The sequence below is a fragment of the Aquarana catesbeiana genome, linkage group LG05 (assembly GCF_042186555.1).
Source record: "Aquarana catesbeiana isolate 2022-GZ linkage group LG05, ASM4218655v1, whole genome shotgun sequence".
NCBI lineage: Eukaryota > Metazoa > Chordata > Amphibia > Anura > Ranidae > Aquarana > Aquarana catesbeiana.
In genome coordinates this window covers 563349896-563420267 of record NC_133328.1, presented here as the reverse complement: position 1 = coordinate 563420267, position 70372 = coordinate 563349896, and the positions used below count along the sequence as shown (strand labels likewise).

General features: G+C 42.2%; 1 protein-coding gene across 1 annotated transcript; it reads left to right on the top strand.

The window, feature by feature from the left end:
• Positions 1 to 23193: 23193 nt before the first annotated feature.
• On the top strand, positions 23194 to 66782 carry LG05H8orf88 (linkage group 05 C8orf88 homolog). The gene is made up of 5 exons (XM_073631933.1): positions 23194 to 23266; positions 33416 to 33512; positions 34530 to 34676; positions 47104 to 47210; positions 66629 to 66782. The coding sequence occupies exons 1-5, from the start codon at positions 23225 to 23227 to the stop codon at positions 66680 to 66682; spliced, it is 447 nt and encodes a 148-aa protein (XP_073488034.1). The 5' UTR covers positions 23194 to 23224; the 3' UTR covers positions 66683 to 66782.
• Positions 66783 to 70372: the final 3590 nt, after the last annotated feature.

Sequence of the window (70372 nt, the reverse complement as noted above, 5' to 3'; positions counted from 1 at the left end):
TATTTCAAAGCTTCCTCTGGGTTAGAACGGTTGCGACAAGCAGATTAGAGATCTGGTGGCCGCATGCTCGGCCTTTGTGTTTATTAGGGAGTGCTCTGTGACATCAGCCTCATTGCACAGCCTGGGGGAGGAACACTAATAGCTGGGGCAATCCGAGATATCAGCAGGGGAGGCTAATGGTGGTAAGTTCTACACATTTCTGGATTATATAATTAACTGCTGATACCTTTTATATTAACACTAACTTTATGTGGTCTTTAATGCACTCCAAAAGAGTGAACATTACTGAAAGATGATATATTTTAGGCAGATGGATTATCTGTGAGGTTGCATCTTCGGGCCTCTCTGTACTGAATTCTGACACGACTTTACTATTTGTGTTTTTTTTTTTTTTTTTTTTTTTTAGTTGAAATGTCTATATTGTTTGCTCTATATACAATGTACGTGTGTGTGTGGTGTTTTTTTTCCTTTTTTTTATTGTGGTTGTGTTTCTAATCCTTGCTTAGTTGACACCACTGGTAGTGGATTTTGATAATAGAGCATTGAACTTTATAGGCACACCAGTACACAATATTAAAATGTCTGTAATACAGACATTTAAATTTTAATATTTTTATACTGGTGTGCCTAAAAAGTCCAAGTTCAATGCTCTATTAATTTCTATTTAATTAGGACGTGGAACATGTGCTAATTTTGTATCCACAGTACCACTCTGGTTATACAAGTTACAATTTCAGTTACTTCCGATAGTGGATTTTGTCCATATGCATTTTACCAATAGCTGGAGACTGGCAGAACATGGATGGACAGTGAGAGATCTGCCCTCATGGCCCATACACACGATCAGAACATCCGTACAAAAAATACCGCTTTTGAATCGATCGTGTGATAATCTGATCGTTCATACACCACTTTTGAGAGCTTATCACGACTGTTCATATGATATTATCTGATGGAACAAACCCGAAAATTCTTCTCATACAATAGCAGATCGTAGGATTTTTGTTTTAACCAGTGCAGTTTGTTTGACAATACAATACATTACATCACTTCCGAATCTTTGTTCTGTCGTACAAGAGGTTTTTGTAACTTCTTCATTTTCCATATGAGATTGGCATACAATCCCATCATGTATACCAGACATTACTCCTTGGCTTCTCTGTATCTCTGAGACCTGCCATATTCTTCTTTGCCTAGATGAGCTATACATGTATGCAGTACATGTGGGGGGGGGGGGGGGGGGAGGTTTGTTCTGCTACATAGAAATTGTGTACAGTGATTGTTAAAAACGTGAGCACTTCTGAAACTAAGGCTTTTTATCAACCTTTTAATTGTATGCCAAGCGAAAAAAAAAAAAAAAAAAATGCTGTTCATGCCTATTCTCCCCATGTTTTATCCACCTTAGGGCTCATTCATACAGGCGCTGAGACCCGTCCTCTGTGCTGAGCTGCTTTTTCTGACTCTGCATCCACCTTGGAGCTGTGCGCAGGCAGCCCATAGAAGTGGATGCAGCGGCTGCACAGACAGTCACTTGTCAAAAATCTGACATGCAGACAGGGGTGGGTGCATGGATCCAAACCACTTTGCCTCTGAAGCAGCTGGCCTGTGCCCGGCGAAACCAGTCAAGTGTATCTGGCATCTGCATTCTCTCTCTGTCCCATTGGTGATCCGTTGGTTCACAGTCATGTGTATCCAGGGAGCATGTTCCCCTGCATGAGAACTTTTGCTTTACTTTTCCACGAACTACTGGATGGATAAGTATACAAAACATGCATGCATGCTTCTATAAGAACAGCCATTGACTTTGTGACCCTCGGGTCCTATTCAATATCTTTGAGGACTTGCTTCCAAGGCAGCTGATGGAATGGTTCACCTGTGTGCAAGGGAGGCTATGTTCACAAATCTACCCTAGTCTAACTATAAGACCATACAGCTTTTCAAAAAAGTTATAAATTGGTTTGCATTTTAATGAGTGACCCCTTCGCAGAACATGACTTAGTACTTGGTGGCAGAACCATTGTTGGCAATCAGAGGTCAGACGTTTCTTGTATTTGGCCACCAGGTTTGCACACATCTCAGGAGGGATTTTGTCCCACTCCAGTTTGCAGGTCCTCTCCAAGTCGCTAAGGTTTCGAGGCTGATGTTTGGTAACTCAAACCTTCAGCTCCCTCCACATATTTTCTATGGGATTAAGGTCTGGAGACTGGCTAGGCCACTTCAGGACCTTAATGTTGTTCTTCTTAAACCACTCTTTTTGTTGCCTTGGCCATGTGTTTTGGATCAATGTAATGCTGGAATACCCATCCATGACCCAATTGCAATGCTCTGGCTGAGAGGAGGTTCTCACCCAAGATTTGACGGTACATGGCCCTGTCCATCGTCTCTTTGATGCAGTGAAGTTGTCCTGTCCCCTTAGCAGAACCCCCCCCCCCCCCATAGCATAATGTTTTCACCTCCATGTTTGACGGTGGGGATGGTGTTCTTGGGGTCATAGGCAGTCCTCCCTCCTCCTCACATTCTATGCATTGAGTCCAAATACCTTCTGGGTGCAGGGATTTCACAGAAGGGAAACAATACAAAGAGAATAGACTTTTTCATACAAGTACATTGGTACCGCAGGCACATGTGAGGAATATGAAGTTTTAGGGTAACAAATGCTTTAAAAGTTTTGGATATAAATACATTTTAGGATCCATTTAAAGATTTCTGCACATTTAGGCCTTGTTTATGCATCCAGGTGGTGAGGGAGGGGATCGTAAAAACAGGCGTTTGAATCCAGAGCTGTCCTCTTTCAGGCTGATTATTTATAGCTCTTGGGATCTTGGCTGTGAAAGCCTTACTTTCTTACTGATTCACAGCCACCTCCCCACTACACATGTGCGTGATCTCTGATTGGTCCCGCAGCCTCCTGGGATGTGTGACATGTCCTTTGGGAGTTTTAGGCTGGGGGTGGGTGGATCATATTTGAGTAAGGGCCCTTTTACACTTGTGCGACTTGGGACTGCAAAGTCGCATGACAAGTCGTACCCCATGACTTCCAATGAGTACCATTCATATCTGTGCGACTTCAAGTCGTCCATGTACTACTTTGGTCTGACTTTGATGCGAGTTGAGGTCCATAGACCTCGAGTTTACACAGACATTCCCTAAAATCGTGGCAAAATCACACAACTTTTAAGCCACGGCAGTGTGAAAGGGGCCTTATTTTCACCTCGTGGGAATGGGTAGTTGTCATAAAAAGGTACCCCCTGCCATTAAAGAAAAGATGGAGATAATATTGCTAATATTTTAAATGTGGTGTTGTAAAATGAGTGCTGTAATGACTTGCAGAGATTGTTTTGTTGTCACTAGACATTTATGGCTGAACAAGCAAGGTTTGTTTTATCATTTTGAATAGCCGTGGTTATTTTTCTGCCACATTAACTTCAAAAAGCTGCAGGACTGAATCTCTGGAAGAGGGAACAACACATTCCAAACACGGTTTAACCCATTAATAGTCATCAGCATTTTGGAAATGTAAACACTATTTGAGTGGATTTAAATCCTGTTATTCTTCCTACAGTAACTAAGTGTATGGTTCTGCATGTTCGTTAGAAAGCCAAGAAATGAGTGGCCAGGATTATCTTGTGTAGATGGGAACATCATTCTTTATTATAAAGGAAACCTAGTCTTAGATCTTTATGGAGAATGCCAGTGTTGACCTGTCCTTCTGAAAGTGCTATTTGCCTATTGCCGTTCTGGTCTAAAGAAAGTGACCGGTTATTTGAAACCCCTTTGTGTGCATTCAACTGTTCTTGTCTCTTCTTTAAGGCCTTGTTCACATGGATGTACTACCCATTTGAAGCCCATGTTTACCCGCTCGGAGGTGATCTGTGCATCCCCATGCAGGCAATTCCATTCATGTCAATTGGGATGCAACTGCTGCTCCCAGTTATACATCTGTGTGGGTGCACAGCCCTGAACGCACACTGGGGGTTCTGCGAAAAAGTACCCCTCTCTGCAGAGATCAGAGTACATGCTGGACCAGCAATGTAAGTACAGTAAAACCTTGGATTGTGAGCATAATTTGTTCCAGAAACATGCTTGTAATCCAAAGCACTTGTATATCAAAGCGAATTTCCCCATAAGAAATAATGGAAACTCAAATGATTTTTTTCCACAACCATTTATTTATAAGTCCTTCAGTTTATAGTCCTTATAAAAAGATTATAGGAATGTGATGGGTTGTGTAGACTTGAAATGTCCATCCACAAATGGAAGCCTCCACAAGGAGATTAGAAGCAAAATCCAGCAGGAGCTACAGAGTATAAAAGAGACGCCTCTTAAGTGTAGCAATATGTTGCTAAATGTTGTACCTCCATTAAATGTAACCATATGGCTACACTAAGAGGCACCTCTCTTCTCTTTTTATACTCATTTGTGACATGACGCTACTTCATATATCAAGTCAAAATGTATTTAAAAATGTTTCTTGTCTTGCAAAATGCGATCAAAGTTACACTCAAACCAAGGTTTTACTGAAACTATAACGCCTTTAAAAAAAAAAAAAAAATTTTTTTTTTGTTTTTTTTATTGCCTGGGAGCGGGTAGACCAGTTCAGATTTAATTACTCGCAAAATAACTCCCCTTTAAAAATTGTACTTTTTTGGAAGTTTATTTTTTACAATGACAGCTTCATTGGTAAGTTTCCAAATGGTAAGGCCGATACAGTCATAGACAGCACATGACCAAGTGTACTTTCTAGGCCATTTCGCTGGACATTCCTATTTAGTAAAGTCAGCACATGTTTGTTTTGATTGCTTCTCTATTTACTGGGATTTATTTGTGCCGTTTCTGTTAGCAGTGTGCATGTATCGGCCAAACTGGAGTATTGTGCAGCCTATATGGCAGCTATGGTCTTCTAAGATATCTGCTGGTTTGTTTTAACCACTTAAGGACCGAGCTTCTTTCTGAGATTTGTTGTTTACAAGTTAAACAGGTTTTTTGCTAGAAAATTACTTAGAACTCCCAAACATTATACTTCCTTTGGGGGTTCCCCTTTTTTTTTTTTTTTTTTTTTTTTCCCCAATACTGTGAAATATAATGTTACGCCAAGTACATTGATACCCAACATGTCATGCTTCAAAAATGCGCCCGCCAGTGGAATGGCGACAACCTTTTTACCCTTAAAGCTCCATAGGTGACGTTTAAAAAGATTTTACTGTTTTGAGTTAGAGGAAGTCTAGGGCTAGAATTATTGCTCTTGCTCTACCGATCGCGGTGATACCTCACATGTGCGGTTTGAACACCGTTTTCATATGTGGGCACTACTTGCGTATGCGTCCGCTTCTGCACGCAAGCTCGTCGGGGCGCAATTAAAAAAAAAAAATTTAACACTGTTCTTTAAAAAAATAAATTGTCACTTTTTATTCCTATTACAAGGAATGTAAACATCTGTAATAGAAAAAAAACATGACAGAACCTCTTAAATATGAGATCTGGGGTCAAAAAGATCTCGGATCTCATATTTACACTAAAATGCAATTAAAAAAAAAAAAAGGCCCTTTTAAGAGCTATGGGCGGAAGTGACGTTTTGACATCGCATTGATATGGAGACGGGTGGGGGCCATCTTCCCCCTCACTTGTCTCCATGTCACACAAGAGAAGATCGGATCGCCGCTGCCGACAGCTCTGGTAAGCGGCAGGGGTGGGGGGTCCCCTCTTCCGCCGACGATTTAAAAGTGATCTCGTGGGGAATTTGTCGCAGAGACCACTTTTTTAACTTGAAGCAGACCGCCCGCTGAAGAGAATACCGGGGTTATGGTAGCTAGCTGCTGCCAGAATAACGATATTCCTCTTCAAAATACCAATTGTATAACGACAGTGGGTGGTCCAGAAGTGGTTAAAGGGTCTCTAAACCCAGAAACAAAAAATGTAATAGTTTGAAGATTATCAGTCCTTGGATGTGGTGGCTGTGATGGATTTGGGTGCGTTGTGGTTTTTTTTTTTTTCCTCAATTTTTTTCACCTGATAATCTTGCAAATGACACACTTCCTTTTCCAGGGTGGCTACGCTCACTCCTCAACTATCTATAAAGGGAGCCATGGTTGATACCCAGGCTTGTTTGTTTTATGTCCACTACTTTAAATATTGGATATTAACAAAGACAGACAAGACACGGGAGAGATTTAATAGCTTTACAGTAGAAATATGACCTTGTTTTTGCTTGCATTTCAGCTCACGTGAAGTCACAGGAACACTGCATTTCTAGCAGGATCAACAGCTACTTTCTGTATTTACAGCCACCACATCAAGGGACTGGTAAGCTTTAATTTAGTACATTTTTTTTGTTTCTAGGTTTACACACGCTTTAAACCTTGAGAAATGAGACCTCACTTTAAAAATGTATTCTTGAGCATTTAAAGGTTTTTATTTATTTTTTTTCAGAAATCATATTCACCTAGGTGGATGCAGCATCGGTCCCCTGCCGTCTCTAACACTGAGAACCAAGTGATCAAACACAGCTGATCACTTGGCTCTCAGAGCTCCATGAGCAGAAAGCTTATGCAGTCACCAGCAGAGCAGGCAGTCACCACTACCTGCTCTGCTTCCACCCTCGCTGAAAGGTTAAGCCAGGTGCCGGACCAGGCTCCTAGGTGTATCCCGGCCATATGGTTGCGATCTTTGCCTAGCCTGGCTCTGTGACCTCATCCAACAGTGGGCTCCAGCCTGCTGTCAGCTAAAAATGGGTCATAGGAGTGCAATTCTGCACTCCTGTGAGCCACAGAAGTGCAGCCAAATGAGCTTATTATTTTTTTCCACAGGTTGATTCTCTTTATTATACTTGTTCTATAAAAGTGAAACTAAAGTTGAAAAATAAATTGCAAACGGGCAGGGCTTGCCTGCATTTTTGCAGTCCCCTGTAGAATGTACACTAAGGTGGGCATTTGCAGCTCTGTTTACATTCTGACACACTGGGGGTTATTTACTAAAGGCAAATCCACTGTGCAGTCGCTGTAGATCTGAGGGGGACATGCAAGGAAAATAAAAAAAAAAAAACTGCATTTTTGCTTGCGCATGATTGGATTGTATTTGCCCTTTTTTTTTTTTTTTTTTTTTTTTTTTTTTTTTTTTTTTTTTTTTTTTTTTCATATTTCTCACTTAAATGATTCAAATCATCAAACTATTTTTAATATTACACAAAGATAACCCAAGTAAATCCAAGATGCAGTTTTTAAATTATTTTATTTATTAAGGGATGTGAAAAGGTAATTGCCCCCTCCCATGCGGAATCATGAATGACCTGTGATTAACCGCAATTTTTTTGGAAAGCTGAGTTAAATTTGACTTGCCACACCCAGGCCTGATTACTGCTAGACCTGTTGAATCAAGAAATCACATAAATAGAAGTTGCCTGACAAAGTGAAGCACGCTAACAGATCACAAAAAGCCACACATCATCCCACAATCTAAAAAAATTCAAGAACAGATGAAACAAAGTAATGTACATGTATCAGTCTAGGAAGGGTTTCAAAGCTATTTCTAAGGCTTTGGAACTCCTGTGAACCACGGGGAGAGCCATTATCCGCAAATGGCGATAACTTGGAACAGTGGTGAAACTTCCCAGGAGTGGCTGGCCTATAAAAATTACTCCAAGAGCATGACGACAACTCATCCAGGAGGTCATAAAAGCACCCAGAACAACATCCCTAAAGAACTGCAGGCCTCACTTGCCTCCGGTATGGTCAGTGTTCATGATTCAACAATAAGAAAGAGGCTGGGCAAAAATGGCTTCCATGGTAGAGTTCCAAGGCCAAATCCTCTGCTGACCAAAAAGAACACAAAGGCTTATCTCACATTTACCAAAAACATCTTGATTATCCCCAAGACTTTTAGGCAAATATTCTGTGGACCGATGAGGCAAAAATTTTACTTTTTGGAAGGTGTGTGTCCTGTTAAATCTGACACAAAACGAATACAGTATTTCATAACAAGAACATCATACCAACAGTCAGACATGGTGGTGGTAGGGCGATGGTCTGAGGCTGCTTTGCAGCTTCAGGACCTGGACAACTTACCATAATTGATGGAACCATGAATACCAAAATACCAGAAAATCCTAAAGGAGAATATCCGGCCATCAGTTTGTGACCTCAAGCTCAAGTGCACTTGGGTTTTGTAGCAGGACAATGATCCGAAACACAACAGCAAGTCCACCTCTAGATGGTTCAAACAAAGCAAAATGTAGGTTTTGGAGTGGCCTAGTCAAAGCCCAGACTTAAATCCAATGTATCATGACCTTGCACATGCCGTTCATGCTGGAAAACCCTCTAATGTGGCTGAATTCAAACAATTCTACAGAGTGGGCCAAAATTGCTCCACAGCAATGTGAAAGACTCATTGCCAGTTATCACAAATGCTTGATTACAGTTGTTGCCCCCAAGGGTGGCACAACCAGTTATTAGGTTTAGGGGGCAATTACTTTTTTCACATAAAGCCAGGCAGGTTTGGACAGCTTTTTTGCCTTAAATGAAACCATTTTAAAAACCGCATTTTGTGTTATCTTTGTGTAATGATAAAATTAGTTTGATCTGAGTCATTTAAGTGTGACAAATATGAAAAAAAATCAGAAAGGGGGCAAATACTTTTTCACAGCATTGTATACTGTGATTCTGTAATTGCCAAATATGCTTGAGTCTGGCTGCATACATTTTAACTGTAGGCAGCTGAAGCTGCTGCCTGTTCACTTCCTGGATTTACACAGACAGAGGCACACCTCCAGCTCTGCAGCTTTCATTGGCCCTCTTATGACTCATCCCTCCTCCCTTCCTGGCAAACTCTCACCAGAGTGAGTGCGCTGTGCATGATGTCATAAGCTTAGTCTAATGACTAGACAAAAGAGGAAGTAGGCTGTATAAGGTATTTACTGGCAGAAAAAAAACTTTTACTATCAAGTTAAAACAAGGGCAGAAGATTTAATAGATGGAAAGTTGAAAAAAATGACTGAAGGTCCGCTTTAAGAGGGAATATGACTACAATGTACAACTATATCAAAGCTGACTTCAGATGACACTCTCATGATTTAAGGTTAGAGGAAATTAGTATTTAAGCGAGCCACCACACATCAGAGAGATTTCTGGTATCCACATTCATTGTAAGGATATTCACAAATTTTAACATTGACCACGCCTTTCTAGACCTGCCAACTAGCATATTTAACCCATAGGAATTAATCTTGGAGAAAGGAAATTTAGCATTAGATTGCAGAATGGGTTCTTTACTGTTAAAGCAGTAAAAATGGGGAATGTGGAACTCCTTCCTGTAGGATGTGGTACTAGCTGAGAGCGTTGGCAATAATTTTTAGATGTCTTCCTGAGGAGGCAGAATATACAGGACTATGGGAATTGTTGCAGAATAAAAAACAGACACTTGTATACACACAGGTCGATCTGGGTGGACTTTTTTTTTTTTTCCCTATAAAATTACTGTACATAAATAAAAATAAGTAGCCCAGCAGTCTTCAAGGAGCATTTGCTGCAATCTTCACTCCCCATCTCACAACCTGAAAATGGCAAATCTCTGCCCTCCCATTGTTGGTTATATTCCCTGTCTGTATGCTTGCCGGAACAGTGTGGAATGTTTGGTACCTCCAGGTATGAGCCATCCTGTGACTCTGTCCCCTGCCACCCTCAGTGCAATGCTGAAAGACTGAGCATGGGGTTGAGAGATTCCTTAGCCCTGTGTAAGCTCTGAGAAGATTAACTTTGTGTTTCCATGGGACTTTTTCTATTCCTTCTGACAGATGCACAGTGCAACAAGAGAACAAAGGTTGGATGAGTATAGGTGGGGGGCAGGGAAATTTTAAATGAACCTGTATCAATCAAATACAGGTTTACTTTTATAGAATGAATATTTGAATTCTTGTATTGATCCCAGTTAATATTGGTTCTTATACTGATGTATACATAATAATAAGATCAAATCATTTTATTATGGATGATAAACGCACATTGCCGCTTTTTCTTTTAATGCCTGTGTTTATAATCCCAAACTGACCATGCTCTAATGTTTGTCTTGATGGATGATTCGGTAACTAATTCTTGTCTCTGCAGATTGGGGCCAACTACTCGGCAGTGAAATGGAAGTAAGAAAATTAATAGGCAAATCTCTTCAGCCAGCAAGACCCATTCGCCGTGTTGTACCTCACAAAGGCAAGTAATGTAATGTTTTACTTAAAGTGTTACTAAACCCACAACAGTAAAATCTGTTTGTATATATGCAGTAAAGCATGCTTGTTTTACTCACTGGAACCTAAGGGGCTAATCCTCTGCATTGAGTAAAAAGGCTGTTTGATCCTGTCTCCTCTGATCCTCCCCTTCTTCCACTGTCCCCAAACAAATTTCCTGATGGAACAGAGCATTGGGGGCAAGCTGCACATGCTCAGTTTGGTGTGTATTGCTAGAACGTGTGTATTGCTAGAGAAGGTATTTAGCAGTTTTTATATTTGCTAGAATAATTGCATTTCCATGTTCTGTGTACTGTGGGAGACCAGATATAGTGAGTGCAGGCTCCTGGGCTTATTAACCCTTTAATAAATATATTCACAGAATTGCGGTGCCGTGACTTTTTTTTTTTTTTTCTCCCCCAGCCCCATATCTCCCACCACACCAATTACATAGTCTGAGCCACCATCCGTTCCCAGCACCTCTCATGCAACTCCTTTCACTCCAAACCACCTGTGTCTGTGCAACGCATTGGGCATTCATATCCCCTACTTGGTCTGCATAAGGATTCACCACATTCAGACTACAGACCTTCCCCCTCTGTGGGTGCTGCACCATCTGCTGACAGGCACAGTGCGGCTCCATGCTATGCTGTGCCCACTGGAGACAAATGGCATGCTGTTGTACATGGCTGGGCTGGAAGAGGGTGGGGCTTGTCACAAGACAACCCAACACAAAGCATTGTGTTTCCTTGTTTGGGGTCACTCCCCAGCTCAGGCTTGTCTGAGTAGGGGCCTAGGAGGCTGCAGCCTCCCCTCTCCCTCTGCTGTGATGTCACTGTCTATGTGGACCAGTGCTGCGGCCAGGCCACACAGGCCCTCCACCACCCCTAGGATGCTGCAATGTGCTGCCAGTGGCCCACTGGTGCTTTATTTTTTTTTTTTTTTTTTTCCTCTTTTTAAAAAGTCGCTGCCTGTGTAGATCTCTGCTCCAGCCATACTACACACACACACACACACACACACACACACTACCCCACAGGACCCCTGTGACTCCTCAGTGGTGGCTTCTGGATACCCAACCCCTCCTGCGATGCTGCAGTCTAGTGCACAAGATGTCTCCCTGGATGCCTCATGTGCTCCGTCTAAACCTGCTGCTGGCGTGGACCTAGGTTGAGGTCAGGCCACACAAGGACCTTTGATCGGCTGTCCTGGGCTTATCTTCCTGCTGTGTTTCTGAGATGCTCCTTCCCCTCTTGTAATGTGTTACCTGTTTGGAATTGAGTTGGGATCAGGTCACGCAAAATCATCCTTCTGTGTGCACCCTGGGCTGCAACCAACTGCACAGGACCCGGCCTTCTTCCTCCTGCCTGCTCTACCATCTGTTTGTGCTGTGCCCAAAACTCTGCTGTCACCCTGGACTCATCCTTGCAGTTGTTTGCCCCTGGCTGTGCCCGGATTATTGCTCTGCGCTACAAATTTAACCCTCCCTGTATCAATTTGCTACCCTGTGTCCCATGAACTTATCTCCTTGGTGTTCCATATTGGTCAGCAGAGCTCCCCTGCAAGAAACAGCTAGAATGTATGGCAAACTCCTCTTTGGCAATTGATTGGAAACATTTGACCAAAAGATTACAGGATGAAAGTACATATCTCCTGAAGAACTTTCAGCAGCCTTCGGAGCGAAAGCAGTCTGTCTGGGATCAAGAAAAGTTCTGAAAGGAACCTAAGATACTGTATCTGGGCTCAAATCCCAAAAGTTTGTACATGTATATAATCCATCAGGTGCTAAACCACATCTAGTCTTAACCACATGTTAAGACTAGAAATTCTGAATGAGCCCATTGCACGCCGCTATGTACCCTTTCTAGCAAACTGTGCAATAAAACTATAGGGATTTTTAGTTGACACATATTGCAACACATGTTTAAGCTGGCCAACTCCGTCAAAGTAATCCCTCTATGGCCAGTCCCACTCTGCTCTGCAAAATGGAAATGCTACGGTGGGCACAAGGCCAGCATGGGGCAAACGGACACAAATTGGAGGAGAGTCACTAGGTTCAGGTCTGGCCACTGACCTACAGTGCAACAGGAATAAGATATACCTGTGCTCAAATCCCAATAGCTTGTACATGTATATAATCCATCAGGTGCTAAAGGGGTGTGATCACATGTTAACACTAATGGCTCTCACCCACTTTGTATCTGTTTGCCCCATGTTGGCATTGTGCCCACAGTAGCATTTGCATTTTGCAGAGCAGGTTGGGGACTAGCCATGGAGGAATTACTTTGACATGGTTGGCCAGTGTAAACCTGTATTGCAATATATTTGAACTAAAAATTCATTCCTTTTTTTTTTTTTTTTTTTTTTATTATTATTCCATGTTAAGGAAAGGGTTAATCCAGAATTTCAAAACTTGAGGATTAAGCAAAAAGCTTCTTTTGGAAGAAATCCTGGAAATCCAATCCCACTAAGATGGGTAACATGCTTTTCTCTATACGAAAGGGTGCCCCCACTTTTACAAGTGAGGAGGATATCTGTTGGCTTTAGCAGATACCTGTGGTATCTTAGTCTGGGTTCAAAACATTGTGTCCAAACTCAGGCTAAAAGTTGGAATTTTGCATTTTGCCCCTCTTTTATACCATCAAATATTCCTGTTGCACAGAACAAAAGAGCAGCCTTGTTAGCTGAGCTGGACCTGTTGCCCTCTTCGGGGGTCACTGCCCCTGTTCTGGAACCAGAAAGGTTTCAAAGGTACTTCAACGTTTTCAATGTGCCCAATCTGAATCATGTGCAGCTTGTTCTGAATTTAAAGCTCTTGAACAAGTTTGTGCATGTTCAAAAGTTCCATATGGAATCTTTGCGGTTGTTAATTGTGCCCCTTCATCAGGGATACTACCTAGCCTTGGTGCACATCAAGGATGCCCATCAGTGTTACCTATACTTGCAGTTAGTGAGCAGCATTTCCAGTTTGTGGCGCTGCCTTTTTGGTCTGGCCACTTCGCCGCAAGTATTTGTAAGTGAAGGGGATCTAGGTTTTGAGAAATTTGGACGATCTGCACCTGTGGAAACACCTGGTGGACAGCCTCCAGATCAATGTTCTAAAGATGGTGCAAGTCCTAGAGAACTTCAGATGGATTCTCAGTCTCTTGAGTCAACTTTATAACTAGCACACACCTGGATTATCTGGGGTTTCTTACTGGCATGAGCCCTCTGGTCCAAGGTACAGAAGTTATGTTCCCTGAGTGTCGTTGCCCGATGCAGTTCCATATATTTCAACTCAACATCCTGACCACATTAAACAAACTAACTCATGTTCATGTTCAACCCCATGCATCTGAACACCAAAGCCAAGTTGGCCTTGGATGGGTGGCTTTACAGCCCTGCACTGGAGTCGTGAAAATCCTTTCCTCTCATGGTGTGGAAGGTACTGATGATGAATGTCAGGCAGGGAGGAGTGCTGGATTCCCTACAGGTTTAGGAGTTATGTTTGGCAGGAAGATCAAATGCCGATCACTGTCCTGGAACTCGGCCTAGGCCCCCCCCCACTCTGGGGATTGGTCAGAATTCAGTCAGACAATGGTTTTGTCTGCGGTGAACATTCCAAGCATGGAAAATTGCCAAGCTGATAAAAGTCTGGATCCCTGAGAATGGTTCGTCCATCGGGCAGTGTTTCACTCGCTGTGTCTCCTGATGAAGATGCCAGATGTAGCCATGCTGGCATCCGGACTTGGCCCTTAGCTGAACAGGTTTGTGTCCAGGTCCAGACAACCTTGGATCTTTTGGGGGGGGTGTGCCCTAGTTACTCAGTGGAATCTCATTTTCAGCAAGGACGTTGCCTTGAAATTCCTTACTCACTAAGGTTCTTTTTGTCTGGTTACTAAGACTCTCTTAAGGCTATTGCTCTCCACTGCCAAGACGTAGTGAGGGCTGTGCGAGTTTACCTTGGTGCCACGGCTTCAATTAATCATTCTGACCCTTTGTTTTACCTGAATGTTCCCAAAAGGGACAGAATGCTTCTTAATCCACAATTGCTAGGTAGATTCAGTAGATCATTGCTCAGGCGTAGGACCCAAGATGGGAAAGTGAAGGTGTCCTCGCTGAGTGGGCTTTCCAACATCAGTCCCTGGTTTCTCAGGTCTGTAAAGTGGCCAACTGGTCTTCTGCACACGCGCTTGCCAAGACTACTACCTTTATTTATTTATTTTTTTACCAAATCGAACCTGCCAAAATTAAACACATAGATGTTCAGGCTTCGGTGTATTCCCCATTGGTCAGAAAGCCCTCCAGGGTGCCCTGTAGTGGCTCTCATCTTTATTCTTGTTAAGAAGTTTTGTTTTTGGTAGACCTGTTGGCAGCCTGTCCCTCATAGGATTGCTTTTGGGCGTCCCAAGACAGGATTCTATTAACTCTCTTGTGATGTAAAATTTAAGAATTTGGGATTTTTGACTTTCCTATAAATTTTTTTTTTTTTTTTTGAGTACATCACAGGACACTCATCCCTCCCATCTTGATTCACTCCAGTTTTGCTTGTTGACAAAACTGATGCAATGCTGAGAATGAGGGGTTAATGCATTTTGATTCAAACTTTATTTGCCAGTGTTCAATCACCTGGAGGTGGAGCATAGGTCAGTGATCTAAGAATTTAACTTTCCTGTGTTCTAAGGTGTGCTCCAGGAAAGGGATTTGAAATAGTCAAATCCTCCTCCCCCCTTTTTTTTTTTTTTTTTTTTTTTTTTTTTTTTTTTTTTTTGTTCTCGCCCATCGCTCCATAGAGGGCAATAAATATTCCGATCGGGTCCCCTTAACTGACAATGGGGCCTTAAACAGTTGTAATGGGTACAAGCGTCCCCATTGGAAAATCTCTCATTGGGGGGCGCATGCGCGGAGGCTAGCGGGACGGACATGTCAGCCTAGAGCTCCGCTCCGTGAGGGGAAGAAAGCCGACACACACAGACAGCCCGCCGTCAGGAAAATATAATAGAATAAGGCTTTTACTCCTGAGAGGTGAGGGGAACATTTTAATACTAAAATGGTGCTGGGGGGTGCCAGAAATAAGATAAAACAGACCCCTAATAGCGGCACACAAGTGCGGAATACCATAAAAAAAACGCCAATCACCTCAGGCAAATTTACCTCAGAGAAGAGTAATAAGCCTAAGATGTCACAACTTATCTCCCCTGGGGACTCTGATTCAGAAACTGATTTAACTGTGTCACACACAACAATTCAAGAGTCTGCAGTTCCCACTAGCATAATGAAACAATTCGAAAAAATGCTTAATAAAGCTTTAAAGAAAACCTCAGAGCAAATTACTACTAATTTAACCAAAGAAATTGGAGAACTAGGACAACGCACAGCCTCACTGGAGCTTAAAATGGAGGAAATTGATAGTACTAACCAAGAATTTATAGCTGAAATTGACCTCCTGAAGGAAGAAAATATAACATTGCAGAACAGACTGGAAGATTATGAGAATCGCGCCAGAAGATCAAACCTGCGATTCAGAGGGATACCAGAATCGGTCATAGATCTTCAAGCAACTATAACAGCAATATGCCAAGAATTACAGCCAGGGATACCATTAGAAAGGTTGGAAATGGACAGAGTGCATAGGGCTCTCATGCCCAAAAAAGTGGATGGGCCCCCCGCGTGACATAATAGCAAAATTCCATTTTTACCGGACAAAGGAACAGCTCTTAAATGCAGCTAGAGAAAAAAATAATCTCATGTTTCAAGGAAATAATTACCAACTCTTTGCTGATCTCTCTCAATTAACAATAACTAAGAGGAGATTAATGAAACCACAATTAATGGAACTACAACGCCATAATATAAAATACCAATGGGGCTTCCCTTTTTCTGTAAGATTTACCCACCAAGGCACTAGAGTCTCCTGCAGAACAGCTGATGAACTCCAACAAGCACTTCAAGACCTCAATTTAATGGATGGGAATTCATCTAACACCGCTTCAAGAAGAAGGTCAGCTTCAGTCTCCTCCAACCACAATGCAACACATTCTGAGGCAAGAAATGGAAATTACCACATGCATAAAAGAGGAAGATATGCAACTTCATCCCAAGGACAAGATGACTCCATGGACTGAAGAAACTCATACATAACATAAAATTCTTCAATTTTTGTTAATATAATAATTTTTTTTTTTTTTTTAGGGCTAAGAAAAATTAAGGGATACTTTAATTTTGCATATTATCCCACATAAGCAACAGGATATATATTTCATAAATTAAGATGCATTAAAAATGCTAAATAAATAAATCTATATATCTCTATAAATTATTTCTAAAAGCTTTTTTAGTAATAATTTATTATTCTATTTGATCCCATTTTATTTTATATTTTTTTTATTTTTTATCTTTCTTATCTTTAGATTCAATGTCAATACAAATTGAATCTGTAGCTCAAATCAAATATATTTTTTTTAAAAATTCCTATCTGAAATATTGGAAATTTTTCCTTTTCATTTCTTAGCCTAAGATTCACTATTACTTATGAACCAAATAGTTATAGGTCTTCCATTTGTTATTGTTATCTAGTAGCAGTTTAGAGAGTTACATTGTAATCATATAGTAATCTTCAGTTTTGAAACTAAATAACAAAGTTTGTGAGTATCTCATTTCCAATGTTCTGAACAAACTTTGGTTACATCATTACTGTGAACACTCTTTTTTTCATTACTTTAGCTTTATAAGACTTATTTCTGAGGGATTTCTCCTCCCATTTAATCTATTATTATATTATCTTAGACCTTAATTTATATATGACTCTGAAATATATAGATAGGGCTAGAAATATTACATCCCTGAGATGTACATTATACTTCTTAGGCAATTCCTCAGTGCACGAATGCTTCATGTGCCTCAACCTGCTTTCCTCGGATCCCCACATTATTATGTGGGGACTCGAAGAAGAGCCTTTATCCCCTGATGGGGAGCTTTACTCCTCATCACGGGCAATCTTTGTACCCTTATTTGTTTTTAATGTACTAGCATGCTATATAACAATTTATGTTTCTATTTTCTTTTTAAGTTAGATTTTACTGAACTTTCTTATCCTTCTCTCTCTTTCCTGTCCGCGAAGGTGAGTCTAATTATCATTGCACTAAGTTTATCTCATAAGCTAAATTTAGCAGGAGGAATATTCTGACATGGCTCCGTTAAATAAATATATTTTCATTAAATGTCCAGGGTCTCAATGTGCCGCACAAGCGAACAAAAGCATTTAGGTCCCTACAAGCTAAAAAGGCACATATCGTATGTCTCCAAGAAACACATTTTACACATACCACAACTCCCACCTTTTTCAGTAAATCTTACCCACAAGTGTTTACAGCTTCAGCTAACATCAAAAAACGAGGTACTCTCATAGCATTCCATCGTACTACACCATTCACGTTACACTCTGAAATCAAAGATCCAGAAGGACGATATCTAATATTAACAGGATATTTAATGGACACCCCTATAACAGTGGTTTCTTATTACGCCCCCAACCGTCGTCCTCTATCATTTTTATCACATCTTTTTCAAGTTATAATTACACACAAAATGGGTTCCATCTTTGTATGTGGCGATTCCAATCATGTACTACTCCCATTTCTAGACAAAACCCCATATACCACACCTAAATACAAATCTAAATGGTCTCTTTCTCAGCTTCTTTCCAGACACAAATTGATTCCTGGAGGGAATCCAATCCAACAAAAAGAAATTACACATATTTTTCAAATCCGCATAAAACATTTAGCCGTATAGATCATATATTTATAACAATAGGTATGGTACCAGAAATAATTACGTCCAACATCATTCCCATTCCTTGGTTGGACCATAATGCGGTATGCACAACTATTGCTTCTACTATACCTAGAGCTCATGACCATACTTGGTATCTCCCTGATACACTACTTAAACATCCGACACACCGCAAAACCATTGAATTAGCATTAAAGGATTATTTAAAGATCAATACCAGTATAGACATATCCTCTCTTACACTATGGGAAGCACATAAGCCGGTCCTTAGAGGTATTTTTCAACAACAATCAGGAATTCTTAAAAGAGGGTAGAAATTTGGCAAAAAAATTAGAAACGGAATTTAATTCAGCATTTATGTCCTTTCAAAATAATCCCACTCCTTCTGCTAGAACTCGATTAGAAAAAACACGCCTAGAATATGATCTCTTTCTCACAAACTCCGCTGATAAATCAATTCGTAGAATTAAACATACCTTCTATGTGAAATCTAATAAACATGGTACATTACTAGGTAAGGCATTAAAAACCATTAATCTTACAAACCTATAAAACTTAAATTGGCTAATAATGTATACACTAGTAATCCACAAAAAATAGTACAGAAATTCAAATCACATCTAAAAGATCTATATATTGAAACAAATACTTTCGACACTGATGAGGCAGACTCCTTTTTCTCCCAAATAAATATCCCTCAATTGACTGAAGCACAAAAAACACAATTAGAAAATAATATTACAGTTAAAGATGTTACAGATGCCATTAAGGACTTAAAAATAAATAAAAGACTGGGTCCTGATGGATATTCAGCATTGTATTATAAAAGTTACAGTGATATTATTTCTCCTATACTCGCAGAAGCGTTTAATGACCTCTTAAATAACAAATCATTCCGTCAAGAGTCCTTAATGGCTACTATCTGTATGATCCCGAAGCCACAGTCAGATGACCCCCTTAGTATAAATTATCGCCCTATATCTATGATAAACATTGATATTAAAATATTCGTGAAAATTTTAGCAGCTCGGCTAAAAAAGATTATTGGCACACTTATTAATAGAGACCAGGTAGGCTTTATGCCTTCACGACAGGCCAGTGACCATATACGTAGAGCTGTCCTGTTGGCACACATTGCAAAAACACGTAATATTCCTACTTGTTTTCTCTCCCTTGATATCAAAAGAGCTTTTGATTCTATTTCTTGGAACTATATGAAATATACGTTACAGAAATGGGGTTTTGGTCCAAACTACACTAATTGGATATTTGCACTGTACAACAAACCAAAAGCATACGTTAAATATGCTGGCTATAAATCTGACTCTTTTGATATTGAACGAGGTACTAGACAGGGATGCCCACTCTCTCCTTTACTTTTCGCCCTTCTTATAGAACCACTAGCACAAAAAATTAGAAATGAACCTACAATTACTGGAATCGAAGTAGCAGGTTATCATCATAAACTTTGTTTATTCGCTGATGACATTCTCTTATTTCTTTCCTCACCACAAGTGTCTGGCCCTAATCTTATACCAACTCTCAATAATTTTGCTGCAATTTCAGGTCTTTACATTAATCCAAAAAAATGTCTAGCTCTAAACATTTCCCTTTCGAATCTGGAACTATCTTCTGCAAAAATTGGACTCCCATTTACATGGAATGATAAATCAATCCCATACCTCGGTGTACAACTTACTTCATTATTTTCTGATTTATTTTCAGCCAACTATCCTCAGGCATTGAAAAATCTATCAAATATGATTGATTCTTGGTCTTACCTTCCAATTTCATGGTTTGGTAGAATAAATGCCATCAAAATGACTTTGTTACCTAAATTACTTTATTTGTTTAGAGTTTTACCAATTCCAATCCCAATACATTGAAAATTATACAAAGGAAAACCATGTCATTCATATGGGGATCTTCCAAACCACGAATCCAGCAAACTACACTTTATTTAACTAAAACAAATGGAGGCTTGAGATGTCCTAATTTTGCATACTATTATAGGGCTGCTCATTTAGCAAGTATTACAAAATATCATGCTCAGTACGAGGTTCCACTTTGGGTATGTATTGAAGCTGCCGAATGTGATCCTATTTCTATTTCCAACTTACTATGGTTGTCTTCAAAACAGCGCAAAAAAATACGAAACCCGGTTACCAAGCATTTTATCTCCCTCTGGGATAGATTTAAACATATAAATCATTTACAATCCTTACATAATCCTTTACTCTTTCTCCAAAAATCCTGCTTTTTACCCTGCATGGGTATATCCCAAATCCTTCAAAGAATGGACAACTAGAGATGTAACTCATATGTACAATTTTGTAAATTCTTCATCATTCATTTCATTTCTTTTCCTAATTTATGTGAAATGTATAATATACCTCAGTCGGAGTTGTTCAGATACCTCCAAATCAAAAACTTTTTTGCACCATTATTAAATACTGTAACTTCTTTAACCCATTTGTCCACTTTTGAAGCTATTTGTAAGAATAACCCACATTTAAGAGGTACTATTTCTGTATTATATTCACATGCACTGGCTCATACTAGTCATAATGAACCACAATATATACAGAAATGGGAAAAAGATTTGAATAGAAAACTGGATAGATCTGAATGGAATCCAATATGGTCCTCAACTAAATCGGCATCACTTAATATATTGGCGCTTGAAGCAAGTTATAAAGTGTTAACAAGATGGTACTTAGTACCAGCCAGAGTGGCAAAATATGTATCAAATTATTCAGCACAATGTTTTAGGGGATGCGCTGAACTGGGAACGTTGTTTCACATTTGGTGGTTGTGTCCAAAAGCTCAAATATATTGGAAAGAAATTTTTTAATATAGCATCTAATTTATTTGATAAGAACATTCTCTTTGATCCAGCAATAGCGCTAATTAATCTGAAACCTGAAAATATAACACATGCCCAATTCAAATTGCTAATGCAATTATTTACAGCGGCGAAACAAACACTAGCAAGAGCATGGAAAACTTCTAATCTAATAGTAAAAGAAGCATTAGTTAAAATGAACAATACTATGACCCATGCTAAAATGATAGCTATTGACACGGACACGATCCCTAAGTTTGAAAGAACGTGGCAACCCTGGATAAACTATACTATACCACAAACCCTTGGTAACCAAGTACTATTGCCGTGGTAACTTGAATGAAGAATTTTTAAAATTTATGCTTTTTTAAATAGTAGTAATAGATTATGGTCTCACCTCGCGGACATCTCTCCACTCTACCTTCTCTTCTCTACCCTCTTTCTTCTTTCTTTGAAGTTATTTTTATTTTTATTTTTTATTTTTTGATATATATATTTTTTTTTTTTTTTTTGATCTCACAATACCTTTACTGTCTTATTTATATATTTATTATTTTCATATTTTCCAATCAACAGTCTCTTTAAAATTGTTAGTAATAAAATTTTATTATAATTTTAATACAATAGTATATAATATCTTAAGGCTTACTTATTATCATCCACATTTTAATTTTGTTCTTGATATTAATATATTGTTTTTATGGAAGCAATATTTGCTTACCTATGTACTTATACTTACTCATCTTCTATAAGACTGTATTATAACTATTATATGTCAATTGTAAAATGTTATTTCTATACTACAATATATAATAAAATATTTTGACAAGGAAAATCTCTCATTGCCCTATTTTGTGAGCAGGGCAATTAGAGGGATTGAATCTACCTACACAGACCACAATAAAAACCTGACAGATTCTAACTCCTTGTCACGCTATTCAAACCTTCAAAGATTTTCCTCTAGTTATATTTTACATAAAATTAAATAAACCCTCTGCTTGTTGTAAGAACAGTCTTGCTGGGATTGACCGAAGAATAGAAGGGCTGGAATTTGGATGCCTAAATGTACGTCAAGCTCTGCATACTGTGGGAGAACAGTGAATTCGATATATCTATATCTATATAATAATTTTTTTTTTTTTTTAATATAAACGCCTTCTGGAATCTGATGCAAAGAAGCAATATTTAAATTTTCTGGGGGTGTATAATCCCTTATTAGGCTACATACTGAAGCAGGAAAGTAATTTCTGTTTTACTTGAAATATGTTTCACGGATAATACATCCCTTTTAGCCGCACGTTTTCATGCATTGAAGTGCATCATGTCGTGTTTGGCAGCCAGTTCAAAACAAATGGGGTGTAACACAAATCCCAAAAATGTCGGTCCTTCTGTATTTTGTACTGCAATGCACACTAAAAAAAAGTGAGTGAAATAAAACCCATCATTGGTGGCAGCAGTAGTGTAAGACCACCATAACACCATGTTATGGTGCCAGTGGCGGCAGTAATAACCCACAGCATTGGTGCACAGCACCTGGCACTCTGAAAGGTGCCCACAGAGCCAGCGCATCGCATGGGGCTTGCAGGCTGCATATTGGGCACCAGGGCTCTAAAGATATCAGAAAAAAGTTGTATGCGTTCCATCTTGCCAGCAGCTGGCCATACATTGTTCAAATCTCAGCCAGTTCAGCAGGAATTTGAAGGATTCAAACGTCTATTGTCAGCTTTAGAATACCCCTACCATCTTGCCAGACATTGAGCAGTACAACCAGAATCATTTAAATAGCCCACATTGTCACTACTTCAGCTGTATCTCCTAGATCTCGCGCCCCCCCCCCCCCCCCTTTTCCTTTTTTTTTTTTTTTTTTTTCAGGTTTTGTAATTGAATTACAGTTTAGGCAGACAAATGCGTATTGTTGCCTGTGGTTCTCAATAACCTGTTAAAAGAGAAGCTCTAATCCCATTCCAAGCAATTTTGTTGAAATCCTGGCGGTGGGGGATCGAAAATCCCTCAAGGACAGTCCCCAACCCAATTCCATGAGAATTATGGCAAACTTACTGAATATACATTCCTGTATCCTAGCGAAAGAGAAACTTTAAGTCCAACTTCAGGCAATTTGAAAAAAAATGAAATGGTTCCCCAGCAGGTGCTCATCTTCAATTCTAGGGAGCTGTGCCTCACGGGAAATTTCATTTTTGTCACAAGATATCTTCAGTCTTTTGTTGGGTGTAATTCCTGGAGTTGGGCTTTGAGTACCTTACAGCAAAATGGGTAAGATTTATTTTTATTATCACTAATACATTGACATGGTCAAATCTGTGTGGAAACAATTTTTCCCAGAAACTAAAATTTATTTATTTTTTGCAGGACCCCTGTTGACGGCAAATTTTCAGGCTGAAATTATGGATTGCTGTAAAGAAGAGATAAACAATAACCACAGTTTGGTATGTTCATATATTATATATTTTTTCTTTTTTTTATGTGAAAATGTCTAAGTAAATATGTATATTGAACCACTTCCAGCCCAAGGACGTTATATGACGTCCTTGACTTTCAGAGGGGATATCTGAATGATGCCTGCAGCTACAGGCATCATTCAGATATCATCATCTTTTAGAGACGGCGATTCTGTGCACTGTAAGAATGATCATAGCGGCAGTTCTGCTGCTTGATCGCTCTTACAGGTGACGGGAGGGGAACCTAACTTCCTTATTACCCCCCCCCCCCATCTTTGCTCACATACTGTACATCACTCCTTGTAATCTCACCCCCACCATCCCCTCCAACTCTCATACCTTGTTCTCTGGAAACCTGCATTCATTCAACACCCATGCTACTTCTCTTCTGCCAACCAGCAATAAATCCAGCTCGCAGTACATTCCTCCTATCAACTAGCACTGGCCCCACCTACAGTACATTCACTCCTTCTCTCTGCTTGACAAGATGCATTCGTAAATATGGTTTTGTTTTCTTAGAGACCCTATCCCCAAACCATTTCAACAACAATCTTCCCACAAGATTATATGTGCATTTAATGTATTTATGAATTATTTATTTATTTTTATCTGTAAAAGCTTCCCTTATTTAAACATCAAAAAGCCCTAAGACTACAGCTGGGCTCCACCCATTTGGACAGGATTTCAGAAGCCCCAGCAGATTTAAAGCAACTAAATAACACCCTATAGCAGGGGAGTCCAACCTGCGGCCTAAGAGCTGCATGCGGCCCCAGATGACTATGAATGCTGCCCAACACAATTGTTAACGTAAAAATCAAGGGTTTTCCTTTTTACAAAAAAAAGCGATTACACTTAATATTTTGACAAGGTCTCTTTACTGGACTTTTGTAGGTTCTATCTTCCCAAAGAAAAATCTCCCACTCTTCACAGTCGTGCCATATTCATGTCCTCCATACTTTAGAATAGAAGAATATTACAAAAAAAGGTTTTTCTACTCGGGTACATTATCTATCTATATTGGGGGGGTCCCCAACCTGCACTGCCACCCTTCAACCACCAGAGAGTGCCCACTCCCCTTCTCTTAGCACCACTACTTCCTTCCCTCTCTGTGGTCATGAAGGGGTGGCAGACTGCTAACACCTCAAGTCGATTCCACCCCCCCCACCCCCACCCCCACCCCTGGTTACAAGCTGCAAACCTCCCCCACCCCAAGGTAACAAGATGCTATCAATTCCACACATCCTTTCCATGGAGGGGTTGACTTCCGATCAGCTGATCCTAGTGACAATCCTGGGGACCGCTGATCAGTGATCATTAACTTGTGATCTGCATGACTTTCTTTATCGTACATCACGGGACACAGAGCCACAGTAATAACGGTATGGGTTATATGGCACCTTCAGGTGATGGACACTGGCACACCCTAAACAGGAAGTTCAATGCCCCATATAACCCCTCCCCTTACTGGGAGTACCTCAGTTTTTTTGCCAGTGTCTTGGGTGTTGGTCACGAATAAAGATGTGCTGTGCTGAGCTCCGCTGGAATATTCCTTGCTGGGGCAAGCTATGCAACCGGATCCATTCAAAGTGTCTTTTCCAGGCCAAATTGAATGGTACCCGGGCTTCGTGACCGAAGAAACGAGGTTTTACCTGTAACGCTTCTCTTTTAAGAGAGCTGGACCTCGAGATCCGGTATTTGTTTTTTTCAGCCATATTCCTGGCGGGGTGCTTTGCAGGCCTAGGGCTGTGGATCCCCTGATGAGATGGATCTCTCTGAAGGTTTTCTAACGGAGCCCACCGTGAGTGGTGAAGATTGGGTCTGTTACCACAGAACCCTGCAGCTGGATAAGGTAAGGGAGATTCCTAAGGATTTTTTCTAATTCTTATGGGTTTTTCTCCTTTAAGTAAATGTTGTCATGCCTATAGTCGCCACCGGGGGCTGTCAAGAGCACATACCTGTTCCATGCTTGTCAGTCTCGCTCTGTGTTACAAGCTGCACGCTTCCTCCGGTCCAAGCTCCAGGTAAAGATGTGGGAAAGGGTTTTTTTTTTTTCTCTCCTAGGAATGTCCCCCCACCTGGATAGCTTTACTCCAGGCAGAGGGAGCATGGCGTTAGTCAGCGGTGTGCTGCGCTGCTCCCGCCGCCAATACAGCGGTTCCCATGGGCAGCTCTCCTCCACCCCAGTCCTCCTCCATGCGTTCGTCAGGATCGGAGCCCGCTCGCGCGGGAAAACTATCTATTTTGAAATGGGGGGGGGGGGGGTGCTGTGGGTGGTTGGAGAAAGGGGACGGGGCTTAGCGGCGTTGGCGTGCTTCAGTGTTCACAACGCGGGCTGTATAGCTACAAAATGCACTTTTTTTTTTTGTTTGTTTTTTTGTAGTACCTCTGCGTTGTGCTCAGCACTATGACCAGAGGAGGTGGTACAAATGCCACAAAGGGGTCGCCCTAATGACCCTCCCTCTGCAACACCATCCCGATCTAGGGAGGCTGGTCAGTGAGCCATCAGGATCATCAGGGGCCGCAATTGCTTCTGACACTTCAGCCCCTGTCTATGTAACTGAGCAGGTTTTCTCCTCAGTTATGAGTGGTTTAGAGGAAAGATTAGTGGCTTTAATCACATCTTCACATAGTGGAAGAAAATGCATTGGGTCCCCTTCTACCACCTAGGATCCTCAAACGGAGGAACTGTGGGAGGGGGAAGATGAATCCCCCTGAGGGGACTGTGAACAGGCTGATGATTCAAGTGGGGAAGGACCTTCTTCAGCTTCACATGCTGAGAAGTTGCTGGTGCATTCTCTTACTGAAATGGTCCGCTCCACATTTAAGCTACCCTTAACGGAGTCGGTTGAAGAGCCCACTTCCTGTTTGGGATCACTAAAGCCGCCTCAAGCCTTGCGTGCCTTTCCTGTCCATTCATTACTAGAAAAGCTTATGTATTCTGAATGGGATCACCCAGATGAAATCTTTTTAGGAGGAAAAAAGTGCTTAACACTTTATCCTATGGAGGAAAAATTTACTAAGATGTGGAGTATACCAGCAATTGACGCTGCTATAGCCTCTGTGAATAAAAGTTTGACTTGTCCGGTTGACAATGCGCAAATGCTTCGGGATCCAACTGATAAAAAATTGGAATTCCTGTTTAAAAACCATTTTTCTCCTTGGCAGGTCCAGTGGCTTAACCTGCAGTGGCGGCAATTGGGGTATGTCAGTCCTTGAGACCATTTGAAACAGGTACTCAAGGTGTTCCCTGAACAGCAGGGCCCAGGTGTCAACTGAGCTGCCAGCAGCTTTGTGTTTTGCAAATGACGCAATCAGAGATTCTATTCTTCAAACCTCTCGCCTTACGCTTGGGTTGGTACATATGCATAGAATCTTATGGTTGAAAAGTTGGTCAGCTGAAGCTCCATGAAAAAAGCTCCTGGCTGGTTTTCCTCCTTTGGGGAGGATTTGGACAATATATACAAAAAATATCAAGTGGGGGGGGGAAGTACCCTTTTGCCAATTAAGAAAGAGTAAACATCCCTCATTCAAACAGGCTTTTTCCAGTGCCAGGGGCATCAGCCTCCACCGTCAGGTTCAAGAGGTCCACCCCAGGGACAAATGAAGTGCTGGGGGAGAAAACCCACAAGACGTAATGCTAAAGCCTCTTTATGAAGGGGCGCCCCCGCTCGCTAGAGTTGGGTGGAAGACTTCTGCAGTTCTCAAAGGTCTTGCAGGAAGAATTTCAGGATAGATAGGTGGTCTCCACAATAGCTCTAGGTTACAAACTAGAGTTCTGAGAATTCCCGTCTCCTCGTTTCCTCAGGTCAAATGTCCCCAAAGATCCAGAGAAAAAGAAGTCTCTCTTTCTAGCGTTAGACCGACTTGTCGCAAAAAAATGATCATGGTGGTTCCTGTGGAAGAGCAGGGGTTGGGGTTTTATTCAAACCTTTTCACGGTACCAAATGGGGATGTCAGACCCATTCTAGATCTCAAAGATCTAAACCGGTTCCTGAAGATTCGCTTTTTTCGCATGGAGTCAATCCGCTCAGTAGTCTCCATCCTATAAGGGGGAGAACTTATGGCATCAATCGACATCAAGGATGCATACCTGCATGTCCCCATTTTTCGCCGCTCACCAGAAGTATCTGCGTTTCGAAGTAGAAAAACTTCATTTTCAGTTTGTAGCCTTGCCTTTTGCTCTAGCTACTGCACCTCGGGTGTTTACAAAACTTCTGGCCAGATTAAGGACTCAAGGTATAACAATTATAGCATACCTGGACGACTTGCTCTTAATAGACCGGTTGGTAGTCCGCTTGGACCAAAACATGGTCACCACAGTCAACTACCTGGAATACCTAGGTTGGGTCCTCAACCTATGGAGAAATCTTCTTTAAAGCCAGTAAGAAGATTAGAGTACTTGGGTCTGGTCATAGATACAGCCCAGAAGAAGGTGTTTTTACCCCAGGCAAAGATCCGTGCCATAAAGGAGCTGGTTCAGGGGATCAGGGCAAAGAAGGGTCCTTCCATTTTACCTTTTGTATGAGGTTGTTGGGGAAGATGGTGGCTTCATTTGAAGCAGTTCCGTATGCTCAGTTTCATTTTAGACTGCTGCAAAACGGTGTTCTATTGGCCTGAAACAAGAAGATTCAGGCACTAGATTTTCCAATGCATTTGTCGCCAAAAGTGCACCAGAGCCTCAGTTGGTGGAGGATATCTGAGAATCTGCAGAAGGGAAAATCCTTCTTACTGGTTGGGGAGCAATCCTGGAAGAAGCGTCTCTCCAGAACCGAAAGGACCTTGCCCATCAACATTCTAGAGATTCGGGCAGCGTGTCTAGCCCTAAGGGCCTGGACATTCAGGTTGCAGAATTCTCCTGTCAGGATTCAATCTGACACTGCCACACCAGTGGCTTATATCAATCACTAAGGGGGCACCAGAAGTCAGGCAGCCCAGGGAGAGGTAAACCATATCCTAACCTGGGCAGAAAAACATGTGCCGTGCATATCGGCAATCTTCATTCCAGGGGTAGAGAACTGTCAGGCAGACTACTTTGCCAGCAGTTGTTCCCGGGGGAATGGTCCCTTCACCCTGACATCTTCCTGGCTTTATGCCAAAGATGGGGGGATCCTGGATGTAGATCTGTTTGCGTCCAGGTTCAACAACAAAGTCGTCAACTTTGTATCAAGAACAAGGGATCCACTTACATGTGGAACAGATGCATTGGTGACCCCGTGGGATCAGTTCTCACTGATTTATGCATTCCTTCCTATTCTGCTGCTACCTAAACGACTTTGCAGGCTCAAGCGGAAAAGAAAGTGGGAAGTTCTTGTGGCCCAGAAGATCTTGGTATGCAGAAATGGTAAAGATGGTGGTAGGGGCTCCATGGACCCTACCACCACGTCCAGACCTGTTATCGCAGGGACCAGTGTTCCATCCTACTTTACAAACGCTAAATATAACGGTTTGGCTATTTGAAACCCACATTCTGAAGAATTGTGGGCTTTCAGTCTCAGTGATACCTACCTTGATTAATGCAAGGAAGCCAGCTTCCAGAGTTATTTTTATTACAGAGTCTGGAAGGCATATGTTTCCTGGTGTGAATCCAGGGGTTGGCATCCTAGGAAGTATGTCAAAGGTAGAACTCTTGCCTTTCTGCAAATGGTGCTAGAGATGAAACTGGCCCTGAGTACTATCAAAGGCCAGGTCTCGGCCTTATCAGTATTGTTTCAACGTCCGCTTGCTTCGCATTCTTTGGTCCGAAGCTTTAGACGGGGTAACGCGGCTTAATCCACCGGTTATGGCACCCCTAAACCCTTGGAACTTGAATTTAGTTCTGTCGACATTACAGAAACCGCCTTTTTTAAGCTGATACGACATATTCCTTTGGTCCTTTTTGACAAGAAAGCTAGTTTTTTCTGGTAGCCATTTTTTCTGCAAGAAGGGTTTTAGAGTTGGCGGCTCTTTCTTGTAAGACGCCATATTTAGCCACTTAAGAACTAGCCTCGTTTTGGCTTTTAGGGGTTTACATGTTTAAAACAGGTTTTTTTGCTAGAAAATTACTTGGAACCCCCAAACATTATATATGGGTTTTTTTTTTCTAACACCCTAGAGAATAAAATGGCGGTCGTTGCAATACTTTTTTTTTTTTTTTTTTTTTTTTTTTTTATTTGCGCAGCGGTCTTATAAGCGCACTTTTTGGAAAAAATTCACTTTTTGAATAAAAAAAATAAGACAACAGTAAAGGTGGCCCAATTTTTTTTTTTATATTGTGAAATATAATGTTACGCCAAGTAAATTTGATACCCAACATGTCACGCTTCGAAATTGCGCCCACTCGTGGAATGGCGTCAAACTTTTACCCTCAAATCTCCATAGGCGACGTTTAAAAAATTCTACAGGTTGCATGTTTTGCGTTACAGAGGAGGTCTAGGGCTAGAATTATTGCTCTCACTCTACCGGTCGCGGCGATACCTCACATGTTTGGTTTGACCACCGTTTTCATTTGCGGGCACTACTCGCGTATGCGTTCGCTTCTGCGCGCAAACTCGTCGGGACCGGGGTTTTTTTTAAATTTTTTCTTTTTATTTATTTTACATTATTTTATTTTTTTTACACGGTTTTAAAAAAAAAAAAAAAAAAAAAAAAGTGTCACTTTTATTCCTATTACAAGGAATGTAAACATCCCTTGTAATAGAAAAAAGCATGACAGGACCTCTTAAATATGAGATCTGGGGTCAAAAAGACCTCAGATCTCATATTTACACTAAAATGCAATAAAAGTCATTTAAAAAAAAATAAGCCTTTTAAGAGGTCACAACGTCACTTCCACCCAGCAGTGTCATGGAGACGAGTGGGCGCCATCTTAGCCTCACTCGTCTCCAGGCACAGGACGGAGACGGTGCGATTGCCTCCGCCGCTACGGACGGCTCCGGTAAGCAGCGGAGGGCACCGGATCGCGGCGGGAGGGGGGGGGGCCCTCTCCCGCCACTGATAAAAGTGATCTCGCGGCGAATCCGAAGCAGGGACCACTTTTATCAGAAAGCAGGCTGCCGCACGAAAACGGGGTTATGGCAGCTAGGTATCCCCCTTCAAAGTTTGGACGTACATCATTGTGCGGCGGTCCGGAAGTGGTTAATTGTTCACAAGGATAGAGCAGTATTGCATCCTCATCCTAGCTTTCTGCCAAAGGTGGTTTCAGGTTTTCACCTTAACCAGGATATTGTTTTACCTTCATTTTAAATTTTTTTTTTTTTTTTTTTTTTTTTTTTTTTTTCACAACCCTGTTCTAAGGAAGAAAAGTCACTACGTTCGTTGGCTGTAGTAAGAGCAGTCAAAATCTATTTGAAGGCGACTGCTCAAATTCAAAAAACAGATTTTGTTTGTGTTGCCTGAAGGTCCTAGGAAAGGACAGGTGGCATCGAAATCCACTATTGCCAAATGGATTCGGCAAGTAATTATTCAAGCTTATGGCTTGAAGAGGAAGGTTCCACCTTTTTCAAATCAAAGCGCACTCCACCAGGGCTGTTAGTGCTTCCTGGGCAGTGCATCACCAGGCCTCCATGGCTCAAATCTGCAAGGCCGCAACCTGGTCTTCAGTCCATACATTCATCAGATTCTATCAGGTGGATGTAAGAAGGCATGAGGATATCGCATTTGGGCGCAGTGTACTGCAGGCAGCAGTATAGGCCCTCAGGTCTGATTGCACCCTACTTTTGTTTGTGTCCCCTCCCCTCAGGTGGCATTGCTCTGGGACATCCCATACAGTTATTACTGCGGCTCTGTGTCCCGTGATGTAAGAAAATAGGATTTTTATAACGGCTTATATGTAAAATACTTTTCTTGGAGTACATCACGGGACACAGAGGTCCCTCCCCTCTTTCTGGTTACATGTGTATTGCTTTGCTACAAAGCTGAGGTACTCCCGGTAAGGGGAGGGGTTATATGGGGAATTAAACTTCCGGTTTAGGTTGTGCCAGTGTCCATCACCTGAAGGTGCCATTTAACCCATACAGTTATTACTGTGGATCTGTGTCCCGTGATGTACTCCCAAGAAAAGGAATTTACAGGTAAGCTGTTAAAAAAAAAAAAAAAAAAAAAAAATATAATAGGATTTTTTTTTTCTGCTGATCAGCTCTCCATTGTCATTACGTTTTGTGTGGCCCAAGACAATTCCTCTTCTTGCAATGTGACCCAAGGTCAAAAGGTTGGATACCCCTGAACTAGTACGCCCCCTTCACTCCTACATAAGGTTACGTAGGGAGGGAAGAGGTGAAGGAGCTTGACCAGCACAAACCGTAATTAGAAGAGGAAAGGGCTATGCATTGCAAGGAGGAAGAGGCTTGTACTAGGGAGTTAACTTTGCTGAAGTCCTTATATTCGCTAGTAAGTTCAGAGGCACATTGCAAGCTATAAACATTGTTTATGGGGAAAAAAAACATTCTGCAGGTAAACATTTTAAAGTACTTGAATTTTATCTGCCTTTATTTGTTGGGTTGGTATCGGGGGTCTCTTCACTAAAAGAGTGGTCCTTATCCTAAGCACCTTCTCATTCTGGAAATGGCATAACTTTTGTTGTAGGCTTGTCAGAGTGGGTATATAATTTTTGCATTCAGTTTTCGTGCAATACATTTTGAGAGGTGAAAATGTATGTACATGGGGCTAATGCTGATAACACGTAGGATTTACTATTATGGAATACATTTGCACTATATTGATGACAGTGGAGTTGATTTTACTAAAACTGGAGCACTCAGAATCTGGTGCAGCTGTGCATGGAAGCCAAGTCGCTTCTAACGTCGGCTTGTTTAATGAAGCTTTGACAAAAAACCTGGAAGCTGAAGCTGGTTTGTATGCAGAGCTGCACCTGCTTTTGTACTCTGCACTCTTAGTAAATCAACTCCAGTATGTTTCTGCTACCATAAAACTGGTGCTGAATATACCTGATCCAGTAATGTTTGTTTTAGGTCTTTTTATTTTGGGATGTGAGGTTTTCCTAATCTGCTTGGCTGTTTTCACACTGCAGCCCATGTATAACATACTATGCATTTTAACTCAACGCATTAAAATGCATAGTATCGTAATATATCTGAGGTAAATGGCTGTTCTTTTAAGGATGTCATTGGGTTCCAGTGCTATTCACTGGTTAAGCAGCTGGCACCTACCAACGTTATTAACAACCAGTGGGAACTAAACTCATGCCTTGCTCCCCCCCACAGCGTCTTGTGCAGGAGATGCTACCACCAGAGGGGGAGCTGGAAAGACTGGGCAGGACTGCTGGGAGCATCGGCTCCGAGAATGTGAGGGGAGGAGAGGGGAGCGGCCAGACAGACTCCTCTCCACGGGAAGGAAGCAGAGGAGCTAGAGTATCGTGACCACCATTAAGGGGGGGCTGGGGTCCACTCCTAAAGAGGAACTGCAGTCTGCTCACATAATTTGTAATAAAACATCTTTGCCATTCTGAAGCTTCCCTCCAACCACCCTGCATATTTTATATATACTGTGATTCTGTACTTGACAAATAAGCAGAAATCTCCCTCCACTGAGTCTGGCTGCATCCATTTTAACTGTAGGCAGCTGAAGCTGCTTCCTGTTCACCTCCTGGATTTACAGACACACAGGCACACCTGCAGCTCTCATTGACCCTCTTATGACTCATCCCCCCCCCCCCCCCCCTTCCTGGCAAACTCTCGAGGGTGAGAGCTGTGCATGATATCATAAGTCTAGGCTAATGACAAACAGGAAGTGGGCTGTATAAGGTATTTACTGGCAGAAAAAAAAAAATGTTTTACTATCCAAAGTTAAAACAAGGGCAGACTATTTAATAAAGGGAAAGATGAAAAAATGACTGAAGTTCCGCCTTAATGTCCAGCCTCTTTTTTGCCATGTGACCCCAAAAATGCACCTGGTGCCTTTGTGGTGCCTTTTTCCATTGACCTAAATGAAAGGTGCGTCTTTGGTGCACCTTTGAAAACCGCACCAAAGAAGCAGCATGCAGGACTTTTCAAACCACAGCACAGTGATGTGAGAATTCACATAGGATTTAAAGGGGAATAGTTTTGATGCGCTTTTATTGCACTGGAAAGGTGCTTTCTAGACCCGCAAAAGTGCACCAGTGTAAAGGGCCCTTTGATTCAATCCATGTCTTTTCTGTTCTAGTGGTGCTCTATTGGCCAGCTGAATGGTATAGTGAAGGATCCTGTGATTCCCAAATCCCCTGGAACTCCACAAAAGACTCCAGCAAACATCAAACAAGGTAAATGACCAGTATGTTGTGTATAAAAACTGTCTTTCTTTTTTTGGGATCTAATTCTCCTTTTTATGTAAATGAGATGTAAGATACATTTAAAAAAAAAACATACCTACCTTTTATGCTGCAACATCATCCCGTGTCACCTCTGAAACAGAACTGAGTGATTATGTGACTGCTGACTGCTCAGTTCTGTCTGCTTGGAGTGGAAAGCCGTGCTTGTCAGTCAACACTCTCTGCTCTGTCCCTCCAGCGCTCACTGGAGTGATGGGCAGGAGAGGGGATGGGCACAGCTGGCTGCACGCTGAGAGCAGGAGCGAGCGGTCATTCAGACAACTGGGTGGATCCTTCCAGACTCTGGAGCAGCCCTATGGCATCAGCTGATGGCTATAAGCTGACTCTGGGTCACAGGAGAGCAAAAATAGGCCATACTTTGATTTTAAGCCTAATGTTTAGGTTGTTGACTCATACCTAATACAATATGCACTGGTTTTCAGAGGCTTCTTCAACAATTCATTTCTTGTGACAGATTCTCTTTAAACCAAGTTCAGGTGGTGCTTTGTTCAACTTCTAAATGCTTCTGTTTTAAATGCAAAAAGGATGGAGGCAAATGGGCTGATGTATTTTGCTAAACATGAAGCCAAAGCCAGCAAATGTATTCTCAGTACACTCTTAGCCCTGGTGTTGGGGAGGGGATGGAAAGCACTGACCATCCCAACTTTCAGCATAAGGTCTAATATCAAAAACGAATAAACCGTTTGTATCAAAGATAACCTACCACTAATAGTGTATCAAAATGGCGAAACTACTGCAATTGTTGCGATGTTTTTTTGTGATCCAAAACTGGTTAAAATTGCCTAAGAATCGGCATGTCTACAGAATTGCACACTACACTATCTTAGATTTAGAAACACTAGAAAAATGATGTCCTTTTTTTTTAATGTAACATGATCTTTTCACAATTCTTTTAATTAAAAGAAAAATCGTAGAGAACATGATTTTACCTAATGCCTTCCCTTTCAGCTCCTTGTATTGACCCCAGTACTGATGACTTGTGCCACTCCACTTACCCAGCAAAGCAGTGTGACATACCGCTTAATTCTGGGTATGCAAGAGCATGTGAAGAACTCCCCTCTCTCCTATATGACAGGGGGCTCAATTCACTAAGAGGTTAGTACTGCCTAAATCTTTGTATTTAAAATAATTTGTGCAGGGTTTTGTCTCGAACAGGCAATTCACTAAAACTTGCATTAAGTACCACATGCCTTATTTTGCAGTACTTGCCACAATTTTTTTATTTTACCGCCTACTGAACCGCCAGCTGCAGCAGGTGAAATATTTAGCAGTGGTATTCCTACCCCTGCTGAATGTGACCGTTCCAGCTCAGCTATGCTGGTTGTCAGGGAGCCGGCATTCTAACAACCAGTGACTAATCCCTGCCGTGTTCCCTCAGCTGTCAGCTGGGGATTCCTGGCTGACAGGTGAATGTAAACAAATGAGCCGGGACACTGTTTTAACCACTTGAGCCCCGGACCATTATGCTGCCTAAGGACCAGAGGTCTTTTTCCAATTTGGCACTGCGTCGCTTTAACTGCTAATTGCGCGGTCATGCAATGCTGTACCCAAACGAAATTTGCGTCCTTTTCTTCCCACAAATAGAGCTTTCTTTTGATGGTATTTGATCACCTCTGCGGTTTTTATTTTTTGCGCTATAAACGGAAAAAGACCGAAAATTTTGAAAAAAAATGATATTTTCTACTTTTTGTTATAAAAAAAATCCAATAAACTCAATTTTAGTCATACATTTAGGCCAAAATGTATTCGGCCACATGTCTTTGGTAAAAAAAATGTCAATAAGCGTATATTTATTGGTTTGCGCAAAAGTTATAGCGTCTACAAACTAGGGTACATTTTCTGGAATTTACACAGCTTTTAGTTTATGACTGCCTATGTCATTTCTTGAGGTGCTAAAATGGCAGGGCAGTACAAAACCCCCCCAAATGACCCCATTTTGGAAAGTAGACACCCCAAGGAAATTGCTGAGAGGCATGTTGAACCCATTGAATATTTATTTTTTTTGTCCCAAGTGATTGAAAAATGAAAAAAAAAAAAAAAAAAAAAAAATATTTACAAAAAGTCGTCACTAAATGATATATTGCTCACACAGGCCATGGGCCTATGTGGAATTGCACCCCAAAATACATTTAGCTGCTTCTCCTGAGTATGGGGATACCACATGTGTGGGACTTTTTGGGAGCCTAGCCGCGTACGGGGCCCCGAAAACCAATCACCGCCTTCAGGATTTCTAAGGGTGTAAATTTTTGCTTTCACTCTTCACTGCCTATCACAGTTTCGGAGGCCATGGAATGCCCAGGTGGCACAAAACCCCCCAAAATGACCCCATTTTGGAAAGTAGACACCCCAAGCTATTTGCTGAGAGGCATATTGAGTCCATGGAATATTTTATATTTTGACACAAGTTGCGGGAAAGTGACACTTTTTTTTTTTTTTTTTTTTTTTCATAAAGTTGTCACTAAATGATATATTGCTCACACAGGCCATGGGCATATGTGGAATTGCACCCCAAAATACATTTAGCTGCTTCTCCTGAGTATGGGGATACCACATGTGTGGGACTTTTTGGGAGCCTAGCCGCGTACTGGACCCCGAAAACCAATCACTGCCTTCAGGATTTCTAAGGGTGAAAATTTTTGATTTCACTCTTTACTGCCTATCACAGTTTCGGAGGCCATGGAATGCCCAGGTGGCACAAAACCCCCCCAAATGACCCCATTTTGGAAAGTAGACACCCCAAGCTATTTGCTGAAAGGCATGGTGAGTATTTTGCAGCTCTCATTTGTTTTTGAAAATGAAGAAAGACAAGAAAAAACATTTTTTTTTTTCAATTTTCAAAACTTTGTGACAAAAAGTGAGGTCTGCAAAATACTCACTATACCTCTCAGCAAATAGCTTGGGGTGTCTACTTTCCAAAATGGGGTCATTTGGGGGGGTTTTGTGCCACCTGGGCATTCCATGGCCTCCGAAACTGTGATAGGCAGTGAAGAGTGAAATCAAAAATTCACGCCCTTAGAAAGCCTGAAGGCGGTGCTTGGTTTTCGGGGTCCCGTACGCGGCTAGGCTCCCAAAAAGTCTCACACATGTGGTATCCCCGTACTCAGGAGAAGCAGCAGAATGTATTTTGGGGTGTAATTTCACATATTTCCATGGCATGTTTGAGCAATATATCATTTAGTGACAACTTTGTGCAAAAAAAAAAAAAAAAAAAAAAAAAAATTTGTCTCTTTCCCGCAACTTGTGTCGCAATATAAAATATTCCATGGACTCGACATGCCTCTCAGCAAATAGCTTGGGGTGTCTACTTTCCAAAATGGGGTCATTTGGGGGGGTTTTGAACTGTCCTGGCATTTTATGCACAACATTTAGAAGCTTATGTCACACATCACCCACTCTTCTAACCACTTGAAGACAAAGCCCTTTCTGACACTTATTGTTTACATGAAAAAGTTTTTTTTTTTTGCAAAAAAATTACTTTGAACCCCCAAACATTATATATTTTTTTAAAGCAAATGCCCTACAGATTAAAATGGTGGGTGTTTCATTTTTTTTTTTCACACAGTAATTGCGCAGCGATTTTTCAAACGCATTTTTTGGGGAAAAAACACACTTTTTTTAATTTTAATGCACTAAAACACGCTATATTGCCCAAATGTTTGATGAAATAAAAAAGATGATCTTAGGCCGAGTACATGGATACCAAACATGACATGCTTTAAAATTGCGCACAAACGTGCAGTGGCAACAAAATAAATACATGTTTAAAAGCCTTCAAAAGCCTTTACAGGTTACCACTTTAGATTTACAGAGGAGGTCTACTGGAAAAATTACTGCACTCGATCTGGCCTTCGCGGTGATACCTCACATGCATGGTGCAATTGCTGTTTATGTTTGACGACAGACCGCCGCTTGCGTTCGCCTTAGCGCGAGAGCAGGGGGCGACAGGGGTGTTTTTTTTTTTTTTTTTTTTTTTTTTTTTTCCTTTATTATTTTTTTGCTTTTTTAATCTTACTTTTAAACTGTTCCTTTCATATTTTTTTTTTTAATCATTTTTATTGTTATCTCGGGGAATGTAAATATCCCCTATGATAGCAATAGGTAGTGACAGGTACTCTTTTTTGAAAAAATTGTGGTCTATTAGACCCTAGATCTCTCCTCTGCCCTCAAAGCATCTGACCACACCAAGATCGGTGTGATAAAATGCTTCCCCAATTTCCCAATGGCGCTATTTACATCCGGCGAAATCTAAGTCATGAAATACTCGTAGCTTCCGGTTTCTTAGGCCATAGAGATGTTTGGAGCCACTCTGGTCTCTGATCAGCTCTATGGTCAGCTGGCTGAATCACCGGCTGCATTCTCAGGTTCCCTGTTGAGACAGGAGAGCCAGAGAAAAACACGGAAGACGGTGGGGGGGGGGGGGGCATTCCCTCCCACGGCTTGTAAAAGCAGTCTAGAGGCTAATTAGCCGCTAGGATTGCTTTTACATGAAAGCCGACCGCTGGCTGAAAAGAATGATACCAAGATGATACCTAAACCTGCAGGCATCATTCTGGTATAACCACTCAAAGTCGTGAATGGCGTACCTGAAGACAAAAAAAGGTTAACAATGGTTAACAATAAAGCACAGTAAAGTGTAAATAATTACACACCTGAAAAACAAACATGATAAAACATAATAACAATAACAATAAAACATTGCAGAATAGAATACAGTAAAAAAGAGCAGAACAATAGAGAGAGAGAATAGAGAGAGAGAACAATAAAACAACTATTTTTTTTTATTTCATATATATTTTTTTTTTTTTTACACTTTTTTTGTAACTAACTTTTATAACGGTAACCGGTTCCAGGTTCGGGTCTCTCAAAATGCGATGGCATCTTGGGAGACCCTGTGAAAGTGTGTCTAGTCTGTGGAATGCTGTACCCTACGCTAATACTCAACTAGTGAATGGTAGCGTTCAAAACATTCACCAATGCAAGACCAGGATTGTCAGGACAGGAGGGACAATAATAGCGGGTGTCACGCCTATATCCGCGCTCTTACTGCAGACACAACATCTTTTTTGGGGGTTCGTTGGGTAGGGGTACTCGGGAGGACATAAAAATGCCTCTCATGCAGCCGACTGCATTTGGTTGGGGATGTGAATGGGGGAAGTACGGGCGCTGCAGAAGCGGTGGGTTCCCAATTAGGATTGGCGAATGCAGCAGGAAGGGCACTATGGGCACGATGGGCCTGTGTTTGTCTTTTTGGTGGCAGCGGGACACTACTTGTGCTTGCCACCTCACCAGCTTGAACTGCACTTATGGGACTCGCCACGTCACCAAGTGTTACTGCAGTGCTGGTTTGACTACGACCGGGGTGTACTAGGCCGCTGGCGCTTGCCAGTTCACCAAAACGCTACCAAAAAACGTTAGCGATCGCAGGGATCAGGCCTGACTCTGCGAACGCTGCAGTTATGCGTTTAGTGTTTTGTAAGTGTCAGTGATCGATCGATACTGCACTTGGGTGGGCTGGGCCGGGCCGGGCGGAGGGGCAAAACGCAGGTGCTAGCAGGTATCTGGGCTGATCCCGCTAACACTGCGTTTTTGGGAACCCTAAACTGCTGGTGACGCTAGTATAGATCTGATCGGATCAGATATTGATGCGATCAGATACTATACCACTAAGGGAGGTGTACGGTGCGTGCGTGGGTGTTAGCGGTACTGGCGCTAATCTGACGCTGCCTGGGGCTGGTGCTTGCCAGTTCACCAAAACGCTACAAAAAAAACTGTTAGCGATCGCAGGGATCAGGCCTGACTCTGCGAACGCTGCAGTTATGCGTTTAGTGTTTTGTAAGTGTCAGTGATCGATCGATACTGCACTTGGGTGGGCTGGGCTGGGCCGGGCGGAGGGGCAAAACGCAGGTGCTAGCAGGTATCTGGGCTGATTCCGCTAACACTGCGTTTTTGGGAACCCTAAACTGCTGGGGACGCTAGTATAGATCTGATCGGATCAGATATTGATCCGTTCAGATACTATACCACTAAGGGAGGCGTATGCTGCGTGCGTGGGTGTTAGCGGTACTGGCGCTAACCTGATGCCTGGGGCTGGTGCTTGCCAGTTCACCAAAATGCTACCAAAAAAACTGTTAGCGATCGCAGGGATCAGGCCTGACTCTGCGAACGCTGCAGTTATGCGTTTAGTGTTTTGTAAGTGACAGTGATCGATCGATACTGCACTTGGGTGGGCTGGGCGGAGGCACAAAACGCAGGTGCTAGCAGGTATCTGGGCTGATCCCGCTAACACTGCGTTTTTGGGAACCCTAAACTGCTGGGGACGCTAGTATAGATCTGATCGGATCAGATATTGATCCGTACAGATACTATACCACTAAGGGAGGCGTATGCTGCATGCGTGGGTGTTAGCGGTACTGGCGCTAATCTGACGCTGCCTGGGGCGACGCATATCACCGCCGGGCGATCAGGGGGCTAAACCTTTATTCGGTAATAAACGGCGGGTGCCCTGACACTATAAAAAATAAACGAACTAACCAGCGTCATCCGTAACGGTTATACGGTGATCAGTGGTGAAAGGGTTAACTAGGGGGCAATCAAGGGGTTAAAACATTTATTAGGTAGTATATGGGGGTCCCTGACGCTATAAAACGCTGACGGCGAACCTAAATATTTACCTCACTAACTAGCGTCACCAGCGACACTAATACAGCGATCAGAAAAATGATCGCTTAGTGACACTGGTGACAGGGGGTGATCAAGGGGTTAAAACTTTATTAGGGGGGGTTAGGGGGGTACCCTAGACCAAAGGGGGGGTAATACTCACTGTCCCAACACTGTAACTGTCACTAACTGACACTATGCAGTAATCAGAAAAAAAAAAAAAAAAAAACTGCTGGTGTCAGTTTGTGACAGGGGGGGGGGGGGTGATTGGGGGGGATCGGGGGGCGATCGGGGGGGGGGATCGGGGTGTTTTGTGTGCCTGGCATGTTCTACTGTGTGTGTGTGTGTGTGTGTGTGTGTGTGTGTGTGTGTGTGTTGTGCACTCACATAGATGTCTTCTCTCCTCGGGCCGGAACGGAAAATACCGACCCGAGGGGAGATGACATCACTTCCTTTGCTGCTGTTTAGCATACAGCAGCAAAGGAGTGTTCTCATTGGCCGGCGGCGATCGCGAGGGGGGGGCCACGAACGGATGGTCTCCCCCTCATCACGGATCGCCGCTGGACAAAAGACGACCGCCTCAGGCACCGGGGGGGGGTCCGATCGGACCCCCCACCCGCGGAAGGCAAATCACGTATATGTACGTGATTTTGCCTGTCCGTGCCACTTTGCCGACGTACATCGGCGTGAGGCGGTCGTCAAGTGGTTAAAAAAAAAAAAAAAAAATTGCATGCGAGATCCTCCACAATCCATACCAGGACCTTCAGGTCTGGTATGAATTTCAAGGGGGGTGCAATGCCAAAAAAAAATGGCACAAAGTTTTTCCCAAATCCATACCAGACACTTATCCGAGCATGCAGCCAGGAGAAGGGGGAGGGAGCATGTGCCCCCTCCCACCTGAACCATACCAGGCCACATGCCCTCAACAGACCCCCTCTGGGGGGGGGGGGTGTTATCAGCATTTGGAAACCCTCTTTAACAATGAGGAGTTCCACAGATGCTGATGTGTTTACTGTAGTATTTGCTACACGTTCTCTTGTTTTAATCAGTAATTACCACATAAAGAGTGACTACCTCAATTTTCAACATAAGACGGGTTTTGTAAAACCTCCTATTCTTGTATGGGTAATGGAATCCTGGTTTGTTTAGATGCTGAAAAAGCCTTCAAATCCATAGACTGGCCCTATTTCTATAAAATTCTCGGCAGATTTGGTATAGGCAATGGCTTCATTGCATGAATCAGACTACTATATCGCTCTCTCTAAAGGCCTGAATCTGCATGAATGGTTTGATATTTTTCCGCTTTCCCTATCCAGCCTGGCACACATCTGTGCTGCCCCCTATCTTCTCTACTGTATGCACTTTTTACTGAGCCACTAGATTCCCACATTAGAAGGCCTTCCCACTCATTCAGGAACAGTAAAATGTCACTCTATGCAGTCACTTAATTCTCTTGACCTCTAAATTCCCTCTGCTGCATAAAGGACCTAAAAAATAGCGTATTGGTTATATTTATAATACCCCATTACTGCCCAAAGTGTTAAAGTGATTTTTAAAGGCAGATTTTTTTTTTAATTTCTTTTTTAAATCAAACATGTTATAATTACCTGCTCTGTGTAAGGGTTTTGCACAGAGCAAGTTACAACAATGATCCTCCTTTTCTCGGGTCCCCCACTGGCGCTCCTGCCTCCCTCCTGCAGGGTGCCCCCATAGCGGGCTGCTGCTCTGTGTGTCTGTCCACACAGTGTGGCTCAGCCCTGCCCCCGCTCTCCTCATTGGATCACTGGCTGTGATTGACCGCAGTGTGACCACTTTATTTAATGCAAGTGAATTTATACAAGTACGGAAAGCAGACATTTCCTTGTTGGATCCAGTAGAGTAGGAAGAAGCCCTGGAGGCTCCAAAGCTGCTCTCCCCCTGTCTCAGAAAGTTACCCACTCGGACCTAATGCCTAAGAATAGTTACATTTTGCCCTTTCTACTCCCCGGGTGCCCAGATGTGGCTTCCCAGACCATACCCTTTACCACTTGCATTGGAACTGCCCAGACATACAGGCCTGCTGGCTCCACTAAGTTCATTCATGATCAAATGGGTTGTCCAGTTCCCCTAGATCTGAAGCTGTATCTACTGGGTTTTACCAGTAATCACTATATAGTCATTGCAATGTGTTGGCTAGCAAACTCCCTTCCACCTGTTGAAAAATGGATTGATCTAGTTAACAGTTATTTACTATTTAACAAACTTGTTTACTCCCGTATGGGACAACCCCTGAATTTGCTATGTTCTGGTCCTTTTGGTTGCCTGTTACCTCTCAACTTTCTGGTATTGAAACTGCTGAGTGTTCCCCTAGTACAAACACTTGCATAGTAGAAGTTACATAGTAGGAGAGGTTGAAAAAAGACACAAGTCCATCAAGACCAACCTATGTGTGCGATTTATGACAGCATTACATTGTATATCCCTGTATGTTGCCGTTGCTCAGATGCTTTTCTAATAGTTTTTTGAAACTATTGAAGCTCCCCTCTGAGACCACCACCTGTGGAAGGGAATTCCACATCCTTGCCGCTCTTAGAGTAAAGAACCCTCTACGTAGTTTAAGGTTAAACCTCTTTTCTTATCTTAATGAGTGACCACATGTCTTGTTAAACTCCCTTCCGCGAAAACGTTTTATCTCTATTGTGAGGTCACCAGTACGGTATTTATAAACTGAAATCATATCCCCTCTCAAGTGTCTCTTCTCCAGAGAGAATAAGTTCAGTGCTCGCAACCTTTCCTCATAACTAATATCCTCCAGACCCTTTTATTAGCTTAGTTGCCCTTCTTTATACTCGCTTTATTTCCAGTACATTCTTCCTGAGGACTGGTGCCCAGAACTGGAAAGCATACTCTAGGTGCGGCTGGACCAGAGTCTTGTAGAATTATCATTTTATCTCTGAAGTTGATCCCCTTTTTAATGCATGCCAATATTCTGTTTGCTTTGTTAGCAGCAGCTTGGCATTGCATGCCGTTTCTGAGCCTGTCGATGTTTCACTGATCTATATTTAATAGATCCCTAAAACTGATGTGCTACAACTAATAAATTATAGTGCCGTAAATAATGCAATAAATATACCACTTGGCTACATGACAGAACTAATTAAATATACATAAAGTGTGCTGCGCTGCTGTCAACAAACTTTATATATGTGTAAATAATATTTCTCCAATAAGACCTATTTTACATACTATATAGATCAAGTTTGTTAAAGCAGTGATGCACTTAATTTATGTATACTTCTCTATCTTTAATGGTTTCCTTAGGTTTTACTTGATGTTGCATGATTTGTACCTTGTAGGATAAAGCTCTGTCAAACTTTATGGGACTTCTACCTCAATGAGGGTTTGCACATACCAATATGTATTGTGCAACTCATCAATAAATTAGCTTGATTAAAAAAAGAGACCTTAATGTACATGGTTCTACCAACAACGTTTTGGAGCCCTTTGGAAAACGAGTCCCAAAAACATCATTAGAATGCCATTTAAGTAAAATAGGGATGTTCTAATTTGCTGGTGTGCTGGCTTCGTCCACCAGAGTTGTTGATTTGCCTTTTGGCAGTCAGAGCTTTCACAGCGCGCAGGTTCACATTTAAAGCTAACTCAACTTAAAAAGTACTTGGAGCATTTTGGGTGGACAAGGAGAGGTAATGTTTATATCTTACTCAAGGACACTGGTCAGGAGCTGGCCCCTACCCATCCTGGGTATGTAACAGACCGCTTTCAAGTAGGCTCAATTCTTCTATGTATTGCTCTTGAGGAGCCAATACGTTTGTGACCTGGCTTTCCTATATTTTGTTAGCAGAAACAATTTTGCATATACCTGCTCCTTTTGTGCTTTGGTGGAAGGACTTCATTCTTCCACTATTACAAATCTGGTGTGTGTGTGTGTGTGTGTGTGTGTGTGTGTGTGTGTGTGTGTCTCCACTACAAGGTACACTACAGTGAAAGCAATGAATGATTGATCAACCCCTTTGGTGTGAAAGGCCAGGTTGGGTAGAGGAAAATTTCTGCTTTCTGTGTAACTATGCATTGGATTAAGCTTGTTTCACACTATGTTGGGAGATGTTACTGTAAGTAGCTTTTCCATTTTTAGAAGAGAAATGGTAAACCTTTCTAGGGGTCTCTTTGCTGATTGGTGGGGCTGCACCTGCCCCCTTCTAAGGGTGTTTCTCAAATTTGTCTTTCAGAATAGCACGTTCGAGAGTATAGCCCCTCAAAACACTATTTCAGAGTTCATTAAAAGGGGGATGCTTTTTAGCATTTATCAGTGTTTCTTGTGAGCTGTTGAGCTCCACATGCTCCTGTGCTGTCCTGTTGAGTCTAGCCCATTTTATTTTATTTATTTATTTATTTTTTGTCAGTGTTTTTGGGGCCCACAGACATTCTCCCTGATGGGCAGGGAATGTACTGGAGCTCCCTCCTTTTAGTGCTTGGGGAGAACCAGGAAAAGTTAGCAGAGCACCCACCACCAGTTGGAAACAAACGACGTTCTGACACTGAGCAGCCTGTTTGCACGCTGTTAATGGGGTTTGGACCTCCAGGAAGCTCGCCACCCCTACATCCCAGTCCACATCGTGTGACACCAGCCCAGGGGACCCCAAGGCACTGCATGTCCTATGCAGCCCCCATCTGGATTTAAAGGGTCATACCAACACCATCGATTGGTGTGCTGTGATAAGTAAGCAGTATTGCAGCAGCGGAGGAGGACCATTCCCCCAAGGCTATTCCATCCATCCATCCATTCCACTACTTATAAACAAACGTACAGACCAGAGCCTCATGGAACCGAGTCTGAGGAAGGAAAAAATCCTTGTGCGTTAGCCGATCACTCCATCTCGCCATCGCATGAGACCTGGGTTTTGTTTTATGACCTCTTAGAATTATGTGAAGTTAATAAATGTGAAATAAAATTGTAGCGCTAAAAACACATGTATTAGTAGTAAATATAAAGTTCAAAGTGCATATATGCGTAGTGTCCCAAGAAATAAAAACAAATATGTAATCCTAAAGGAACAAAAGTCCACAGTGGAAAAGAATAATCCGTGTGAATAATCTTGTCTGCTTCCCAACCGTCAGCTTGTATATCATCAACTTAAGCGAATAGATGAAATACGCTTACCAGAGAAGTTGGATTCTACTGCCATAAGCATAGAATCAATGGAGCTTAGTGCCACCCAGGGCGAAGTAGTGGAATGTTGGAGGCAAGGGTAGAGCCTCTGCAAGACTGGGACATCCCCTCTTTATCCGCCAAAGCAGAGCCAAAGATAAATTCCAGAAAACGAAGTGGTTCCTCAGTTCCCCATCTTCCCTTTGAGGAGAACCTCTACTTCTCTTTTCAACCTTCTGCTAGATATTGGAATACCTTCACCTGGACTGGTAGCAGTCCTCAACACTGGCTGGGTGGTCAGAGGCAGCAAATCTTAATGGGTGGGCCGTCCCTGCACAGGTCTCTCTCTCACTCTCACTCTCACTCTCTCACATTCTCACTCACTCTCTCACATTCTCACACTCTCACTCTCTCACATTCTCACACTCTCACTCTCTCTCATTTTATTGACAATATACCCTGAAGAACTGAACAGTCAATCAAAAGCAAGCCCTGCCGTCGTGGCAACAGCTGAAGCCGATTTACACGGCAAAAATGTCAGTTATCAGCCTCTAAGGACAACAATGTTAAAAACGGAGGTTATTAAATTTGCCTACACTTAGCTCACTGATCCCAGTTAACCACATCAATATTTACCATCGCTGTCCGGTGACGTCACGGACATTGTCACCGGACTCCAGCCCCCCCCCCTCCCTTCGTTAGCAGATGGAGGTACTTGAAGGTGGGAGGAGTCTGGTGACGTCGATGTCCGTGACGTCACTGGATCTCCGACGGAACTCCCTGAAGACCTGGAAACCGGCTGAGAGGTGAGTTTTGATCAATAAAAAAAAATTAACAATTAAGCGAGCAATTAATCGTTGATTTCCGCAGCCCTAAAAAAAGCAATACCTTTTTTTTTTTTTTTTTTTACTTTTTTCTATAATATCCCCCAAAAATTATATAAAAAAACAATAATAATTTTTTCCTCTGTTTAGGCCGATATGTATACTTCTACATATTTTTTGTTTAAAAAAAAAAAAAAATCACAGTAAGTGTATATTGATTTGCGCAAAAGTTATAGCGTCTACAAAATATGGGATCGATTTTATAATATTATTTTTTTTTTTTTTTTCGGGACTGCGATGTTACGGCGGACACTTTTGGGACCATTGTAATTTATACAGCAACCAGTGCTATAAATAGCCACTGATTACTGTATAAATGACACTGGCAGGGAAGGGGTTAAACACTAGGGGGCAATCAAGGGGTTAAGTGTGTCCTAGGGAGTGATTCTAACTGGGGGGGGGGAGATGGGCTACCACTGACATGACAGCCATCACAGGTCCCGATCACAGGGAGCAGTAGACACCTGTCATGTCACTAGGCAGAACAGGAAAATGCCTTGTTTACGTAGGCATCGCCCCGTTCTGTCTCCCCGTCCCACGATCACGGGCTGCCGGCGAACGTCGAGTTCACGGGACCTGCAGGCACGCGCACGCAAGGCGGCAAATTCAAAGGGACCTACAGGTACGCCCATTTGCCAGTACGAGCCATTCTGTCAACGTATATGTGTGCGGCGGTCGGCAAGCGGTTCAATATGCCAACCAGTATGAACCGGGAGAGTCCCACCCCTCAGATCCCGCTCTGCTCTGTAAAGTGTTTTGTTTACATATGAAGGAAACTCCTTCATAATAACCTCTCTTATGTGATTAGCTAGCTAACCATTGTGTTTGTTTACAGACAGGATTACATACAGCAGAGACTTCCTCCTTCAGCTCTCAAGCATGTCTATGTGCAAACAGAAACCAAAATATTTGCCGGACCTCCCAGTTATCCTTGAACATCCAGTAAGTGTCCCTGTGTTTTTCTGCTGTTTTATGGATAAAGCTAATTTCCATTTTCAGTTTAAAATATGTAATGGCTTTACACTGTTGATTCTCTGGTTTCAAAGGTCTCTAGGTCAATGAACCAAAACAAACATGCAGCTTTGGACTTGACTTTGCTGGCTGCATGCTTGTTCTGTTTAGTGTCTTGCATATATTAAAGGGGTTGTAAAGGCAGAAGGTTTTTTTATCATAATGCATTAAGATAAAAAGCCTTCTGTGTGTAGCAGCCCCCCTAATATTTACCTGAGGTCCCTCTCTGTCTAATGATGTACACGAATGTCGCAGCTGTCAGAAATTCTCCCTCCCTGATTGGCTGAGACAAAGCAGTGGTTCTGTCAATCAAAGTCAGCTAGCCAATCAGGGAAGAAAGGGGGCTGGGGCGGGGCTCCATGTCTGAATGGACACAAGGAGCTGTGACTCAGCTTGGCTGCCCCCATAGCAAGCTGTTTGCTGTGGGGACACTCAACAGGAGGGTGGGGGCCAGGAGTACCGTAAAGGGACCCGAGAAGTTTAGTATCCGGGCTGCTCTGTGCAAATCCACTGCAACAGAGCAGGTAAGTATAACATGTTTATTTTTAATTTTCAAAGTTCACAACATGCAGGTCTTTTAAATATAAAGCTTGTGTCATTCAGAACGGCCATCCTCTTCTCTTGTACTATTGTGCCTATCATCCTCTGTTTTTATCTTTGCAAAGGACACTGTTGGTTTTCTCCAGGCTCTAGCAATTGATCGTCTGACTAGGAATATAATGAACACGAGTCTGCGATTGTGTTTTAGGCCTTTGTAGTAAGGCTTTCAAAAGGTTCTTTAGGAGGGAGATATTTAATATTGATCTAAAAAAGTTGTATATCCATATACAAAGCTTCTTAACTTTGGAACATTTCCACCAAATATGTTGAAGGGAATGAAGTTGGTTGCACCCTCTAAAACAATTCGAGTCGGGAAGTGAATTTTGTTATACCTGTTTGGTGTCATGTACCAACAGAAAAGTACCGTATTTATCGGCGTATAACACGCGCCGGCGTATAACACGCACCCGAATTTTAAGGAAAAAAACTTTTAGGAGGGAAGTTTAAGGAAAAGAAACTTACATTAAAATGCCCATCAATGCAGCCTCATCAGTGTTCATCTGCAGCCTTTTCAGTGTTCATCTGCAGCCTTTTCAGTGTTCATCTGCAGCCTTTTCAGTGTTCATCTGCAGCCTTTTCAGTGTTCATCTGCAGCCTTTTCAGTGTTCATCTGCAGCCTTTTCAGTGTTCATCTGCAGCCTTTTCAGTGTTCATCTGCAGCCTTTTCAGTGTTCATCTGCAGCCTTTTCAGTGTTCATCTGCAGCCTTTTCAGTGTTCATCTGCAGCCTTTTCAGTGTTCATCTGCAGCCTTTTCAGTGTCATTGCAGCCTTTTCAGTGTCATTGCAGCCTTGTCAGTGCAGCTTTGCCCCAGTGCAGCCTTGTTAGTGCAGCTTTGCCCCAGTGCAGCCTTGTCAGTGCAGCTTTGCCCCAGTGCAGCCTTGTCAGTGCAGCTTTGCCCCAGTGCAGCCTTGTCAGTGCAGCTTTGCCCCAGTGCAGCCTTGTCAGTGCAGCTTTGCCCCAGTGCAGCCTTGTCAGTGCAGCTTTGCCCCAGTGCAGCCTTGTCAGTGCAGCTTTGCCCCAGTGCAGCCTTGTCAGTGCAGCTTTGCCCCAGTGCAGCCTTGTCAGTGCAGCTTTGCCCCAGTGCAGCCTTGTCAGTGCAGCTTTGCCCCAGTGCAGCCTTGTCAGTGCAGCTTTGCCCCAGTGCAGCCTTGTCAGTGCAGCTTTGCCCCAGTGCAGCCTTGTCAGTGCAGCTTTGCCCCAGTGCAGCCTTGTCAGTGCAGCTTTGTCCCCAGTGCAGCCTTGTCAGTGCAGCCTTGTCCCCAGTGCAGCCTTATTAATGCAGCCTTGTCCCCAGTGCAGCCTTATCAATGCAGCCTTGTCCCCAGTGCAGCCTTGTCCCCAGTGCAGCCTAGTGTCCATGCCTCCTGCCGCTGCCGCCGCCGCCATACACATAGAAGTAGTTTTAAATATGGCGCCGCGGAGTTCGGAGAGACTCGGCGCCGGCGGAAGTGAACGAACGCCGCCGAGATACACATAGCCGAGGGTTCTCGGCTCTTTCCGGCGCAGCTCACAGTCCCGCCCAGTCCCGCCCTATGATGGACATAACACAGGTCCAATGGCGGGACTGGGCGTGACAGTGAGCGGCGCCAGAAAGAGCCGAATACACCCGACTATGTGTATCTCGGCTCTGTGATTTCGGCGGCGCTCGTTCAGCACCGCCGAGTCCTTCCGAAGTCTGCGGCGCCATATTTGAAACTACTCGCTATGTAAATGTCGGCGGCGATCGCCGACATTCACATAGCGATAGCGGGGATCGGCGTATAACACGCACCCACGACTTTCCCCTGATTTTAAGGGGAAAAAAGTGCGTGTTATACGCCGATAAATACGGTAACTTATGGTTGTTTGTTTTCTGAGGCCAGGACATTGGTTGAGCATTTGGCAGCTACTGTCCATATTATTCCCAACTTGAATAAGACCCTGAGAGTCCCAATAGATTAGTTCATGGTCTTTACATTTTAGTGGTCCTGTTTAAGCTGTCCTCCTTCCTGGTAGAAGTGGCTCTGCAGCATGCAGTAGCTGCGGTGGGAGTCTTCTGACCTCTCAAAGTGTGGCCAAAGCATTTGCTTCAATTCTAGAGAAGCAGGTGCAGGGGATCCTGCCATAAGACAGTTCTTGAAAAACTGCTTTCCCCAGCACCATGTCTGTCCAGATGAGATGGGTCCTATCGCTCAAATGTTGGTCGGCAGAACTTCTGCAAGGAGCCAATCAAGATGCTCCCCTTTGAGGGCGAACACTTGTTTGGACCGTCCTTGGATGTCTTTATCCAGGAGGTAACTGAGAAAAAGCATGCTATTACCGGTTTCACCTTCCCCTTCTTTAGGGGTAACGCTTTTGAAATCCAAGAAGAGTTCCTTCCATTCCTTTCACCACCAGTTTTTGGTGTTTCCTTTTTTGAACTGTCTACTGCCCCCATAGTGTCTACCAAGGTGCCTGCTCTGGTTCTGGGGTTGTTGAGGACCTGGGATATCTTCATTTTGGGGTACTTGTGCGACCTGCTTCTCAGGCTTCAGTTCAGACACTGATATCAAATGTCTAACAGAGAGCTGGAAAAGCTGGAAAGCTTCAGTTGGCTACTGAACAGTTGGCCTTGGTTCCTACACAATGGCTGGAGTACTTAAACTTGGTTTTGGATGCACTACAGGAGAAATGCCTCTCTTCGATTCCAGGTGAAGCTTCTGAGGTCATTGGAAAGCCCCTTGATTTTACCTGCATTGGGATGGCTGCATTCAATGCAGTCCATTTTTGCCAAGTCCCATTCGAGAGCTGTTCAAATCAATATCCTGACAGTGCGGGACAAATGTGCAGATTCAGACGCTGGATACCAGGAAATCCTTCCTTCCAAGGAATTGGTAGGTCTTCATGACAGAGGCCAGCCTGGCGTGGTGTTCTAGAGAACCTCTTCATTCAGGGAATGCGGTTGTCAGAGCAGAGGAGGTTCCTGAGCAACGTGCTCAGGAAGAAGTGGACCTGACCTGGTCTTAGGCAGAACTTCATGTCTTGGCCCTCTCTCTGTTGTGCACCAAGGCCATTGATAGGGCAGTACTGCCTTACCACTGAAACGGATCCCTCTGCTGTTTCCTCCCTCCCCCCAGCTTTCAGCTGCTGTAAAAGATTTGTAAAATTGTATTTTTTTAAAAAGCTCATTCACATGTGCTTTGCTCTCTGAAGAGCGCTTCATGTTTAGATCGCCCTTTGAATAGCATTTGACAGTGAGGAGGCATTGCCTCCTCACCACCAGCTTTAACCCTGCACTAGTGCTCAACAACCATGTGCATTGCACATGGTTGATGGACACTTCCAAACCAGCGCCAGTCGCTTGAATATGCCAGATCCAAAAGGGGAAATGTCAATTACTCTCAAAAGAAAGCTCTATTTTGTGGGGAGGAATGCAAAAAATTGTTTTGGGTACAGTGTTGCATTACAGCGCAATTGTCTTTCTAAATGCGATCGTTCTGAAACCTGAAAAATTGTCCTGGGCAGGAAGGGGATATGAAGTGCCCTGTATTGAAGTGGTTAATATGGTTGCTTGAAAGGTGGACTTTGCCTTTTTAATTTTAAGGGTCTAGTCACCTCAACCACAATGCAGTGGCTGGTGTACGTTGCAGTCCATCAGAATCCCTGCAGTGCTGATGCACCGATCTCGGTGCGCCCTACTGTTTCAATATTATTTATTTTATTTATTTTTTTACCACTTGCCGCCCTCCCACCGTCAAATGACGGCTGGGCGGTGCGGCTCTCCTTCTGGGTGGACATCATATGACAGCCTCCCAGAACGACTGCTCTCGTGCACCCCTGGGGTCACGCGGCGGCCACACCATATTGTTCGGACACAGCGTGTTCTAGATCTGTGTAAAGAGCCGTGGCACTCAGGCTTTCACACTGGGACTGCAGATGAGACATTTTGCAGGCGCTATTTTTATCTCTAAAACGCCTCCAGTGTGAAAGGGATCTTGGTCTGATTTAAAATATAAAACAGCTATTCCTCTGTTTAGACAGCAGATGGTGCCAAAGTGTAATGAATAAAGTAGATTGAAAACCAGAATATGTAGGGTTCTATTCCTCCTATAGCGATTTTTAGAGTAACCAATTCTAATATGTGAAAATAAGAGGAGCTGAGATTTTTTTTAAATTGTATTTTTTTTTTTTTTTTTTTAAATGTTCATAAGAAAGTTAAAACATTCCAGTCAGAAAATAAAAGCAGTGCGTTTTTGAATAATTAAATCATCAGAAATTATTGGGTCGTACACAGACTACAACAGAATAAACTTACCAAGGAGCTGAGATTTTTACAAAGCCAGGATATTGATTACACCATGCCACATTGATTGCAACTGCTCTCTGCGTAGCCTTGTGGTTTCTTTATAGATTTATTTTACTCATCCTGTTCCAGCCTGCCCTTACCTTCACACATACAGTACATCACCTGTGATTATATAGTATGACCTGCAGAGGCAAGGAAGTCCTTCAGTCATTACTGCCATCATATACCAACATGGCCTCAGGAGTTTGTAAGGTGAAACTCTGTTTTTAGACATGTAATCCTCATCTAAATCAGAACAGCAGTAATAATGCCCAGCTACTCCTATACAAACATAAAGCATAAACCATTGCATTGCCTTTCATTCTGCCCATAGGTGACTGATTCATTTTGCCAGTTTTAACATACACAAACACCCCCCCCCCCCCCCTCCAAACTATCTTTTCTAAATGTAGGACCTATAGAATTAAAAGCCGGTACCACTGTGTTTGTAGATCCCATGACAGCTGTGTTTACCAGAGCAAGCAATAATTTTTAAATGCTAAAGTATTTGTGCACACCAATACAGTATAATCTTAACAATCCTACAATATTTGTGCGAAAGTGAAATTTGCAAGTATGCCTAAGTGAACCTTTACTTCTTGATTTATTTACCTTTTTATATTAATGCTGGTAGGTGATAAGATCCTGAATACCACCAAAATCACTATCCTCTCCCTGATGCCTAGGTCAGGCAAACAAATGAAGAAGAACCTGCTATGTCATATTCTCAGCTTTGCACATACCATTGTTGCTAGGCATTGGCGTAAAGCAAACGGCCCCGCACCCCCCACCACCACTCTAGTGCAGCGGGCATGTGAAATGGATGCCATTTATGATATGCCAGTTTCAGTCACCTCCAAGTAAGGGCTCGAAAGATTCTGGGTGCGCTCTTCGGCTCTAATAATGTTTAGAGGCATATTTTAAGTTGAGCGTTTAGAGGCAAAAAAAAAAAACCCTTTGTCTTGCGTTTTCTGAGAGCAGTTTTCTGGCAGAAAAAAACGCTTTGAAATGCATGTACAAAATCTTTCTATTTGAGCATTTCATTTATTTATTTATTTAAGCCCAGAGTGCATGGACCCTTGGTAACATGTTCAGAGTGTAACATGTTACTAAAGCACCTGCTGGCACTCTGACCTGATGCCCGCATTGTGACCGGGGGGGGGGTCTTCTCCCCACACCCACTGTCACAATTCAAACACAGTGGCTCCGCCCAAACAGTCCCATTCATTCACAGTCCTGTGAATGAATGCATTACAAGTACCATCAGCCATTGCAGCAGACTGTTTGTAGCGCTCAATGAACTGCGAGGGTGCTGGTGAGTGCTGGTTAATTGAGCTTCCTAGAGTTCAGTAAAAAAAAAAAAAAAAAAATTATCCTTTTAAAGCCCATACCTTCAGATACGATTTATAGAGAGTGATGCAAATTGATTTGAGACCATGAACTGATTCATCAGATCCACTAATGATTATCCCTCATGTGTAGAGATTAAATGAACATTTTCTTTATTTTTTAGCTTTTCAGTCCTCTTCTAGATTCTCATAATTCCCAGGTAAAATAAATCAAAACACACGTCTAATCTTTCATAATACCCAGACACGGTTTTTCCATACAGAAACAAAGATTAAGTACTGTACTAAAAATACAGATTTATAATAATGCACATTGAGCAGCAACATGTACAGAGGGTAATGGGTGTAACTAGGACAAATGTTACAGAAGGTTTGGACCAGATATCCTGGACAGGCCTCTTATTTGGGGCTTAGTGGCACTGTCAAACCTTTATATGCATTTAGGTGACATTTCTAAATGCATATAATGGTATCATAAGTTTATCTGTTGTAAGTGCAGGCAAGTTTAGGTACATTTAGAGAAAATAGAATTCTGTGCACCTAGGATCTGATCATGTAAACACATATAAATCTTAAGGACAAATATCTAAATGCAGGAAAATACATCTGCATTTAGAATAGGCTAAAAAATGGGGTATAGTGGGAAGGCTAGTTCATAGAGCTGTTTAAAACCTAACTCTGGGCAATTTGCAGTAGGGCTGTGCTCACTTTGCAACGGTTAATTGCTTGTTTATAAATAGGGGAGCAATAAAAGGAGATTTATTTATCTGATCCTCTGCTCCGCCCTGCTGCTAGATGAGTCCCCGCAGCTTCTGCACCCCCATGCTCCATCAGTCTAGGATCCTGATGTCATCAAGACCAGAGCAGGGTTCATGGCTCTACACTGGACGAGATGACGCTGAAGGACAGACCACTGCCGGAGCATATGGGAGTGCCGTCTACTGGGGACGTCGAGGATCAGGTAAGTAAAATGGTTTCTCCCCTCCTCTCCCCTCCCCTGTGCAATTAGGCCTGGTTCATACCTATGCATTTTGAGTGTGTTTTCAGTTTTGTAGAAACACACTACAGTCCATTTAACCTGGTTTCCTATGGGTCACATTCACATCTGTGCATTTTCGGCAAAGGGCCAGGGACTTTTTTCAGTTTTTATGGTTCCAACGACATCAATGGATCAAAAGTGTGTATTGAAAAACGTAAAATACACCTGGAATATGCAAACTGCAACCTGCATAGGTGTAAATCAGGCCTAAATGCTTGCAATGCAAGGGGCGCTGCCCCACTGACGGGCATAATGTCTTACCTTTGGTTCACACCTAAGCTTTTTTTTTTTTTTTTTTTAGTGTGTTTTTCATCTTGCAGAAACGCAGTACAACCCATTTAACATGGTTTCCTATAGATCAAGTTCACATCAGTTCATTTTCAGCCAGTGTATTTAGAAGTCAATGGACCTGCACCAAAAATGAAAGTGTTGCATTTTTTGATGTGTGTGTGTGTGTGTGTTTGTTTTTTTTTGTTTTTTGGTGGTTTTGTTTGTTTTTTGGCTAATAGGAAAGTTTGACAGTTCTGTTCATGGAGTGTGACTTGGATGCAGCTTTACACTCCCTGGACACAGGTTCCTGTACTACTTTGATTCAACTTGAGTGCCAAAGTTACATGTTAGGGTTAATAAGAGGTAGGGTAATCATTAGGGTTAGCAATAGTGGTAATGGTTAGGTTTAGAATGTTAACGATTACAGCTATTGCTAACCCTAATGATTACTGCTAACTCTAATGCCCCGTACACACGGTTGGATTTTCCGACGGAAAATGTGTGATAGGACCTTGTTGTCAGAAATTCCGACCGTGTGTGGGCTCCATCACACATTTTCCATCGGATTTTCCGACACACAAAGTTTTGAGAGCTTGCTATAAAATTTTCCGACAACAAAATCTGTTTACGGAAATTCCGATCTTGTGTACACAAGTCCGACGCACAAAGTGCCACGCATGCTCAGAATAAATAAAAAAAAGCTATTGGCTACTGCCCCGTTTATAGTCCCGACGTACGTATTTTACGTCACCGCGTTCAGAATGATCGGATTTTCCGACAACGTTGTGTGACCGTGTGTATGCAAGACAAGTTTGAGCAAAAATCCTAGGATTTTGTTGTCGGAATGTCCGACCGTGTGTACGGGGCATTAAACTTACCCTAGCCCTCAACCCTAACCTGTGACTTTGCACACATAAAAGTTCCTGCACTACTTTCATGCAACTTGAGTGTTCTAGAAAGTGCAAAGTTGCACTCGATCAGAACTGTCATAGCTTCCTATTGGCAAAAAAAAAAACGCAACCTGCATAGATGTGAACCTAGCCTTAGTTGCCCAGGGTTGGGCTTTAACCTCTTGTTGATCATCACTTCATCATTTAAAATGGATTAAAGCAGAATAGACATGAAAATCTTTTGCCAAAAATCTTTTTTTTACATCTTCAATGTGCGCTGCACAGAGCTTGCCAACCGTGGAACCAGATGGAGCCAGTGAGAATGATGTAAACATCAGCAGGAGTCATGTTATCCGTGGCCACCAAACAGATGAGGAGTGACGCAGGAAGAAAAAGCCAGGCACGGCGCAGCAACTGAAACCTAGACCTTGCACTTGACCTTAGACTTGACTGAACCTAAATTTCACTATATTTTATATATTTCACATTCTTCTAAATATTTTGCACATATATGTATTTGATGGTCAGCCGGGTGTTTTATTGTTTACACATTTATTTGGGATCAATTGATATTGTGAATGTTTGTTTGTTTTTATATCTGTTTATTGTTACATCCGTTTATTTTATCACCTACGTCATTGCCCACTGATTAGAGGGGCTGGCGGGTGTTACTGTATTTCCTTTTTTTAATTTATTTAATCAGTTGTGGATTTGATTTTATTGTCATTTACCCCTATTGGGGTTTATTTGTTATCCAGTTTGTATTCAGGCACTTATTGGTGTGTTGTATAGGCCTAGAAGTATGCATTGATGTGCAAGTATGCTGTGCATAATTCTATATTAGGGGAAGAACCCATCTTCCTTCAGAGGTAAATGTCACTTTAAAGTGAATTTTTTTTTTTTTTTTCCCACCCGATATCTCTTTTGTGGAAATTCATGTTTCTTTCCATATCTTTTCTCCCACTGATTATAAAAGCAGATGCTCCCACTCAGTATCCACCTTGGTATATTATACAAGAGAGAGAAAAGCTGCACCGTCTACATCACTTTAAAAGGACAAGTTCACTAAAAAAATAAATAAATGCACATTTTGTTTTGCATGTAAAAAGATGTACATTTTATTATAAATTTTTTTTTTTTTTTTTTTTTTTGGAGTTTGTAAAGCATTCCACCAGGTCTCCTGGAGATCTGTCAGTGTATCTGTACATCCCATACTGGCAAGCGGATACACTGAGAGAATTGGTGAACTACCACGGCGCTCCACAGTACCAAGGTCGTTCATCAAGTCGACATCCAAAAAAGATTTCGATAGTTGTAGTTCATTCATTCATAGAATTCTGTGAATGAATGACGCAGCCATTGGGGCAGAGTTCTGCACGGCCATGCTGTTTTAAAAAACTGACAGTACAGGGAACTTCTCCCTGTAGTGCTGGGGGGAGGGAAGGGATCTGTGTCTGTCGTGTTTTTTTTTTTTTTGTTTTTTTTTTTTCCCCCTTCCTCTGTGCATCTATGGGAACAGTTGACCATTCTTCCAGAAGCGCATTTGTCTGTCAGGTCAGGCACTGATGTGGACGAGAGCCTGGATTGCAGTCTCTGTTCCTAATTCATCCCAAAATTGCATATTGGGAGTCCCCCATGGGGAGGTTGGGACTTTAAAGACAACAAAATATCATAAAAGATACAATAAATTTTAAAATTGATGTATTTTATTTAGTTAATGATTAAAAAGTCAGTGCATAAAATTATTGCAACTGGCTCATTACTAGCAACAATGACATAAAAAAGAAAAAAGGGGGGGGGGGGGGGGGGGGGGAGGAGGAGGAGGAGGAGATGATGTCAAAATGCAAAATAACAACACTTGTGATCTCCTAGAATACAAACATCAATGTACAAATACAATTTGATCTCTTCCTGGAAAAGAAAAAGAAGAGAAGAAAATGGGCTTTCTTCTCTTCTTTTTCTTTTCCAGGGAGAAATCAAATTGTATTTGTACATTGATGTTTGTATTTTGACATCCCCCCTTTTTTTTCTTTTTTATGTCATTGTTGCTAGTAATGAGCCAGTTGCAATAATTTTATGCACTGACTTTTTAAATCATTAACTAAATAAAATACATCAATTTTAAATTTATTGTATCCTTTATGACATTTTGTTGCCTTTAAAGTCCCAACCTCCCTATGGGAGACTCCCAATATGCAATTTTGTATTAGGGATGTTGGCAACAACTGTGTCTACTTTTTGGTGAAATATCCATCTTAGAGCTAATTCATCCCAAAGATGTTCTATTGGGTTGAGATCAAGTTCCTCCATCTCAAACTCGCTCATCCATGTCTTTATGGACCTTGCTTTGTGCACTGGCCCAAATCATTTGTTGGGGGGATTATGGTGTGGGGTTGTTTTCAGGGGTTGGCCCCCTTAGTTCCAGTGCAGGGAACTCTTTAAGGTGTCAGCATCCCAACCCATTTTGGGCAATTTCATACTCCCAACTTTGTGGGAACAGTTTGGGGATGGCCCCTTCCTGTTCCAACATGATTGTGCACAAAGCAAGGTCCATAAAAACATGTATGAGCAAGTTTGTGGTTGAGGAACTTGACTGGCCTGAACAGAGTCCTGACCTCAACCCAATAGAACGCCTTTGGGATGAATTAGAGCGTAGACTGTGAGCCAGGCCTTCTCATCCAACATCATTGCCTGACCTCACAAATATGCTTCTGGATGAGTGGTCAAACATTCACATAGACACACTCTTGAACCTCATGGACAGCCTTCCCAGAAGCGTTGAAGCTGTTTTAGCGGCAAAGGGTGGGCCAACTCAATATTGAACACCCTACGGCCTACTGGGATTCCATTAAAGTTCATGTGCGTATAAGGGCAGGTGTCACAATACTTTTGGTAATTGTATGCACTCACTCTCACAAAAGTGAGTACACCCCTCCACATTTTTGTAAATATTTTATTATATCTTTTCATGTGACAACACTGCAGAAATGACACTTTGCTACAATGTAAAGTAGTGAGTGTACAGCTTGTATAACAGTGTAAATTTTCTGTCCTCTCAACATACAGCCATTTAATGTCTAAACCGCTGGCAACAAAAATGAGTACACACGAGCGGACTTTTCGACCGGACTGGTCCGACTGACAATTTGACCGCGTGTGGGCTTCATCGGACTTCCGACGGACTTTAGATTGGAAACCTGTTTCACATCTTCCTGCCGGAACTCCGCCGGACACAGTTCCTATCGGGAAGCCTGTTCGTCTGTATGCCCCCCCCCCCAAAATCCATACCAGACCCTTATCCGAGCATGCAGCCTGGCTGGTCAGGAAAGGGTGTGGAGATGAGCGAGCGCGCCCCCCTCCTGAACCGTACCAGGCCGCATGCCCTCAACATGGGGAGGTGGGGCGCCCTCCGGCCCCCCCCAAAGCACCTTGTCCCCATGTTGATGAGGACAAGGGCCTCTTCCCAACAACCCTGGCCGTTGGTTGTCGGGGTCTGCGGGCGGGGGGCTTATCGGAATCTGGGAGCCCCCTTTTAATAAGGGGGCCCCCAGATCCCGGCCCCCCACCCTATGTGAATGAGTATGGGGTACATCGTACCCCTACCCATTCACCTAGGGAAAAAAGTAAAAAAAACACACTACACAGGTTTTAAAAGTAATTTATTAGGCAGCTCCGGGGGTCTTCTTTCGACTTCTCCGGCCTCTTCTCCTGGTGTCCGGTTATTCTCCCGCTTTCCGGCCTCTTGTCCTTTTGTCCGGTTCTTCTGCCGGGCTCCTCCGCTATCTTCTTCTCTTGCCGCTCTTTTGCTAGCGGTGGCCCGGTCTTCTCCGTCGTCTTCTCTTCTTCCGATCTTGACATGATGCTTTCTCCCGCTGTAATGCTGTGTGAGCGGTGTGCAATGACTTATATAGGTATGGGGCGTGGTCACCTAGTGCCCCCGCCCCTTATGATGGCACAGTCCCGGGGCATGCTGGGACTGTGACGTCATAAGGGGGCGGAGGTCATTTGAAAGTCCGTCGGGAAGACTGGCAGACCTAGTCTGCCGTAAAGTCCAGTCGTGTGTAGGAAAGTCTGTTCATTCAGATAGTCCGTCGGAAGTCTGCTGAAAGTCCGTTGGGAAGACCGTCGGACCTAGTCTGCTGGAAAGTCCGGTCGTGTGTACAGGGCATTAGGCTGCATTTACACCTGAGCGTATTTTTTTTCAGGGAGAAAGTTGTGCATTTTGGCTGTAATTTTGTACAGGTCAAAAAAAGGTCACCAATGTAAAAAGCAGAAAAATGCCTCTAATGTGCCTAAAAATGTACTTTTTTGAGCTTCAGGTGACAAAATGCTCAGATGTGAACATGTGCCATTGAACTGCTTCTTTAGCAAGGCAGTGGTCATCTTGGAGGTGTGTTTGGGGTCCTTATCATGTTGGAATATTGCCCTGTGGCCCAGTCTCCGAAGGGAGGGGATCATGCTCTGCTTCAGTATGTCACAGTACATGTTGGCATTCATGACTCCCTCAATGAACTGTAGCTCCCCAGTGCCGGCAGCACTCATGCAGCCCCAGACCATGACACTCCCACCACCATGCTTGATTGTAGGCAACACACACTTGTCCTTGTTTGTACTCCTCACCTGGTTGCCCCCACACACGCTTGACACCATCTGAAACAAATAAGTTTATCTTGGTCTCATCAGACCACAGGACATGGTTCCATATATATATATATTTGCCAAAAAAGAAACTCCATAGAGGAGGTGGATCTTTTGTTCATCCTTCTTTCATAGAGCAATTGTCATTCAGAGAAGCTTTAGTAAGGTTTCTGTGAATAGAGGAGGTTGGAGAAAAGGGTGGGCATAGTTTTCACTCTTGATAGGTGGGTATGACAGGTTCCTTATCTCTGTTAACCTTTGTCACACCAGAAGATTATAGCTATGGAGGTAGGTAAGGGTAGAATTAGGAGGTGATTAACGTTAGGCAATTGCCAATGGATGAATAGCATATATCCCATATGGCCAGCAGAGCTGCTATCATTGCTCACCACAGCTGTCACATAAAGCTATTGGCCTTCCTAAATAAGCTTTGCAGGGACTTGACTAGTTCCACCAATCTCAATGTGTCTGTATAGATGCCATATATTCTATGCTTCCCACTGTGGATAACATTGTTGAGATTTTCTTTATCCTGGTATTAAATGTAATAAAGACAGTCTCTTCTGTTTAATGTTCAAAGGGATTTTCAGATCTTTCTGTAATACGGGATCTGTAAATAAACAGCTCTGTAACAAGCAGAGTGTCAGGGCTTCAGTAAGATGTATTTCCGCAGATGCCTTTTGATGTCTTGTCTGTCCTGATTCCATGGGCCTAATTACAGTGCATCCGGAAAGTATTCACAGCGCTTCACTTTTTCCACATTTTGTTATGCTAAAGCTTTATTCCAAATTGTAGAATTTTGAGGAAAATAATGAATTTAATCAAACAATACACCATAATGACGTGAAAGAAGTTTGAAATCTTTGCAAATTTATTAAAAATAAAAAATGCAAAAATCCCATGTAAATTTTCTGCAGCATTGAAGGTCCCAATGAGCACAGTGGCCTCCATCATCCATAAATGGAAGAAGTTTGGAACCACCAGGATTGGGGAGAAGGGCCTTAGTCAGGGAGGTGGTCAATGGTCACTCTGACAGAGCTCCAGCATTTCTCTGTGGAGAAAGGAGAACCTTCCAGAAGAACAACCATCTCTGCAGCACTCCCACCAATAAGGCCTGTTTGGTATAGTGGCCAGACGGAAGCCACTCCTCAGTAAAAGGCACATGACAGCCCGCTTGGAGTTTGCCAAAAGGCACCTGAATGACTCTGACCATGAGAAACAAAGTTCTTTGGTCTGATGAAACAAAGATTGAACTCTGGCCTGATTGGCAAGCATCATGTCTGGAGGAAACCAGGCATCGCTCATCACCTGGCCAATACCATCTCTTCAGTGAAGCATGGTGGTAGCAACATCATGCTGTGGGGATGTTTTTCAGTGGCAAGAACTGGGAGACTGGTCGGGATTGAGGGAAAGCTGAATGCAGCAATGTACAGAGACATCCTTGATGAAAACCTGCTGCAGAGCGCTCTAAACCTCAGACTGGGGCAAAGGTTCATCTTCCAATAGAACAATGACCCTAAGCACACAGCCAAGATAACCAAGGAGTGGCTACGGGACAACTCTGTGAATACCCTTGAGTGGCCCAGCCAGAGCCCAGACTTGAACCTGATGAACTGGAGAGATTTGAAAATTGCTGTGCACCGACGCTCCCCATCCAACCTGATGAAGCTTGAGAGGTCCTGCAAAGAAGAGTGGGAGAAACTGCCCAAAAATAGGTGTGCCAAGCTTGTAGCATCATACTCAAAAGACTTGAGGCTGTAACTGGTGGCAAAGGTGCTTCAACAAAGTATTGCGCAAAGGCTGTGAGTACTCATGTATATGTGATTTTTTTTATTTTTAATAAATTTGCAAAGATTTCACACAAACTTCTTTCAGGTTGTCATTATGGGGTAGTGTTTGTAGAATTTTTAGGAAAATAATGATTTTAATCCATTTTGGAATAAGGTTTTAACATAAAAGGTGAAAAAAGTGAAGCGCTTTGAATACTTTCCAGATGCACTGTATGTGATGGAGCTCCATAGTAAAATCATTGAAGAAAAACAGTGTGTTTGCGCTGCTACAATGATAAAATAATTCTAAATGCACTAAAAATAAAATATACAAAAATTAGTGTTAAAAATATATGAAAAATACAAATACATGTGAAAGTCCAAGTAATTCAAAGTACTGTGCTCATCTGTGATGATAAAAAATGTGCCAAAAATAAATAGATAAACAAATACACAATAATCCATAAGAGTCTAGAAAAAAAAATCCAAAGCATTGTAATCGTGTATCTAAGGCTCATCACCCTTATAAACGAAGTGCTCCAACGCAACACAAGCGATTCTCCACCAGTTGGAATGCTCCCGCACCCTGTTAGTGGACCCATATACAAGTACAGGACAATCAAGCCAATCAGGAACAAATTGATAATACAACTCAGGTTGTCAGCTTGAATCCACTTAGCAGTAAATGATGATCTCGACTGGCTCCATCTCCAAATGGTTCAGCATATTAAAAACAAAAATGGCCACATATAGTGGAGTATGCTTTTTTTATTGTTGGATATTAAACTGCTTATAGATATACTCCCATATCACTAACTTAAAAACCGCATTGGCTAGTGCTTATAGAAGTATTGACATAAGTCCCATCTTCAATAAAACGGTCCCCGCGTTACACCACCAATTTCACATTTATTTGCATTTTTCATATTTGTTCACACTAACTATTTATTTTATGTTTAGTGCATTTATAATTATTCTATCATTGTAGCAGTGCAAACACCTTTTTTCAGTTTTTAATTTATAATCATTATTTATAATCAAATATTTACAAAAAGATGATGAGTGTACTCACTTTTGTGAGATACTGTATATATTGTTGGCAGTGCGCAGCACCACTTGGTTTATTTTCCCAAAGTAAAATCATTATAGTGCATCAGGAAGCTCCATGGTCAATTATTTGCAAGAGATGGGGGTTTGGGAATGTCTGGGCAATCTGAAGGTAAACAGAGGCAGCAAGAAGGAATGTGGAGCCACCTGTACACCCTTATAAAAATCTATGTGAAAGCAAAACATAATAGTAGAGTAGGAGCACAGTAAGGAAGGTTTAGACATTTTGTCAAGTTTTTATTGCCATCTTTGTCTCCGCTGGGAACATTCATTTCTCTATTTATAATGGTGATCATGATCACCCAGAGAGAATGTGAGGGGAAATCAAAAATTTTACATTAGTCCCCGGAATGGATTAGGTGAGGGTAAAACTTCCCATGCGCGGGAAATTCCCTCACTCTCCTACAACTTCCTGTCATGCTTCTAGGACAGGAAGTAAAAGAAAATGTCTCCAATGGTACACACATGAATAAACAACCTGACAGGGATTTTTGTTACTCTACCCAAAATTAAAAAGAAAAAAAAATGGTTATGTATACACTTTGAGACTGATTTACTGAGGCTGGGTTCACACTATTGCAAATTGGATGAGGGTTTCCCCGCTTCTAATTCGTATATCAGGAGATTGTGACCGGATCTCTATGGAGCCGGTTCACACATCTCCAGAGCAGCTCCAGTGCGAATTGCACAGGAGTCGTGTGCGTCTTCAGGTCCAAATTCAGCCAAAAACTCGGACTGAAATCGGACCTGAAACTGTGAACAGGGACGCACCGGACCCCTGCTGTGAGCCGCTCCATGCCGCAGTGTGAACCCAGCCTAAAGGATTTGTGAAATTCACACATTTTATTGTGTGGACATTTAATTTAGCTATGTGCGCCCACTACTTTTACTATGAGCAGGTGGCAGATACAGACTTAGTGGTGTACTGGTACGTTGCTGCGCACAGTGGTACAATCACGTGATCCTGTGACCACTACTCTCACATTGGCTGGGCTATCATGTGATTACTAGGACCAATCATAGCAATAACATGATTATATTGTAAACAAAACCGTCTTGAATGGCTTCCATTCGTGACCACTTGCTTACTATTGTAATGCTGTGATTAGCACACAGCTAAACACCTGGCACCCTGTACCATGTGATTAGCTGTAACCAATTCTATATCGCAATAGTAAGCAAGCTGTCATGAATGAAAACCATTAATGACAGCTAAAAGTATTGCTTATATTGCTAGCACTTAGTCCTGTGTAGGAACAAGCTTCCAGGTGCGAAGAGTGGCCTTCAGTGAATGACTACAGACTTCTCTCTGGAATTGTCGGTGGATCAACAGCAAAGGAAATTGATTACCCCTGGATGGTATCTATAAGACGAAAATCACAACATGTTTGCGGAGGAACCATTGTTAGCGACAAGCATGTTGTTACAGCTGCTCACTGCATAACTGACAAATGAGTTGCAGAATCTGCACCAGTGTTTTCAACCTTGGAGTTTAAGAGGTAGTCTGTCCCATGATCCGCTGATGGGAGAAGGAGATGTGTTATCTTTATTAATCTGAAGGCTTGCTTTACATTTGAAATTTGGTGAGTTTAATATCCTATGGGAGCGGTGCTGCACGAGGTGTGGTGACGGGAGGATCACTATAAAACCTTAGTTTCCTGGATGACTTGCCATACTATTTATCACTCACATTTCCTGGTTTTGATTCTAAGGACATTGTGGCTGTTACAAAGCGTTTATACCCAAGGACATTATTAAACTGTATTTAATTTTAGCGCTGCTAATGCGGGTATTTCCTTTTGAGGTTCTAGCATCTTTATTATAATGTTTATTTGATAGCAGCAGCTAATGGGTCTTTTACCTTTTTGAGTTATCTATGAGCGCTGAGGGAAAGAGGATACGTGTGTTTATTTACGGTTCACTTTCTTATATTTGTTTAATTTTTTTTACATATTGTCATCAGTCAGTATCTCTGATCACCTCCACACTAGTTATATGATGACTCTGTACTGCACTGTTGACAGTATGTCAAAAAGAAAAAAAAAATTGTGAAAAATATCTTCATATTCCAAACAATTGTGACCAAAAAATTACAACTTCAAAAAACTCGCCATGTCTCTTACTAAATACCTTGGACTGTCTATTTTGCAAAAATGGGTTATTTGGGGGATATTTGTACTGTCCTGGCATTTTTGGGCCTCAAGAAATTAGATAGGCCTTCAGTACATCAGGATTGATTGTGGACTATAACTTTCATACAGACTAAATAATATACACCAATTTTGGCTTATTTTTACCAAAGAAATGTTGTATCAGAAAATACATTTTGGCATAAATTTATGAAGAAAGATTATTTGTTTGCAAAAGTTCATAACAGAAACTAAGACATTTTATTTTTTTCAACATTTTTGATATTTGTTCATTTATAAAGCAAAAAATAAAAAACCCAGTGGTAAATAAATACCTGTTTGGGTAAATAGCCTGCTCGGGTGCCCCAATTGCAAGCTGCTTGCTATGGGGGCACTTGGCAAGAGGGAGGGGCCAGGGGTGCCGGGGCGGAACCCAAGAAGAGGAAGATTGGGGCTGCTCTGTGCAAAATCACTGCACAGAGAAGGTAAGTATAACATGTTTGTTTAAAGTAAATATCAATATGTGTATCTGGTGTAAACAAATTTTGATTAATTAATAATAGCTGCTATCACTTATAAGTGTTTTCACTTCACTTAAAAGGTGCAAATAAACAATAGACAGTGCTGCGCTATAAAAAACATCAATAATAATAAAAGTGTAACTAAAAATGGTGATCAATAAACATATATTGTTGAAGGTTCATATATAGTATCTGTGAATGATTGAAGTGAATTCAAAAAACCAATACATCAATGGTGCAACAATCCAAAATGCTTGTGCTTTCATCCACCAGTCTCACAGGCTGTTCACCACACATCTGAGTCAAATCATCAATGTTTCCCTCTGGGGATAATAGAGAAGGCTGGCGTGGTGCTGGTAATCACTTTCCTCATTCAAATCGCTTATTCCCATAAGATAAAAACCATGATCATCTCACCAGATATGATATGCAAAAGAAGGAAGGCAGAATCTAGTGCTCTCCGTTGAAATTGTTTAACCGGTCGATTCCAGAGGGTGGCAGGAGCCTGTAAGAATGATCAAGTGACTGAACAGCCGCTATGATTGTTCTTACGGTGAAGGGAATCGCTGGCTCTAAAAGAAGATATCTGAATGATGCTTGTAACTGCAGGTATCATTCAGATATCCCCACTCAAAGTCTGTGACGTCATATGACGTTGGGCGGATGCGAAGTGGTTAAAACTGAGTAAATGCTTGTATGTATACTATTCACAAATGTGTCTTCTGTTTGCAGCTGTGTGAGCTCTGCGAGTTTGGTCCCTGGTCATCCACCAACATCCCTGCATGAAAAGCAGATCTGAATATCTGGTCACAAATGCTGAAACCTGTGAAAAGAATACCAGCTGTATATAATATGGTCCTAATAAAGAGAAATTCTATCACTGTAATATGACTGTGGAAAATGTTTTTCTTTCTTTTTTTTTCTTACAGTGATTACATGAATAGCACTGCACATTGCTGTTTTAATGTCTGTATGTTTATGTATAGTGTAAACTATTTTTGTACTTTGTATGTTTTCAGTAGTCATGCTTCCTGGTGGTCTCCATTGTCTAACCACACTAGACAGAGAGCAGACCAGAACCGTATGTACCGTGAGGGAAAAAAGTATTTGATCCCCTGATGATTTTGTAGGTTTGCTCACTGACGAAGAAATGATCAGTCTATAATTTTAATGGTAGGTTTATTTTAACAGTTTTCATTTTAATGAGTGAAATAAGTATTTGACCCCTTCGCAAAACATGACTTGTCACCCTCTCACCAAGCTGTTTGGCGAAGGTCTTGTAACCCATTCCAGCCTTGTGTAGGTCTACAATCTTGTCCCTGACATCCTTGGACAGCTCTTTGGTCTTGGCCATGGTGGAGAGATTGGAATCTGATTGATTGCTTCTGTGGACGTGTCTTTTATGCAGGTAACAAGCTGAGATTAGGAGCACTCCCTTAAGAGCGTGCTCCTAATCTCAGCTCGGTACCTGTATAGAAGGCACCTGGAAGTCAGAAATCTTTCTGATTGATAGGGGATCTATACTTTTTTCAATCATTAAAAAGCAAATCAATTCATAACTTTTTTGAAATGCGTTTTTCTGGATATTTTTATTATTCTGTCTCTCACTATTAAAATAAACCTACCATTAAAATGATAGGCCGATCATTTCTTTGTCAGTGGGCAAACGTACAAAATCAGCAGAGGATCAAATACTTTTTTCCCCTCACTGTAGGCCTGGAGAAATAGTCACATAGGCCTGGGCCCTGGGATGGGGAAACAGTTGGCACTTTTATTTTTGATTATATTTTCCACTTACACCAATCAGTCATAATGCTTATGACCACCCACCATAACCCATTGAGGCAGGAACTCCACTAGACGTCTGAAGGTATACTGTGGTATTTGGCACCAAGCCGTCAGTAGTAGATCCTGCAAGTCCTATACGTTACGAGGTGGGGCCTCCATGGATTGGACTTGTTTTTTTTAGCAAATCCCACAGATATTGAATTGAGATTTGGAGAATTTTACAGGCCAAGTCAACACCGCAAACTCTTATTTGTGTTCCACAAACCATACTTAAATTAATCAGACCATGATATCTTCCTTTCATTGCTTCGTGGTCCAGTTATGATGCTCATGTGCCCATTGTAGGCACTCTAGGCTGTGGACACAGGTCAACATGGGCACCCTGATGGGGCAGTAGCTACACAGCCCCATACACAACAAGCTGCGATGTACTGTGTTCTGACACCCCTCTATCAGAACCAATCAATGAGCCTCCAAGGACCCTCTCACTGGCTCGCCAGTTTGCTTTCTTTGGACCACTTTTGGTAGGTCCTGACCACTGCACACTGGGAACAACCCACAAGAGCTGCAGTTTTGGAGATGCTCTGACCCAGTCGTTTCTCAACTCCAGTCCTCAAGGCACCCTAACAGTTCATTTTTTCAGACTTTCCATTATTTTGCACAGGTGATTTGATCAGTTTCACTACCTTTAGTAATCACCACAGCTGTTTCATCTGAGGGAAATCCTGAAAACATGACCTGTTGGGGAGCCTTGAGGACTGGAGTTGAGAAACACTGATCTAGCCATTAAAATTTGTCCCTTGTCAAAGTCACTCAAATCCTTGCGCTTGGCCATTTTTCTTATTTCAGCACATCAGCTTCAGGGACAACATGTTTACCTGCTGCCTAATATATCCTAACCATTTTTCGTCGCGATTGTAGCAAAATAATCAATCTTATTCACTTTATTTGTCAGTGGTCATAATGTTTGGGCTGATCAGTGTATATTCACGGTTTTGTGTCTTTTTTGCATACTGTTTTAAATTTTTGTAATTTATATTTGTGTGTTTGATGTAAGTAAAATTACTAGGTAAATTATGTTTCTTTGAAAGGAATTGCACACTCATTGTTTTCACTGTTTAAGAAGGTCCCCAGATAAAACACAGTTTATATTAAAGTTGCAGTGTGAGTAACTATAAATGTGTGTATGCTTCTTGTTGCATTTTGTCATGAGAAGAATTTAGTTTGGTTAAAAGAGACCTCTAGTGAGGAGGTATGGAGGCTGCCATTGCTGACCTTGCCTTCTAAAAGGCTATTTTAATGCATTTTGTTTAATGTAAGATGAAAATAAAACCAACAAAACAAATGAAAAATGTATTGAACAAATAAGCATATAGTATAGTGGGATTTTCTCAAATTAGATTACAAAAGTGGGAATGAGGGCATTACACTAGCACTAGCTCCTGTCCCTTTTTAAAGTGGCTGTAAAGCCTGAAGATAAAGAACTTTCAGTATGCAGCCCCCCTAATACTTATCCAGGCCCAATCTCGATCCAGTGATGTACACAAGAGCAGCTCCTGTCCCAGTTCTCTACGTCCTCATTGCCTCAGACACAGCAGCGGGAGCCATTAGCTCCCACTTTTGTCAATCACAGCCAGTGAGGAGGGGGCGGGCCGATTTGGGGCTCGGGAGCGAGCACGCACGAGTGCCCCCATAGCAAGAGGCTTGCTATGGGGACACTCGGCAGGGTAGAATAGCCAAGAGCGCCAGCAGGGGACCTGAGAAAAGGAGGATCAAAGCTACTCTGTGCAAAACCATTGCACAGTGCAGGTAAGTATGACATGTTTATTGTTTCAAAAAAAAAATGTAAGCCTTTAATATCACTTTAAGGATCCTTTCACACAAGCTTTCTGATCCGGTCCGTCTGTCTGTTTTCCTGATTGGAAGCTCCATGCAGTCCTATGGAGAGTCGGATGTAAACGGACTTGTGTCTACCTCCAAGGCCATCCAGGTCTGGAAAGAAAACTGAAAAGGACCAAAAGTGATGGAGTTAGCCTGATGTAAACTAAAAATGGAGTCCAATTACACCGTCACCCATAGAGCTGTCGTGGGTGCTAACTGAACGGGCACAGATGTGAAAAAAACTGACACTCGTCCCTTCGGCTCCGGATCAATGGGATCTGTTCAAGGATTCCGTGCTGAGTGGAGCAGACTCCGCTCTGTGTGAGATGAGCCTTATTCTCACTAATCCTATATATTGAATGTGTATACCTCTCATCACCCAAGCAGCAGCCCACACCAATACACACTTGTAAAAGGGTTACTGCTGACTGTTGATCTGGGGGAGAGGGACTACTAGTTGCCCGCTTGTGTTGTGAATGATACTGCACTGTATACAAGCACTGTCATCAATGAAAACACAATCCAGCAGCTAGTACTGTCAGGCAACTAAACCCAGAACTGACCGCCTGCTATTCTGTGGAGAGGGACTTGAGTGATAGCTGCCACCCTGTTTTGTGAATGAGTGTGCTGGTGACAAGCGCCATCATTTAAAAAAAATCACAAACCCATAATACAAGCTGGCAGCTACTACACACAGTCAGAATTTTGGCCCGCAAAAGACCGATGAGAATTTATTGTCGGAAAATGCGACCGTGTGTATGCTCCATCGGTCTTTTGCTGGCGAAATTCCAGCCAGCAAAAGATTGA

Excerpts from the sequence above, each read along its gene's own strand:
- LG05H8orf88 (XM_073631933.1), top strand. The coding sequence starts at position 23,225 with ATGGATTGCTGTAAAGAAGAGATAAACAATAACCACAGTTTG. Across the intron at positions 23,267-33,415 it reads TAAACAATAACCACAGTTTG|TGGTGCTCTATTGGCCAGCT; the intron begins GTATGTTCATAT and ends TTTCTGTTCTAG. Across the intron at positions 47,211-66,628 it reads CAGTTATCCTTGAACATCCA|CTGTGTGAGCTCTGCGAGTT; the intron begins GTAAGTGTCCCT and ends TTCTGTTTGCAG.